Source organism: Mustelus asterias, unplaced genomic scaffold (assembly GCF_964213995.1).
Source record: "Mustelus asterias unplaced genomic scaffold, sMusAst1.hap1.1 HAP1_SCAFFOLD_178, whole genome shotgun sequence".
In the NCBI taxonomy this organism is placed as follows: Eukaryota; Metazoa; Chordata; class Chondrichthyes; order Carcharhiniformes; family Triakidae; genus Mustelus; species Mustelus asterias.
Genome location: NW_027590179.1, coordinates 783,842 through 847,484, shown reverse-complemented (window position 1 = coordinate 847,484; position 63,643 = coordinate 783,842). Strand labels below are relative to the sequence as shown.

Here is a 63,643-nt window from a genome sequence, read left to right as displayed (position 1 = left end):
TATCTGTCAGAAAGTAATGTCACTCTGACCCTGGAGTAAAGGAATTGGGGAGTCCAGGAATTTCCGGATTACTTCGATCTTGTCACAAACAGTAACCAAATGGACACCGCTTTCTCTTTCTCTCTCTCTGTTTCTCTCGCTCTCTTTATGCTACATTGGGGAACCACGTTGATTAGTAGCACTGTCCTGAACGTCTTATTCATACGACCTAGTAACATTGGAGTACATTGATTAATAGAATTTCAATGTGAAAGCCTGCTGTCCACATCTCCCAGAGTTTTCCATTGGTCAATGATTTTGCCTGACAAAGTACCGCAACAGGTTGCATTACCACCTGTAGTATTACCAATCAGGAAATTCACGAGCTCTTACTACTTGTCAGTAGGCAGATTGAAAGAGTTAACAAGCTGATCATCAACATGTGCAATCGGAAAAGGATTCCACCTTCTGTGGCTATAAGATTCTGAAGTGGGATTGGAACCCCAAGCTTCTGGTCCAGAAGACATCGTTCTGTGTCGGTGCTTCCATTATCACATAGAGCCTCTTGTCCTAAATAAAATGTGGGTTTTGGTGGTGTCGCGATGCAGAGATATTTCCTGTAACTCCAGCCGTCACCTGTAACAGCGTGAACTGATGGATCTGCAAGATTTGTCACAGATGCCATGGAGCGCCATCGAGTGGGATCTTGTCTGTGAAGCAGCAATTATCAATATGTTCCCCAATATTGCTGCATGATATTGCTGTATTATTATTAAAGCAGATCATTTTAGGTTTTATTACTTTGATATTATTTCTGCATATGATGTGTTTTTCACAAAATTTGCTGTTTATGATTGATCTGAGAACATTTATCACAGTTTCTGAGGCGCCGACTTGGATCGCACAGTACGTGTTCATTTGGATAAATAGATGAACTGAACAAGGTCACAACTCCACATGTGGCAATTTTGTACTGTTCATTTCGGAAGAATGGAAGTTTCGAAAGTTCCTTAACCATCAAAGAAGAATGCCGACCAAATATCAAAATGCCAATTTACCAAAGAGCGATCATTTTTTCCACAGTGGTTTACATTCTTAGAAATAACAGCGACCAGACGGACTAACCGGGTTTCTATTCAACCATTTCCAAACTTCCTTGATTGGGAACAATTCTGTCAGACCATTTCTGGACACTTCCTCCCCTGGTGCAAAGGACTCAATTGCTGAAGTGTTTACTCAGGATTATCACCTCTCCACTCTGCCTCATCTCGCTCGGTCTCTCCTGTCTTTGATCTTAATCAGAAACGGAAGAAGATTCAGGAAACCGAACCAAGTGCTTGAACTGTGGTCTCAGCAATGGTGTCTGCAGGCTTATTCATATAGAACAGGAGAGCACAGAACAGGCCCTTCGGCCCACGATGTTGTGCCGAGCTTTATCTGAAACCAAGATCAAGCTATCCCACTCCCTATCATCCTGGTGTGCTCCATGTGCCTATCCAATAACGGCTCAAATGTTCCTAAAGTGTCTGACTCCACTATCACTGCAGGCAGTCCATTCCACACCCCAACCACTCTCTGCATAAAGAACCTACCTCTGATATCCTTCCTGTATCTCCCACCACGAATCCTATAGTTATGCCCCCTTGTAATACCTCCATCCACCCGAGGAAATAGTCTTTGAACGTTCACTCTATCTATCCCCTTCATCACTTTATAAACCTCTATTAAGTCTCCCCTCAGCCTCCTCCGCTCCAGAGAGAACAGCCGTGGCTCCCTCAACCTTTCCTCATAAGACCTACCCTCCAAACCAGGCAGCATCCTGGTAAATCTCCTCTGCACTCTTTCCAGCGCTTCCACATCCTTCTTATAGTGAGGTGACCAGACTGCACACAATGTTCCAAATGTGGTCTCACCAAGGTCCTGTACAATTGCAGCATAACCCCACAGCTCTTAAACTCCAACCCCCTGTTAATAAAAGCTAACACACTATAGGCCTTCTTCACAACTCTATCCACTTGAGTGGCAACCTTTAGAGATCTGTGGATATGGACCCCAAGATCTCTCTGTTCCTCCACAGTCTTCAGAACCCTACCTTTGACCCTGTAATCCACATTTAAATTAGTCCTACCAAAATGAATCACCTCACCTTTATCAGGGTTAAACTCCATTTGCCATTTTTCCGCCCAGCTTTGCATCCTATCTATGTCCGTTTGCAGCCTACAACAGTCCTCCACCTCATCCACTACTCCACCAATCTTGGTGTCATCAGCAAATTGACTGATCCACCCTTCAGCCCCCTCCTCTACGTCATTAATAAAAATCACAAAGAGCAGAGGACCAAGCACTGATCCCTGCGGCACTCCGCTAGCAACCTGCCTCCAATCCGAAAATTTTCCATTCACCACCACCCTCTGTCTTCGATCAGACAGCCAGTTACCTATCCAATCGTCCAACTTTCCCTCTATCCCACACCTCCTCACTTTCATCATAAGCCGACCATGGGGGACCTTATCAAACGCCTTACTAAAATCCATGTATATGACATCAACTGCCCTACCTTCATCAACACACTGAGTTACCTCCTCAAAAAATTCAATCAAATTTGTGAGGCACGACTTGCCCTTCACGAATCCGTGCTGACTATCCCGGATTAATCCGCATCTTTCTAAATGGTCGTAAATCCCATCCCTAAATACCTTTTCCATCAATTTACCAACCACCGAAGTAAGACTAACCGGTCTATAATTACCGGGGTCATTTCTATTCCCTTTCTTAAACAGAGGAACAACATTCGCCATTTTCCAGTCCTCTGGCACCATCCCCGTGGACAGCGAGGCCCCAAAGATCAAAGCCAAAGCCTCTGCAATCTCATCCCTTGCCTCCCAAAGGATCCTAGGATACTTTTGATCAGGCCCAGGGGACTTATCGACCTTCAGTTTATTCAAAACTGCCAGGACATTCTCCCTCCGAACATCTATTTCCTCCAGCCTATTAGCCTGTAACACCTTCTCATCCTCAAAAGCATGGCCCCTCTCCTTGGTGAACACTGAAGGAAGGTATTCATTCATCACCTCGCCTATCTCCACTGACTCCATACACAAGTTCCCACTATTGTCCTTGACCGGCCCTAACCTCACCCTGGTCATTCTTTTATTCCTCACATAAGAGTAAAAAGCCTTGGGTTTTTCCTTGATCTGAACCGCCAAGGACTTCTCGTGTCCCCTCCTAGCTCTCCTAAGCCCCTTTTTCAGCTCATTCCTTGCTAACTTGTAACCCTCAATCGAGCCATCTGAACCTTGTTTCCTCATCCCTACATAAACTTCCCTCTTCCTTTTCACAAGACATTCCACCTCTTTCGTGAACCATGGTTCCCTCACTCGGCCATTTCCTCCCTGCCTGACAGGGAGATACCTATCAAGGACATCCAGTATTTGTTCCTTGAAAAAGTTCCACTTTTCATTTGTTCCTTTCCCTGACAGTTTCTGTTCCCAGCTTATGCCCCCTAATTCTTGCCTAATCGCATCATAATTACCTCTCCCCCAATTGTAAACCTTGCCCTGCCGTATGGCCCTATCCCTCTCCATTGCAATAACAAAAGACACCGAATTGTGGTCACTATCTCCAAAGTGCTCTCCCACAACCAAATCTAACACTTGGCCCGGTTCATTTCCCAGTACCAAATCCAATGTGGCCTCACCTCTTGTCGGCCTATCCACATATTGTGTCAGGAAACGCTCCTGCACACACTGCACAAAAACTGCCCCATCCGAACTATTTGACCGACAAAGGATCCGATCAATATTTGGAAAGTTAAAGTCCCCCATGACAACTACCCTGTGACCCCCACACATATCCATAATCTGCTTAGCAATTTCTTCCTCCACATCTCTATTACTATTTGGGGGCCTATAGTAAACTCCTAACAACGAGACCGCTCCTTTCCTATTTCTAACCTGAGCCCATATTACCTCAGTGTGCAAATCCTCCTCGAAGTGCCTTTCCGCAGCCGTTAAACTATATGTTCTATAATCCATGTGACTGATGATAAACATTGGATTCTTAAACTGTTTTACAAGAACAATAAATAGACCCTCATTTTCTGCAACTAAGCCCTGGATTATTTTTCCTTCTTGTCTCCTCTAAATTAACATTTCGTTCTCAATTTATTTCGCTTCTCCACTATACAGTTTGCATATTTCTTTTTCTCGGAAACAAAAAGATACGACGGTATTTGGTTGTACTTCAGACAAAGCAGAATATTATGGGTGTCCTCCACCAGTGGTAGCATCAGAGGAAAATACACTGACAAGACACGTTGTGAATTTGCACTATTTTATGGTTTTTTTCAGGCCAACCATTAGTTCAACGAAGATAAACGCAAAATACTGCGGATGCTGGAATGTGAAACACAAACAGAAAATGCTGGAAAATCTCGGCAGGTCCGACAGCATCTGTGGAAAGAGAATAGAACCAATGTTTCGAGTCTGGGAGACCTTTCGTCAGAGCTTAGCTCAGACTTGAAACGTTGGTTCGATTAATTCAACGAAGTTGCCCAGTCCATTATGACAGTAATTGTGTTGAGCTGGACTTTCCTCCAGTGAAAATAAAAATAGCTTTCAAATAGACGTCGCCAACTGAAAATATAGGTGTGTTTGCCAGAATTAAGTGATTTATGATGTCAAGAGTGAATATAACCATACTGAATTGGACCTGGCAACACTCAGTTGAGCCTTGTGAAGTCGATTTCTCGGGCACCTGGGAGTTTGCTGGGATGGATCTGGTCAACATTGAACATACACAAGCCAGTTTTGGCATTTACACGCCGAGAGTAACCAAGCTGAACTGGAACCGTTTAGACTACATTACAGGTATTGAGCAGGGTATGCCAACATCCAGTGTACCAGTGAAAGCCGGGGAGTTTCTGCCTGAAAGTAACTAGGATGGACTGAAACTGAAACCTGGCTGAATTGATATAATTGAAATAGCCTGGCAATAATTAACATAATTGTGAAGAAGGGAGACTGTGCACTCCGAACGTAACCATAGTTAAGTGCCTTTCCCTTTGTCACTAATAGATGGGTGGAAGTGGGTTGACTCAATGAGATATCTTTAGAGCCAAATTGCATCCTGTCATTTGATCGGGATTTTGAAAATTTCTGCTGTGTTTTCCACGGACTATTTGCATTTCTGAATGCAGTCAGAAGTGAAAAGCTATGTTTTGTACTGACACGTATATCCAGGAAAATTATTGTTGATGACTCAGATTATGCTGTAGTCTCTGGGTATTTCGCTCCAGGAGGTTTGAGAATTCATTGAAAAAAAAACTCATTGTACTCGATCAAAATATAAAAGGCAGCTGGGTAGCACCTGCACTCACTTGTTTCTCACAATAAATGTGAATAATGCAAAAGAAAAAAAATCTAATCATTTCCCTGGAGCCTCACATTATGTATAAATGTTACAACATTTACTGTCATACCGTACATGCTCAGACCCTCCGATAGAAATGCATGTACCTCCAAAAGGGCTGGTGTTTGCCATTTACTATTCAGTCATTGCAACTATCGGGGTTCCAGGTACAGTATGGCAGTTAGTTATGAACATGTAACGTCCTTGTTCAGCTGCAACCTTTTTCAATTTTATTAGTAGCGCATCGCCACGACACAGAATTCATATCTATCATTTAAAGTGATGGATTTTCTCCCGGTTAACTGATCCCGGTTAACTGATACATTTTGTCTTCTTTTACAGGATCACTTTATTAATTTTAACAGCTTTATTCTTCATTTTAATGATATAATATCCTGAATCTGTTACCACAATTTATCTGAATGACTGGTGAATATTGCCGTTTGAAGCAGTGTCATTTCACTCAAATAACAGAAAAAGGTATTCAAGTTATAATGCCTCCCGTTCAACTGTGTTCTGCCTGCCTCTGACCTGTGCCACACTTTTGTCCCCGTCTCACCTTGCTATTTACCACTGCAATATCAATTTAGAAATGTAGTTATAGTTTTCTTAGCAATGCTATTGTGGATGGATTACTTAAAATGTATTCTGTTGTACATGTAGTGCGATTACGAAATTGACACACTAACTATTACGAATTTTCATTTGGATACCGCAGCATAAATCAATTTCTGCAGTATTATTGTTGCTGCTATTGGAAGTTATATTTATTGCCGTGCAAACGTGTAACTTTTGTATTATCAGTATCATTGCTGTGCATGAATTATCACATTGTCACCTCTCTGTACACGTAAATATGTTATCGTCTTCTCCCTGTTCCAGTGGGCGAATTACCACAATGTTATCACGGTATAATTCTCGATATTTTTCGTGTTGTGGATATTGAGAGCAATGGATTGAGTCGTACAAATAATTGCTATCTGAATATAATGAAAGATTTTATTGACAGACCTTGGGTGTCAACGGGTTTTTGACAGTATAGGAGGATTGCAATAGCGGCTCTTTGGTGAGTAACTGGTACACGCCCATAAAATACAAAGCATACTGTTTTTGTCTCCAGTCTCGACCCTCGACTCATTACACAAGTCACCATTTCTCTCTATTCTTTTCTGATTATTTTGACTACGTCGACCGAGGCACGGTAACTGGCGGCACATTTTGCATGGAATATAAGTGATTTTAGAAACGCCTGCGGTTATTTGTACACCTCTCTGAAATTTCAGAAGGCATATTGAAAGGACTCAGTACTGCTTGCGAGCTCTAAATCTGATATACAGCTTCAGATATCGACTTCTGGTCAGATTCGTTCATTAACACCTGCAATGAGAGTAAGACTCTCTCCAATTGCGTCTTTTACATTTGTTAGTTCCCGTGTTTCATTATACAGCAGCAATTGCAGCTAATTTTCAGGTTAGGAGCTCCTTTCAATATTTCCTCTTTAAATTCCGAGAAACGCCAATTGGTTACTGCTTTTTTGATTGAAGATTTATTTTTTGTTTTAATGCAGGAATTTCCAACAGTGAATTGTTTAAGAATAATTCGCCAGATAGGCCAACTTTTGAAATTGAGCGAGATGGAAACTTTCCAGTTGAATATGGCAATTCATACTTTTTATAATTTCATATCCAACGTGTCCTGTAATAAGTTGCTGTCCATTCCTGAAGTTGAATTTATGGTTTTTCAATATTTTCTTATCTTTCATTATTATGCAATTCCATGTCACTGACCCAGCTTATTTATAATTCTTGTGAGTATGTGCATGGAAACCCGAACAAGGGACAGTTTGCAAAGCAGAATTAAATGGCAAAGTTTCAATTTCTTACATAATCTAGTGTCACTTCGATGGGAGTTGAGAAAGTAACATCTTGTATCTCGTGCTGTCACCCACATGTTCTCTTTCCTTCTCTATTTTACAGCTAACTTGGCAGTCATTTTAATCCTATACCGAAGAAGCTGTGGTCTCTCAAGATGTATAATTTACTATGTGGTGTCCATGGCGGTGACGGATCTCATTGTGACCAGCGTGATATTAAGCCGGATTGTTGGGATTTATTTCCCCGGCAGTTTCCTGTCAATCACACCAATATGCAGTCTGCATGTTGTGATAATCTACGCAACCATTGACAGTTCTGCCTGGTTAACCGTTGCTTTCACCTTTGATCGATTTGTGGCCATTTGCTGCCAGAAGTTGAAGATCAAATACTGCACGGAGAAGACAGCGGCGTGGGTAATAGGGACCGTCTGCGCATTGAGCTCTCTAAAAACATCCTTCCTGTATTTTATCTTTGAACCGTTGCATATAATTAACAACATACCTTGGTTCTGTGTTATAAAACAATTATTTTATACATCCCCCGCATGGGACGCCTATGATTTGTTTCGAACAATTTCAATGCCCTGTATCCCATTTATTCTGATTTTATTGTTCAATGCTCTGACCGTGAGACACATTCTCGTGGCTAATCGGGCCCGCAGGAGACTCCGGTCACAGAGTAATGGAAAAAAAGAGAGTGATCCAGAGATGGAGAAGCGGAGAAAGTCCATTATTTTACTCTTTGCCATCTCGGGCAGTTTCATCCTCTTATATACGTTATTTTTTGTGAGGATACTCTATGTCCGAATTGCAAAGGTTCCTTATTTCTCTGTTCCTGATATTAGTGAATGGTCATTTATCTTGGAGGAAAGCGGATATATGCTACAGTTTCTGAGTTCCTGCATCAACCCATTTATTTATGCTGGGACCCAGAGGAATTTCAGATCCGAGTTCAAGAATGGAGTGAATTATCCACTGAGATTATTTGTTAATTTGTTTAAGTTTTAAAAAGATGAGATAGAAAACGAAAATTTCATCAAACTCGAACAATTCCTCTGCTTCTCAGTGTCACACAAGGCCACACTTCAAATGTGTTTTTGTTTATAGACACGTACATAATACGCAAATACAAAAATTTATAAGGAAAACGGAATCACCGTAAAAAAAATCGGTATTGCAATGTCGAGAATCCACGGGCTTTGCATGTCTCCAAATTCAGTGGTGGTCCAGTGATCAAAATTCGACCAGTTTACCTCCACGACCCCGGTTTGATTCACGGTCAGTTAAGATGGACCAATTCATTGTACACCAATTAGAATAATATGACTCATTGGAAATGTGGAACACTTCTGAATGAGTGGATTGAGAGTTGAACATACAGACAAGGAACAGGAAGTGCCCGAACAGACCCTCGAATGTTCTCAGCCATTTTAATAAGATCATGGCTGATCTGGTATTAACCTGCACTCCTCATATTCAAGATAACCTAACACCCCCTTGCTTACCAAGAAGCTATCCACCTGTGCCTTAAAAATAGACAAAGACTCTGTTTCTACCGCCTTTTCAGGCAGAGAATTCCAAAGATTCACGAACTTCTCAGTGAAACGATTTCACCTCATCTCCGTCCTAAATGGGTGACCACTTACTTTTAAATAGTGGAACGTAGTTCCTATGTGTGCAACAAGTGGAAACATACTCTCTACATCCACTCTGCCAGGACGCCTGGGGATCTTATATATTTCAATCAAGTCAACCTACACTCTGCTAAATTCCAGCAGATACACGTTTAGCCTGCCTCACCTTTCCTCATAAGGCAGCCCACCCATTCCAGGTATTAGAATCATAAACGTTCCCTGAATACATTTACATGTTAAAAAAAATAAGCTTGCTAATACCATACACTGTACACCAAAATGGTCTCATTATTGCATTGCATAGCTGAAACATTATCGTGGTAATTTTGTACTCAACTCCCCTCGCATCAAGTGATAACAATCTGTTAGTTTTCCTAAGTATGTGATGTACCTGCCCAATAGCCTATAGTGATTCGTTCGCTTGGACACTCAGATTCCTCCTCTCCTCAGAGCTCTGCAATCTCTCGTCATTTACGTAGTATGTTTCAATCTCTCAAAATGGACATTTCTCTTTTCTTTGTCATCGAAAACTCATCAGAATTCTGCATCTGTGGATCAGAATGCTAAAAAAAACAAGTTTGGAAGCATTTGTGGATAGATAATTGAAACTCATCTTTCACATGAACCTTCACATTGATTCCAGGACACCCAGAGACAAATGATTCTGGAGGGGTCGTTAAAACCCCAAGAAATACTCCACCCAATCTTGCCAGGACCTCAATCTTGAACAGGGGTTTGATGTATATAAGGGAATGATGATAACTGCTACGTTGCACAATACTTAGTGGAAAGAGAATGTCAAAACATGCAATTACATTGCACTTCATAATTTGCTTCGTCGAAGCACAATTCCGTGGAAAACCAGAGCCATGTGGCAGAGAAATTGATCCATCATTAAGAACATAAAAACACAAGAAATAGGAGCAGGAATAGGCCATCTAGCCCCTCGAGCCTGCCCCGCCATTCAATAAGATCATGGCTGATCTGAAGTGGTTCAGTTCCACTTACCTGCCTGATCCCTATAATCCCTAATTCCCTTACCGTTCAGGAATCCATCTATCAGTGATTTAAACATATTCAACGAGGTAGCCTCCACCGCGTCAGTGGGCAGAGAATTCCAGAGATCCACCACACTCTGAGAGAAGAAGTTCCTCCTCAACTCTGTCCTAAACTGACCCCCTTTTATTTTGAGGCTGTGCCCTCTAGTTCTAGCTTCCTTTCTAAGTGGAAAGAATCTCTCCACCTCTACCCTATCCAGCCCCTTCATTATCTTATAGGTCTCTATAAGATCCCCACCCCCCCCCCAGCCATCTAAATTCCAACGAGTACAAACCCAATCTGCTCAGTCTCTCCTCATAATCAACACCCCTCATCTCCGGTATCAACCTGGTGAACTTTGTCTGCACTCCCTCCAAGGCCAATATATCCTTCCGCAAATAAGGGGACCAATACTGCACACAGTATTAGAATGATAAAGTGCCATTCCAGGCTAGGGGGCTGAATTAAACCTCGGGGGACTCGATGTGACTCAAAGTAACAAGAGATTTATTGACAACAATATACTTTCAGAGGCATATATACACACATATATATGTATATACATATAACATGTAATCTAGATGGTACCATAAATATGGAAAAAGATCATGGGCGTCTGATGTTTAACTGATCACTCAACCTGTACGTGTAAGAAACAAAATGAAGCAGATATGTTCTGATCTGTCGCAATGATTTCACTTTTTTTTAACTGAACCTTGTGGATTTTGTTTTGTCAAATTGATATGGAAGAATGAAGATGAGTGGAGTGAATCGTCTCACCTTCACCAGAATGACTGCAGTGCTATCGAAAATGCTGAAGATAAACAGGGTGGTGAATGTGGAAGCGGTTGTCCAGATGTTGCTATTATCATCTCTAGAGTCTTCAATCCACAACTGGTCTGCGAGATCTACGGGAATGTGGACTAGAAATTATTTCAGCCGTTTGTAATCTTACTGTTGTTTCCCTTCCTCTCTTATTTTCCTTACGTAATTACTTTGTTGTAAAGGTGAACTTTCATACTATCCCTACTTTTGAGTCCATCTGCCTCAGCAGTCTATCACTGCTACCTGATACCAAAGCAAGTTTTCCTTTATTACCTTCTGTTACGATCCTGGACCAGACCACCAAGTTTTTGGCAAGCTCCGTTGCCAAAATTTTCCTAATCTATGTCTGAAATTTGCGAACTATTATTTCAAAACAGTGATCCCCCTGCCCCCACGTCACCCCCCCCCCCACCCCCCTGCTCATTCTTGATTCTCCCACAAGAAGAAACATTCTTTCCACGTCTGTTATGCCGAGACGCCTAAGCATTATGAATGCTTCAATCAATTCGCTTCATACTCTTTAAATCTCCAGTATATACAAGGGCAGCGTTTTCAAATTTTCCCCATCAGATAACCTCCCGGTATTGTTGGGAGAACCTTTTCTGAACTGCTTCCAATGCAGTTGCATCCATCCTTCGAAAAGGAAATAAATACTGTTCAGAATACACCAAATATGTTTTTACCAATGCTCAGCATAATTGAAGAATCTCATAGAATCATGGAGTCAAAGAATCATACAGTACAGAAGAGGTTCTTCGGCCCATCGAGTTTTTCACACGAGAAATACGTGACCTCCCACGTAACCCCATTTAACTGCACTTGGTCCACATTCTTGAATGTATGATGTGGAGAGTATGATCTTCGAGTAAGCGTTCTCCAAGGTGGCCTTCATGACACAACGACAACGCAGAATCGCGGAGCAGAAACAGATAGCAAAGTTCCGCATACATGAGGACGGCCTCAACCGGGGTCGTGGGTTGATGTCACACTATCTGTAACCCGCACGAAACAGCAAAAATGAGTTAAACTCACCCCTGCCTCGCCCTTTCCCCCGAAACCCTGTGAGCCAAAGCCCTTACAGCTTTCACTCAGCTTCCCACTCACTCCCCTGCCCGCTCCCGACGTTGCCCGCTGTATAGAGTGACTTTTATACTAAAAAACACAATCTGCCAGAATCCCCTGCCGCCTACTCCCACTTCCTCAGAGTTTAAACCCTTGAAAAAAGCCCGCGAAAAAACGGATTAAATAAATCAATAAATAAATCACAGCACTTTACTCACCCTCAGTACTCCTGCTGAGAATCTCTCCCTCTGTCCTGCACCACTTCGAACAAATGGACAGGATATCGTCAGAAGTCTCACAACACCAGGTTAAAGTCCAACAGGTGTATTTGGTATCACGAGCTTTCAGAGCACTGCTCCTTCATCAGGTGAGTGATGAAAGAGCAGCGCTCCTCGTGCTCGTGATGCGAAATGAACCTGTTGGACTTTAACGTGTTGTTGTGAGACTTCTTACTGCGCCCACCCCAGTCCAACGCCGACATCTCCACATCGTGGTCAGGATGTAGATAGCAGAGAGAGACATTGAATGTTCCTTTGCACAAAGGAATTGAACCATTCCAAAACAGTGCAAAGGTGGGCAAGTGAGTTCGATTACTAATTGCCCCCTAGTGTCCCAAGATGTATAAATTCGGTGTTTAGCGGGATAAATATGTGGCGTTACAGGGATAAAGCATGAGTAAGTTGCTCTGTTGGAGAGCCAGTTCAGGCTCGATACGTCGAATGACCTCCTGCTGCAAAATAGGGATCCTATGGTTCAATCACTGAGTGTTAACCTGTGAGTTCCGGTATTAGGGTTAATGCTTATATGATGCGATCTTAGTTGATGCTGAGGCAAATAAAATTCTTCCCCAAGACATTTAGACACTGATTAAACAAACACTCAAATAACCAATATATTTTTGCGAGGAGATGTGAGACGTGAGAAATTTTAGCTGGAAAATTATGTTCGGCAGACAGGTGCTGCCAAATGGAAAGATGAATGCTAATGATATCAAAGAGCAACCAATGCTTGCTAATTCAACCTCCATAAACTGAATCGATACGCACAGTATTTCCTAAATAACCAGTACGTGGGAGAATAATGAGTCTCCACCCTAATAATGAGTCTCCACCCTATATCAATATCCGAAGCTCTAATTTCCATGGCACCCAGGACCTGCCTAAGACTTTCTCTCTTCACAAAGTGACTGCAGTGCTTAAGCCGCCCTCTCAGTAATAAAGGAAGTCAGGGATGCCAACGTCACAAAATGACCCATATGGAAATCATCCTGTGTTTGTAGTTAATCATTTCATAGATTGGATACATTTTTGAGAACTGAAACACATTGAAATTGACCAAAAACTGTAAAGATATTTTGTAACTAAAGGAGGAGCTGTACCCATTATGCAAAGTTCTTATCTGCTCTCATCTCAACACTATAAGTGAACTTGTGCACCCGGTCTGCTGTGTTAACGGGGGAAGCACTGAGGGATAATAGATATGGGGCTGAATGGTGGACCCACAGCATCTACGCGTGGCAAGGTCTATGTGTTATCTATTGATTTATGCAGCCCAGGCAATCGTTTTAATCTCACACCATTGATTTCAATGTTGTTGAACACAAGTGAAATTTTATAAGGTTTAGCGACACACTATTCCTGGAGTCTCCGATAACCCTGTAGGAATATTTGTAGATGCCATTCTGTCATATGCTGCTAGTGAATTCATGAAGGTACTTGAAGTTTTACATGTCCCAATGCACTGCCCGACACAAGTTCGAAAGTCCTATTGCAATTCGTCAATGTTAAAGGGCAGCAGCGACTAACATGCGAGCAGAGACATGGCCACAAGGCCAGGTGCTTCCTGTCTGTTCAGCAAACAGGAAAACGCGCAGCGAGTGTTCTGAGGCTGCGCAGACAGTGAGCTGCTTCGGGATGACACAAAGGATAACTCAATACCAATTGTTCAGCTTCTCAGGAATCATTTCTTCCTGTAGGGAACAAATATGTTTGTGGGCTTCCCTTCTCTCAACGCAGCTCTGTGAAGACATTCACTCAAATTACTGTCAAGTTGATCATGAAAATAAAATTACATTTGTCCAGCAGATAAGAAATATTTCTGAGCCGCATCGTCCCGCCGAACTCTGTCACTCTAAACTGGGCGGAGGCAGCAAAATCGCTCATAGATGGAATGGTGGCCTCGACAGTATGTTCAAAAAGTAATTAAGTTCAAATAGAGAATAACAGTCTTTGAACAGAAGCATTTCATCCAAGATTTCCGTACGGAGGTGCTACAGATAAGTAGACATGCATAAATTGGGCTCTCTGTCCTTCGAGAATATTGTTCTCCAAATAGAGACAGTAAAAACTTCGGAAGTTGTTCTTAGAACAAATAGGAAAAGGCTGATTTTCACTCGGACAAAGATTTATTTTTATTCCAGGTGTTACAGATTTGAACTTCTTGCTTGAGTTGCTGCTGGAGTGAAGTCTATTCACTTTTCCCTTGTGAAGATGTTAAAATCAGGTTGTGAATACATGCTGTATTCGGACTCCACTGGATTCTTGAACTGCCGATCAGACTGGACTTGTCACTGATAGATTTCTTGAGGAAAGTGAATGGATCTGACATGCAATTGATGCATTTTCTCCACATCGCACCAATCCATTTCCCCTGGATTTAACCTGAAAATTTTAACCCTTATCCTGTCCACGGCCTTCAACTGTTTCTCGGAAATGGTTCGTTGAAGTAAGCGGTAAAACAGTGCAAAAACAATATACATAATCCAGTGCAGGCCGAATATGATTTGCAAACATTTTCCATATGCATTTCCTTCACTCGCCTGTGTCTCTGCTGTAAGATATGATGATTCGATGATCCGATGCTGGGTTGGTGACTCGTTTCCTTTTCAAAAATGTAGGCCTCATTAGCTGCACAGGACAAGGAGGTGGATATAACTGTCACTGGTATCTTTTATCAAACGGCAATTGACATTTCACACATCAATTCGGAGCATCAATTAGTCAGACGGGAGGAAACATTATTTTCTGAACACAGCTTTCTCAAAGAATTCATTCCTGGAGCGTTTGGTATTTCTGAAAGTGTTGGAAGGACAGCCCAGTACCGATGGACAAAACTCGGTGAACATTCAAGTCTGATCGCAGTAACCGACAGTCGGGACGATGCTGCGCTCCTTCCTGACTCTAATTACATTGCAGCTTCTCAACTGTGAGTTATTATTGATTGAAAGTATCCCGATGTCTATTGAGAATTCACTAATATAAAATTTTAACAACTATATAGATACATTGAGCTTTCGTAATAAAAATATTGGTGACCTATGTAAGGGAAAGTTGATTATTTGAATAATAATTGCCATCTGGAGGTAATGGGATATTAATGTACATCAATTTAACAATGAGAGGAGGCGAGTTCAGTGTCTGAAAAGCTGGAGGATGAAGAAGTGCTCAGCACATTGAAAACCTGCTTGCTTCTGCGTTTGAAGTATTGTAACGCACAAAGGAGCCAAGAACAGGCAGGTGGGGTTAGACTGAATTGATTTTATTCCACCCGGCACAGTCCCTTTGGACCGAGGGGCCTAACACCTTTGCCGAGTATTGCTCCGAGTCCACGAGTATCCAACGAAAAGTGTATTTAATCGCCGTCTGCCTTACATTCGTGAGCAGATTAAATTAATTGGAGTTGAGAATCAAAATGCACTGTCAAATCTAAATCTGGAAAATTATATATTTTTTCCAGCAGTGTTTTGAATTCCCCGCTCCACTGAGGAAGACGGCTCTGATATATTCAAATTCGTCCTTCGTTGTTATGAAGTGCGCATTGAAATTGGAAATTTAAGTTGCAGAAGTTTCAGTTGGTGAATAATTTAGATCCCCAGTTTGTTTTTTTTAACTTATTTCCTTCCAAATATATTTAGAATATAGAACATCTGATTAAAGCATGTTTTAATTTCTCGGCCGGGACTTACGGCAACCTGAGATTTAAATACAAAATTGAATGGAAATGCCGCGCTTGCGCATGGACAACATCTTACTGTAAAACCTCTATTCGGACCACTTGATTTGTGTTGGTACAAATTAGAGCAGTCGCTGTTAGAATCTGCTGAAAAGGAGTTTGAGTGGAAGCCAACTCACTGCGTTTAAAAATGCAGGAATTTTGGCGAGGACCGTCCAGACATATTTCTCTTGATATTTCTCAGTATATTTTCCGTCTGAACCCCGTGTAGAGAGAAAACAAACAAATCATTTAAAATAGCTGCCTCCGCCTCAGAGTGTTGGGCTCGGTCTGTGAATAATGCATTTCAACACATTGACTTGAATCGCAATTAATAATGTCATTTATTAATTTCATTAATATGAAGAAAAAACTTATCTTATGTTGATGTAATTTGCTAAATATGCGTGATTTGCTTTGTGAGGTTTGCTGCTCAATTGCCTCATATCTCCCACCGGAATTTTACCAGAATGTGTTAAATTAATATTTTTATGCAGATTTTTTCAGGTTCCAATTATTTTTCATTCTCAAAACTATTCCACGCTTTCATTTTCTCTCTGTCTCATGCCGTTTTCTGTGGCAGATCGAGACCTGTTCTTTCATCTCCTTCCACAGACCCACTAGTTTTGTTGAGATTTAAGTCGTTGACTTGGTTCAGTCTCCCTTGGTTCCCAACGTGCCTCTTCTGTTATATTTATTCTTCCCAATGTCACTGCAAATGCTGTTTTACTGATAGGAAAACGCCCCATTACTGTTATCAAACACTTCACGCAGTAAAGAACATACAGTCCGCGAAATAAATTTTTAAAAATACTGATTGGACTTTGCAGTTGCTTATAAGAACATGCTTTGTAAAAGAAAGAAGAACACATTCTACATTGTTTTACCATTAATCCTGTGCTCAAGAGACTCACCTCATTAAACATTGATTTTTTTTGTTGCTACTGAATCGCTAGTTGGGGTTTTATGAAGTGAATGTTGAAATGGTTTACTTAACTTGTAGAATCTTATCATAATACATTTTGCGCAAAGTTACATCTTCAGTTAATTAGTCTTCAGAAACATCAGCAAATGAATAAGAAACTTAGATTTACCACGGAATCCAACTCAGATACGGCAGGTAGGATTAAATATTCTACTGGGTCTGCTGGACAGACGGAATTGAAATTCTAGTTAAACAGCGCAGTCTGGGTGTAGACCGTCGCCACAGGTGGAAGAGCATACATTGCAGAATGGAATCTAAGTCAATGAACTGCTTGTGGAATAACAGTAAAAGTTATAATTACTGCCGATGGAATGCGTGCACACATTTGGGATTGATGCTTCTCAGTGGAAGAGCTGAATGCTCGTCGTGTGGTACAGTGAGCTGCCTTTTGTTAAACAGATTATTTTGAGTTGGAGAAGTGGACACGGCTGTAAATAGTGAAAAGTTAAATATGAAATCGAGGTGGGACCAACATTGCTTAAACCGGTTTATTGAGCAATATACTTGATATCAGTGGCACGAGTGAAATAATAGGGAAGTGAAAAATCCGACTTCTTCCGCGAATTTGCTGCATGGGTATTTCTGATTCCTCTTGGGGACAATGAACTTCAGAAATCACAACAAAGCTTTCTAACCAAACATTAACATCAGTATTCTGTACCAGTCACTGGATATTTGTCAACCTCTTCCCAGATACTCTCAATATCCATTAAGCTCTCTGTTGCATTTAATGAGATGTGAAAACCTGTTACTGATTCTAGATTGTAGAGATGTGAAAACCTGTTACTGATTCTAGATTGCAGGGAAGCAAAAGCTGTAGAGAAGGAGTATACTGTGGAGGGATTGTCTACAGAGTCTCTGTGGGTGGAAGTTTGGAGTGGGAAGGGGTCGATCACTTTGCTGGGAGTTTTCTATAGGCCGCCCAATTGTAACTGGGAGGTGGAGGAGCAGATAGGGAAACAGATCCTGGAGGGTTGTAATAATAGCAGAGTTGTTGTGATGGGAAACTTTAATTTCCCAAACATAGATTGGAATATCCCTAGGGTAAGGGGATTGGATGGGGAGGAGTCCGTTAGGTGTGTTCAGGAGGGTTTCCTGACACAGCATGTGGACAAGCCGACAAGAGGAGAGGTTTTACTTGATCTGATACTGACCAATGAACCTGGAGAGGTGTCAGATCTCTCAGTGGGAGAGCATCTTGGGGATAGCGATCATAACTCTATCTCCTTTATGCTTGCATTCGAAAAAGAGAGTATCAGGCAAGCTAGGAAAGCATTTATATGGAGTAAGGGGAAATATGAAGGCAGAAGGCAGCAAATTAGAGGAGTAAATTGGAAGGAGGTATTCTTGGGGAAATGTACTGAAGAGAGGTGGCAGTTTTTCAAGGAATGTCTGTCTCGAGTTCTACAGGACAACGTTCCGAGCAGACAGGGAGGAATTGGTAGGTTAAAGGAACCGTGGTGCACGAAAGCTGTGCGGGACCTAGTCGAGAAGAAAAGGAAAGCGTACAAAAGGTTCCGAGAGCTTGGCGAAGCTAGGGATCTAGATGAGTATACGGCTTGTAGGAAGGGACTAAAGAAGGAAATTAGGAGAGCCAGAAGGGGTCACGAGAAGGCCTTGGCAGGTAGGATTAAGGAAAACCCTCAGGCGATCTATAAATATGTGAAGAGTAAAAGGATGAGATGTGAAGGAATAGGGCCTATAAAAGGTGAAGGCGGGAAAGTCTGTACAGAACCAGTAGAAATGGCAGAGGTGCTTAATGAGTATCTTCCCTCGGTCTTCACAGAGGAGAAGGACCTGGGTGGATGTACTGCGGGCTCAGTTCTGGTCGCCTCATTACAGGAAGGATGTGGAAAAGATTGAAAGGGTGCAGAGGAGATTTACAAGGATGTTGCCTGGATTGAGTGGCATGCCTTATGAGGGTAGGCTGAGGAAGCTCGGTTTTTTCTCCTTGGAGAGACGTAGGATGAGAGGAGACCTAACAGAGGTATATAAGATGTTGAGAGGCATAGATCGGGTGGACTCTCAGAGGCTTTTTCCCAGGGTGGAAATGGCTGCTATGAGAGGACACAGGTTTAAGGTGCTGGGGGGTAGGTCCAGGGGAAATTTTAGGGGGAAGTTTTTCACACAGAGGGTGGTGGGCGAGTGGAATCGGCTGTCGTCGGTGGTGGTGGAGGCAAATTCAATAGGGTTTTTTAAGAGACTCCTGGATGAGTACATGGGACTTAATAGGATGGAGGGTTATATGTAGGCCTCAAATGTAGCGATATGTTCGGCACAACTTGTGGGGCTGAAGGGCCTGTTTTGTGCTGCAGTTTTTCTATTTTTCTATGTTTCTATTGGCGAATTCCACCGTTTCCTTGTAAAATGTTTTGAACGATTTTGTACAGTTAGCTTCAGCCTCCAGACCTCAGAAATATATCACCTTCTCTCGCAAAGATTGGACACGTGCCTGCTTATATTCTAAATGCGATTTCTGCTCTTCAGGCAAGAGTTAATTTGGTATGGCCATACGTTTGGAAATTCTGGTTCCACCAGCGACTCATAATCTGTCTTTTGTGCTGTGAGCTAAATGGTACCAGAGTTTAACGGTGGTTTTCAACGACAAATACAATGTTATGTAATTAATTCCACACGTAAAGCTGATATTTATTTGTTATGTGTTAGGTCCCATAGTTTAACAGGTCGATCGACTCAGTCATGAGGAGATATATTTGTTTCCTGACTGTTTTGTACCAATGGCGTTTTATGATCTTAAATGGGCCTACATTTTACAGTACCAAACTTTCCATGTCTCTGTATCTCTTTCAAACAAAGTTAACATCCCACATTCTGACACGGCTTTTGCACTCTTATTATTATACTATTTTTTGTGAGGGCAGTGTCGCTGACAATGCAGCATTTGTTGCCTGTCCCCAGATGTATTCAGGAATATGTCTCTGAGCCTTTTTTTCCCTGACTGGCTGCAGTATATGATACACTGATGCAAGCATAGTGGCGTTACGGATTGAGCTCACAAGAGAATGAAGCAACCCCAATATAGTCCCAACTCAGCATAGTGTCCGACTTAGAAGGGAATGCGAAATTCAAGGTACCGCTGTATTTCTGTCCTTGTGCTTTTAGGTGGTAGAGATCGCGGTTTTGGAATGAACTGTGGAATGGGTTTTGGTCATTTGCTGCTGTGTATCATCCACAAGGTACACAGATGTTTCAGGTGATGGCTGGCATGTCCAGAAAATCAGGCGGCTTGTATGGTGGCCAGCAACTTCTACTTTATTGCTTGTTAATGTCATTAGTGACCTGATGCAGGAGGAAAGGGGGAACAGGCTCAAGGTGAGAGGGGGAAAGTTTGAGATGTGTGAGGGAAGTTCTTCACAGAGAGTAGTGGGTGCCTGGGACGTGCTGCCAGAGGAGGTGGTGGAAGTAGGCATATTCGCAACATTTAAGAGGCATCTGGATGGGTACATGAACAGGGAGGAAATACAAAGATATGGACGGAGTGAGGGCAGCAGGTTTTTTTTTTAGTTCGATCATCCTAATCGACATGAAGGACCGAAGTACCTGTGCTGTACTTTTCTTTGTTCTTTGATCTTGAAATGGGTCAAAGATTCAGTGGGAGAATTACTGAAAGCTGAAAAGTGGAGTTAGACACGGATAGAAAGATGAAATGGATGAAGAGGGTCTAGAGATTCTAGTTGGACCATCGAGAGTTTGAAAAATTTGAGTAAATATTGAAATGTTTTCCCACAATTCTGGCAACGAGGAGCAAATAAGTGAAAGGTGTTCGATATTGTCTATTGATAGTGAAGAGTTAAGAAGGATGACTGAGTATTGTCTGCATTGGAAATAAATGACGCACTCTCCGTATTGTGGACGGCAGTGCAGAGATATTCGAGTAACTTTATCATTGTTACTCTGTGTATCAAGTCATACATTTCATCAACCCAACTGGAGACAAGAATCTCTGTCCTGTTGATTCTATTATGTAAACTGGGGACTCAAATGGATTGGGAGATCTGACTGACACAAAATCTCCCAGTTTGGGAATACGGTAACACGTGGTTAAAAGAATTTTAAAAAGATGGAATGAGACCAGGATATTCATAGGCCATAATATCACGGGTGTGGTAATTTGAATAAAACTTTTTAACATCAAGTCCTTGCAAATCATATCATGAAGAAATAACACAGATCCTCGGTGTTGACATTGTGATGTATGGTTTTGACAGTTTCATTCATCTAGTGTTGCAGCGAAGATTAATTTTCAAAATTTCATTTCAGGCAGACCAGGGAACAGTAACGCTGACCGATCAGGTAATCGCCCTCCAAGTTCATATCTGACATTTTACTGCACTAATCCATCCAACTGAATGTTAAATCCTGAGACAATTTCAGTGTCTTTGTGTTCAATGTTTCCATTCTGGGTCTGCCTGTCAGTTGTGAAGGAAAATGGTCTTGCAATGTTTTTCTCAAAATCTTTAATTGCTGCACCCCGATTCAGTACGACATTAAATTAGGTCCCTGAGGAGCAGGGTGAGAAGCAACGCGGCCCCGCTACCGTTTCGAGATAATTTTTCACTTCCCGAGTTACCAGCCAGCGCTGACATGCAGCGCAATTGCTATTGCCCCTCCCCCCACCGACATATTAGGGTTCCGCCGAAAACCCGCCGCATCTTTCCGCCCCTGGAAGGGCTGGAGACTACCTGACTGTCTAATTCAGCTCGGTGCAGCAGGGCGGCCCTGTTTCGACAGTGATGGCAATATCGAATCGATACTAGGATTGACATTTCACGATGTTAGTCCAGGCAGTATGATAGACCGTGGAACATGACAGTCCTGACTGGCACTGATTCAATCAATTATGCGCCTATCGACACTCCCGCCTGATGCAGCAGAATGATGCTTCAAACATCCAACTGATTCACGGATTGTTCCCACTGTCTATTTATATTCCCGCTTCCACTGCAATCTCGAATATTATGTCAAGGTTTGTTGAGGTTCTGGACACACTCGATGTTTCAAATTATTCCGATCTGACCTGCCGTATCAGCCGGCCAATAACTGTTGGTTTATTTCTGTATTTTACAGAGGCGGTGAAGCTGAGACTGGTGAATGGGCAGAGTCGGTGCGCTGGGAGAGTGGAGATTCACTACAAGGGACAGTGGGGGACCGTGTCTGATGATTACTGGGACCAGCCGGACGCCGGTGTTGTGTGTGGGGAGCTGGGCTGCGGGACCGCGCTCTCTGCACCGGGCGGGGCTCACTTTGGGGAAGGATCCGGACCCATTGTGACGTCATATGTTTGGTGCAAAGGGAGCGAGACCGCTCTGCGGGACTGTGACACTGGGACATGGGGTCACTATGACGCTCCGCACTCCAACGATGCCGGCGTGATTTGCTCAGGTAAAAAAAAATCTGTCCATCATCTACAGCCTGCTCTCCGGGAAGGGGCGGATAAAGTTTTCTGAGACAGTCCACAGTCGTAAAGAGAGTGGTGAATAATTTCAATATTCTGAAAATAGAAGTGTTCTTACATTAACACCAGGATTTAAGTTTATAATAAAGTAACAGCAATGAGAGTGATTAACAATGACCACAACCGTGCACAGGCCAGCTGTGTCCTTGAGCTGAGCGCTTGCTGTTAGCTCTGTTCAGGAGAGGAGTTGTTCGCTCCTGGTTCCTCACTGATCAGTTCCGATCACCATTCAACAAATAATGAAGCATTCCAGGACCATGCAGAGCAAATCCTGTCCAACAATCGGGCTTCTGCTGAGCAATCGTTTATATTCATCTGTCCGCAGCGTTTGGGTTATTCTGCTGTTTTAACTTAACTCCAAATCGCTCCATTCTTAATGCCTATTTTTTGCATCAGTGTCCAGAAATTGTCCCCTCAGATGAAAATGTGGTCCGAACCCCAGAGAAAGGGTCGGAGGCATCCCGATCCCCCAACCCTTCGAGATCTCCAGCACCACCCCTCTCCCAGTGCCTCAACCGACACAACCACACGCCTGGAGACATAGACGGACCTCTCAGCAACTACGTGGGGGAGGGGGGTGGGTGGGGAAGACCTGCGGGGCGAGAGGGTGAGGGGGTGGTTGAGGGAAGCCCAGGCATGCGAATATGTCCCGATCTTGCCTGTGCAGAGTCCAAAAGTCGGGCATGCTTTGATCGGCTGGCTGTGCACGTAATTATACTTATGGGGAGTCCGGATCATGCAGCACTCCGTCGCTGAATTAAATCTGGGTGTCTTGGTCCATGTGTTTGACATTTACTGACTATTGATTGCGGAGGCCATAGAGCGCTTATCCAATCACTGCGGCTACTTTCAGAGCAGCAATCACTGGTCAAACTGAACGTGTTCCAAGAGCGGAGTGAGGATGCGAAGGGTCTGGAGGAGATTCATGCGTGCTGGAAACTTCCCTCTATTCTTCCTTCGCCACAAATTCTGCCACAGCTACTGAATTGTTCCAACATTTTCTGATTTTGTGTGAGAGGGGACTGTCTGGATATCTCCTGCCTCCCCAGGCGTTTTAATAGCTGTCAAGTAAAGCCTCTTCCTCAAATGTTTGATACTATTTGGGAACTTACCTCCCTCTCACACCCCGAATCTGATGAATACCAACTGTTCCTATATGATTTCCCCTCGTGTTATTTTTTTCGGACGAGTTTACCTTTAGAGTCTGTCAGGGAGAGAAATCAGAAATGTTATTGGGAGAGTCTTCCAATGAATAAATTGTGCTGGATCTATTTCTTCAGTAGGTTGTATTTCAAACAAATATGCGGCAGTCGATACTTTCTCCAGAATAAAGTGAAGGAAGATGAGTTGTTTTAACATTTACAGCTGCTGCAGCTTCAGGCAGATTTCACACAGTGTAAACTGACAGAAGGAGATGTTGTCCAGACTCAGGAACCAGGAGCCTGCGACACTCTCACTGGACTATTTTCCAGAACAGGAGATCCTTTCAAGGGTGCACTTCCCTGAATTGTCGATTCCATTCCAGATATGGACTGAACAAAGTTACTGAAACTTGAAGCAGAAACTCTTCCCTTTCCTATTCTAACCGTCGAAATAGAAATGCTAAATTTCCTGAGGATTTTTGATTACGTTTTGCATCTGGCCTTTACATTTCAGTGACCTGTGTTAATATACCCTCAATAAAGCTCGAGTGTAGTTTGCTAATCACCATTTAGACATTCTGGGATCCATCGTTTCATTTCTGGTTGAAGTCCTTTCAGAACGTTCATTCTCAACACGTTTCAGCGCCAAAAGAAAAAAAAATCAAGATGATCATTTTGGTTTCTATCAGTTAGAAAATCCCTGGGCAAATTAAACCAAATGTCCTTCCATTCCTGCCCGCCTGCTGCGCAGGGGATAGTTCCCATTATCAGGCGGTAGGGGCAGTTATACCCAGATATTTCGAGATAAGCCAGCAGTCGGTTGGCGAACAGTGTTCCAGATGAATCGCTGTAAGATGATCACGGCTCTTGAAGTGAATGATAGTGGACACATATTGAACTTGAGGAAAAAGCTTTAATTATTAAATTCCTACAATGCAGAAGGAGACCATTCAGCCCATCGAGTCTCACCGACAGGGCATCCAACATCGGCCATACTAAATGTACTTACCTCGCTAGTCCCCCTAACCTGCACATCTTTGGACCCTAAGGGCCAGCTAAGGTGAGCCAGTTTCAGAATCAATCATGACAGAATCTCATTAAGCAGATTTGAATACTTTTATTAATAATTAGTATGAGTCTGATTCGTTGTTGCTCAGCACAGTGGTTTCGCAGACTAATATCTGGAGCTTTCCCATGCTCCGGCAGATTGAGATCCATAACAATACAACCTCGGGCACAGAGTTGGGCGGCACGGTGGCACAATGATTAGCAACGCTGCCTCTCAGCGCCAGGGACCCGGGTTTGATTCCGGTCTTGGATCACTGTTTGTGTGGAGTTTGCACATTCTCCCCGTGTCTGCGTGGGTTTCCTCCGGATGCTCTGGTTTCCTTCCACAGTCCAAAGATATGCAGGTGTGGTGAATTAGCCAAGCTAATTTGCCCCTTATTGTCGGGGGGACTAGCCAGGGTAAATGCATGGGCTATGGGGATGGGGCCTGGGTGGGATTGTGGTTGGTGCGGACTCGATGGGCTGAACACCTCCTTCTGCACTGTATGATTCTTTCAGTGTACCCCGGATTGGGACTGGAATGACGCGAGAGTTGTCTGTGCTGAGCTTCAGTGTGGAGTCGCCTTTTTGGGGAGGGCGCTGGACTTATATGGAGCAATAGATGTGACTGTAAAGACAGCGAGACCGGCCTGACGGACTGCCCCCTTGTTCCAGTAAATCGGTCCCAGTACACCCACAGGAACGATGTCAATGTGATCTGTTCCAGTGAGTGCAGACTTACCATACATGAAAACTCCCGTATTAATATTTCAGCCAACCAATAACTGGCAATGTTATTTCTCTCTGACATGAACATTTCTGAACAGACCGATATGTTCCACTGCCATTTGTTGTAGTTCTGGAATAACATTTCAAAGTACTCGAAATTTATTTGTAAATTAGAAACGTCTACGATTTTACTGATCTTCTGAAATTAGCAGATAATTATTGCTGATTTAGTGCCTAGGCCAGACATCGATTTCTCTTAAACATTTCATATCGCATTCCCTTTGGAGCTATTAAGTATTCATGTTCTGCCTCCCAAGCCATGAATGACACAGATGTATTGTCACTGGGCGAGTAATCCAGAGACCCAGGGCCAGATCTGGGGACCTGGCTTCGAATCACACCAAGGCAGATGGTGAAATCTGAATTCAATAAAGGAACAGGAATTAAAAGTCTGCGAAACCGTTGGCCATTGCCGTGAAAACCAACCTGGTTCAAAAATGTCAGTTAGGGAATAAAATCTTTGATCCTTACATGGTCTGGCATGCAAGTATCTGGATGCATAGCAATGTGGTTGACTCTCAAGTGGCCATTATATTACACGGAAGGATGTTTAGGGATGGATAAAAAATGCTGGCCCAGTCAGCGGCACCGACCTCTCTTAAATGGATACAGAATAAATGAACATAATCATATTTCAATCATCCTGCAGAGTTCAGAGTAACAGCGTTGCAAATGCACCTTTTACAAACGGCCACGAACAGTTCAAGTGGAAAAATTGTAGAGATGAATATGTTTTCAAAACATGGAGAATGTGCCAATAATCCGCACATTCACTGGAATGATGCGATATCTTTTTTTCGAATCACATGTATTTTCTAAATTATCCATTCCGAGATTCTGTCTAATATTTGAAGAGCGTTCAATATTTTCAGCTCAACTGTGTTGCTCTCGAATGTTGTCCAGATAATATCGTTTATAACACGGCATCATAATACAATGCTTATCCAGCTTGTGCACTTTTAATCAACACTGCAGCTTCGCCAAATAATGTCGATTCTTCCAATCTCCCATCAGTTTTTTTTCAGGATGAACTGCCCGCTTTGCGTTGAAGCGCCTTCCTAAAAGTGTCATGTATCACGTTAATTCGTTTTTACGTAATCATTTGTCACTTTTGGGCAATGGATGCAGATATGGATGTAATCCTTTTCATCGTTTACAAAAAAAACAATTTATTTTGACTGCAGTGAACAAATTAATTGGGTCCGTGTTTTTTTTTAACATCTGAAATAGGAAGCCGTGAACTCCGATTGGTTGGTGGAAAGGACAGGTGCTCTGGCCGGGTGGAAGTGCTGCGTGGAGATCACTGGGGGACGCTCTGCGATGTTTACTTTAGATTCGAAGACGCCAGTGTGATCTGTGAGCATCTTCAGTGTGGAGCGGTAGAGAAAATCCCGAGAGGAGCAGCCTTTGGGAAGGGAAATGGCCCAATGTGGAAGGAGAACTACAGATGCCACGGGAGTGAGTCCCGGTTGTGGGATTGTCCGGTTTCATCCGTGGAAGAGTTTAACTGCTCACATGAAAATGATGCCAGTGTCATCTGCTCGGGTGAGTCCTCTCAATGCAGACACTCACAGAACAACAGAACTAGGGTGTTGTAAGGAAAAAGGCCATTCGGCCCGCGAGTCTGTGCAGACTTGTTGGCATTGTACCTCAGCCAGTCACAATCCACGCACATCCCCACAGACCTGTATTATTTTTCTCTTCACATAATTGTTCAATTCTCTGAAAAGTATTGATTGTCCTTCACTCACTATACACTGTGCAATTCGTTTCAAACCTAACCACTTGCTGCAGCTGACTGCAGTTCGGTCACGATTGGCATTTTGTGAATGATCTTAAATCTGACCCGCTCCCTTCCCATGACTTTCCGGCTCTCTATACTCCCACCAATGAGAACAGTTTCTCCCATCAAGACTTTTTTTTTTTACCCCAGAACCCTCGAGAGTTTGAAGTCGCCGTCAAATCTGGAGGTTAAAAAATGCTCACCGAATTCCATTAAGTTACTGAGGAGATGGTTCCCCGTGTCCAGACTAGTATGATCCCTTTCTCAGCATCACATCAGACACGATATTGGTCCTGATATAAGCCTATTTATGACACTAATAAATATAGTTCTAACTTATCACAGTGTTATTTGCGGGTGCTGTGTGTGTGCAAACTCGCTGTTGTGATTCTTACATTTCAGAAGTAACTGTAATTCGCAGTGTTCATTGATGACTGTTCAAGGCTTTGGGACATCCTGCGGCTGTGAAAAACTTCGTGGAAAATAAGCGCTGTCTCCCTTCCCACCAGGATGATTCAATTCCGATTTCCCGACATCAGATGACGCTGCCATTTCTCTGTGCATACCACCAGCGCGGCATTTGAAATTTTTAATCCTACTCATCACACCACTGTCAATGTCTTTGACATATCTCACGTACAGCAGGTCTGGGCGGCACGGTAGCACAGTGGTTAGCACTGCTGCTTCACGGCTCCAGGGTCCCGGGTTCGATTCCCGGCTCGGGTCACTGTCTGTGTGGAGTTTGCACATTCTCCTCGTGTCTGCGTGGGTTTCCTCCGGGTGCTCCGGTTTCCTCCCACAGTCCAAAGATGTGCGGGTTAGGTTGATTGGCCAGGTTAAAAAAATTGCCCCTTAGAGTCCTGGGATGTGTAGGTTAGAGGGATTAGTGGGTAAAATATGTGGGGGTAGGGCCTGGGTGGGATTGTGGTCGGTGCAGACTCGATGGGCCGAATGGCCTCCTTCTGCACTGTAGGGTTTCTATGATTCTATGATTAGATTCCCCTAAGGAAACCACATAGTTTCCCATCCACCAGAAAGGAATTGAGATGTGTATATAACTTTTAAGCCCGAAATATTATTTCCTGACGAAAGGTCAATTTCATACTCGAGTTGCCCTTTCACTTCATAGACGCTAACTTAGCAGTGAAGCCTCTAACTTGGCCTTTCAGTGTGTTTTTTTTGAAAACCATGTATGCAACAGCACCCTTCCTACCATTATTAACTTTCTCCTTTCCTTTTCTCCGAATATAAAACACCAGCAATGTTTTTAAATATATTTCCCTTAAAAGATCTCCACTGGGTGTTCTTAATAGTTAACATCTTTAAAAATGATTTTTGTGTGTCAAATTATCATTTCGAACAAATAATCCCACAGCCAGAATAACCTCTGTCCCTGTTTTATTGGCTTGCAACAGATCCCAGCAGGCCCAGATCAGACTTTCACAGAAGCGTTGCCCATATTGCAGGAAATGAATGTCCAACCACTTGCACCATCTCCTCAGCTGGATAATCATCCATTCTATCCTTTTCAAATCACTCACTAACACGTGTTGATGGGATTATTGAGGATGTTTCTACATTAGCAAGGACTTTAGCAAGGCCTTTTACAAGGTAGCACATGGTAGGTTGTTGCATGAGGTTAAATCTCACGGGTTCCAGGGTGAGGTAGCTAAATGGATACACAAACTGGAGACCTGTGACCAGCGGTGTAAGAAGTCTCACAACACCAGGTTAAAGTCCAACAGGTTAAACCTGTTGGACTTTAACCTGGTGTTGTGAGACTTCTTACTGTGCTTACCCCAGTCCACCGCCGGCATCTCCACATCATGACCAGCGGTATGCCTCAGGGATCGGTGCTGGTTCCACTGTTATTTGTAATTTATATTGATGATTTGGATGGGAATATAGGAGGCATGGTTAGTAACTTTGCAGATCACACCACGATTGATGGCATAGTCGATAGTGAAGAAGATTATCTCGCATTGCAACGGGATTTTCATCAATTGGGCCAGCGGGCTGACAAATGGCAGATGGAGTTTCATTTAAATAAATGTGAGGTGATGCATGTTGGTAGATTGAATCAGAGCAGGACCTACTCAGTTAATGGTAGGGCGTTGGGGAAAGTTACAGAACAAATAAATCTAGGGGTACAGGTTCAAATCTCCTTGACAGTGGAGTCACAGGTGGACAGAGTGGGGAAGAAGGCATTCAGCAAACATGGTTTCATTGGTCAAAACATTGAATACAGGAGCAGGGATGTCTTTTTCAAGTTGCACAAGACATTGGTAAGGTCACACTTAGAATACTGTGTACAGTTCTGGTCACCCTATTATAGGAAGGATATTAGTAAACTAGAACGTTTGCAGAAGAGATTTACTAGAATGCTACCGGGACTTGATGGTTTGAGTTATAAGGAGAAGCCGGATAGACTGGGCTTTTTTTTCACACAGGTGGTGAGTGTCTGGAACAAGCTGCCAGAGGAAATATTAGAGGCGGGTACAATTTTGTCTTTTAAAATGCGTTTAGACAGTTACATGGGTAAGATGGGTATAAAGGGATACGGGCCAAATGCGGGCAATTGTGACTAGCTAAGGGGTTTTAAAAAACCGCGTGGCTTGGACAAGATGGGCCGAAGGGCCTGTTTCCATGATGTAAACCTCGATGATTCTTTGACTCTATTTGTCCGCCCACATGCCAGCCCATCCCTGCGTTCCGCAAGTATATATTATCTCTCTGTTAATCAACTTATTTGCTTTGGACACAGAGCAGGAGTGCTGGTTGTTCAGCTTCCCGCCTGACAGTGCGAAACAGTCTCTCAATGACATGCTTCAACTTTTCACAAACGGAGCTGTCCTGGTGAAATTAATTTGAGTTAATTTGCTGCACTGTAACCACTGTTGTCCATGCCTTTCTTCGCCCAGATGAAAACTGGTCACTGAGATTGATGAATGGGGGAAGTCGGTGTGATGGGCGAGTGGAGATTTATTACAACCACAGCTGGGGCAGAGTGCAGGACAGCCTCTGGGATCTGAATGACGGGAACGTGGCCTGCAGACAGCTGGGCTGCGGCGAAGCCGAAGCCGCCTATAACAGTTCAAAGTACGGAGAGGGTGAAGGGTCTGTGTGGGTGAATGATGTCCGTTGTGAAGGAAACGAATCGCATCTCCAGACGTGCAGTAAATTCACATTGAACCCGAATCGCAGTGACGGCATCGGCGTAGGGGTTCTGTGCTCAGGTGAATAAACAGGTCACTTTTCCAGAAACATAAAGGGAAAAATGTAATCTTGGTCAACTGAGGAATATACTTTACTTCTTCCTCGGGAACACGCAGCTGAGATATTTCACACTGGTGCTTGGATGCAGGATCGGACGTCACGAGAAGAAGAAAACTTCAAATATGATTTGAAATATTCTGACGCATTTAACAACTTGACAAATCTATGGGCAATTTCCGACAGTAAATTGTGACCAATACAAATAACGATAGTATCGGCAACGGGGCCTAATTTACGGATCGCAGGGGTGGGTTTCAACAATACAACGAAAGAAGAAAGGGGAGATATTTAAGGAGGAAATTCCAATCTTGTATCCCTGTCGCCACCGGCATGACCTTTAAATAAGGTGTAGAAAGGCTTGCTGCAAAAAAGTGTCAGGTGTGAAGGAAATCCAAACCCTTAAATGGATGCGCTGGTTATCATGAACGCTTGGGGGAGTTGGGCTGGCTCTGGTGGAGCGCGATCAAGGGTGGAGAGCAGAGATGTCTTTGAACATGACCATGATATTTTGAAGCTAATATGTATTGACTGAAGACAGTCCAATGTAGATCAAAGCGCCAGGGCTGGTGGTGGTGTCGGGGGGGCGAGGGTGGGAGTGAGTGCGGGTTTGTGCGTGCGGTTGGCGTTGCTGCTGAGTTGGAATGTACGCGTTTATTTTTAGAAAAGTTTTGATTGCATTCACGTGTTTTTGATGAGACGGTCATCGGAACATTTTCGAAATCGGAAATATTGAGTAAACAAGGGACCACTGGAGATTTTAGCAGCAAATTGGCTGAGTTCACAGGAAAGGTCACCGTTTGACCTTTCGCTCTCCAAAGACGCTGTCAGCTGATATATATTTGCAATGTTTAGAGATTTGTTCTGACATAAATGTGTGAAATACTGAGATATCTGAGGAAGTAGGCACAGCAAACAAAAAGCATGCAGCGAAAAACAAAGTATAAAGTCTGCTTAAAACATTGGAAGTGTAATAACAATTAGCACAATTACACAATTTATGTTGAAGTAAAACATGCGGCAGTGAATGGGTCAGTTGCAATCCCAAAATCGCCGGGCGGATGTTCAGAATATCCGAAATATTTGTACACTCTACATTATTTATTTTAGGTTAGACCAGGCAGCATTCTCCAGCATAGATTTATTTACCTGTCAACGTCAGTTAAAATGCCGGTTTTAATTTAGATGGGCATTATCCAATAACTCGAATTTTACAAGAAGATTATTATGTGTTAGCAGTAAAACATGACACTTTTTTTTTCTATTAGAACACAAGCAGTTAAGGCTCTCTGACGGTGGAAGCCGATGTGCGGGCCGATTGGAGATTTATTACAAAGGGACCTGGGGCTCAGTTTGTGATGATTCCTGGGATCTGACAGACGCTGACGTGGCTTGCAAACAGTTGAGTTGTGGACACGCATTGCGGCTTCCTCTTCCTACTTCGGCTGGAACAGACGCAGACCCAATTTGGTTGAATGAGCTGCAATGTTCTGGGAACGAATCATTTCTCTGGGAATGTCCCCACGCACTGTGGGGTAACCATGACTGTAATCATAAAGAAGATGTGAACATCATGTGCTCTGGTAAATGTCCCATTTTCTTCAGTTATAACCGAAGCTTCATACATAAGATCTGTACCTGAATTACGGAAGAATAGCGCTTCCAAAGATCGTTCGGCCAAATCCCTCTCTGTCATTTATTCTGACCTAAATAACGCTAAGTGAGTTGTCCACCCTATTTTTGATGCGTTTCCTTCTGTTTCTTTCTCTCTTATTTACTTACTTAGTGCATGTTTAAGAATCAAGTATCACATGTCCAGACATAAACGTTCTCCCAACTCTCTGCAAATAAGAACAACAACGTTCCCCTAAAATCGCTATTAGCTCTATGCGTGGGAAAATTATATTTAAAAGCAATGAATAGTAAGATCACGAGCTTTTGATCTCACCAGTTTATATGTTAATTGTTCTGGATAACCAGGTTTCACTACAGCTATATATCATTTAATCTGTTAGTTCCCAAGAAGCACGCAACCACTTTGTGCTTTGTATCAGAATTCCCTCTCTCGGACTCATCAGTTTTGCAGCTAAGCTGTCATTTGCATGTGCATCATGGCATTTATTTTAATTTTCTTACATAATGTACAGCCCTCTTTAGTATTCACGACACAAACCAATTTGCTGCCCCCATAAACTTTCATTGCTTTACTGTCGATTCCAAAATCCAACTAGTTAATGTAAATCCGAAGGGGCAGTGACCCAGCATCAATCCATGTGAACCTCACGATGCAAATTCAGCTATTTAAGTGACGAGGTATTTTACTGCCAGTTTTCTATCCACTTTTTTATTGGTTCCCTGGTCTTTCCTGAGTCAGCAATATGGGAATTTTTTGAAGCACTGACAGTAATCTTCGCATACTGCACCTAAAGCATCCCCCCCCCCCCCTCTTATTATTCTTGCAGCTTCTGCAAATAATTCAACAAGGTCTATCATGTAAATGGTTCGATTTGAAATCAGTGTTGCCTATTCTTGATTATATTGTTTGATTTCAGCTGACCTTTGCAAAATAATTCCGGCAAACCGAGAACTCAACTGCCACAACACATATTAGATACTGTGGAGACATAATTGACAATCTAACAATCTGGATGTTTATTATTTGCTTGACAGACCACAAAGAGTTGCGTTTGGCGAAGGGAGTGCATCGCTGTGAGGGCAGAGTGGAAGTTTTCTATAATGGGACCTGGGGAACAATTTGTTCGGACAACCTGGGTGGAAAAGATGCAGCAGTTATCTGTAAACAGTCGGATTGTGGCATACCCGATTTGATTGACTATGGCTCTCGCCGATTCGGAGTGGGATCCGGGCCTATTTGGCTGGAGAATGTCGAGTGCCTTTCACACGAGTCGACCCTCTGGCAGTGCAAGGCAGATCCGTGGGGTCAACACAACTGTGCTCATGGGGACGATGCAGGTGTCATTTGTTCAGGTAACACAATCAATCATTTTGCTTGCAGGTGTGATTTGAAATATTGATGTAGCTCATGGAGTCAGCATGTTTGTCTTATCAACAGGGGGAGACACACCGAAGCAAGAGCAGGACAGTGCAAACGGCTGCAAGCGAGAATCAGGTGTTTTCCCAACTTTCATAAAACAGCTACCTGATTGTATTCCTCTCTTGTGCTACATCAAGGTTAATAATTTATTTATTGTCTGTGATAAATTCAGGACAAAGTTTGCGCTTGGCTGGAGGTAACAACAACTGCTCGGGGAGAGTGGAAATTTTCTGTAATCGAGCCTGGGGCACGGTTTGTGATGATTCGTGGGGTATGAACGATGCCAGTGTTGTCTGCAGACAGCTGGGCTGTGGCTCCGCTCTAATGGCCTCAGGAGGGGCCGCTTTTGGGCAGGGTAACGGTCCTGTCTGGCTGGATGACGTCAGGTGTGCCGGAAGCGAGTCCATTCTGTTTGACTGCCCTTCTTCGTCATTAGCTCAAGGTGACTGTGATCACAAGGAAGATGCCAGTGTGATTTGCTCCGGTAGGTGTCCCACTCAGCGGTGCGGTTTGGGACTGTTTGACATTGTCCGGCCGACTTTTGCCGAATATAAATCATGTTTTCAGTTGTCTTTCTGACCAACAATGCAAATAATTGTGCCCCTTTTACCACATCTTCATCAGGTCCCGATTTATCTCCGACTTCTCCGCCCACGCCTTCAGGTACGTCTCAGTAATAAATATCAGTTATCATTATGGCTAATTTTACATTGGAATAAAATGTCACACATTGGCATTGCCTTAATTTTTTCAATTGCTAACGACAATATGAATCATGTAAGTATTTAAAAAGCACGGAGAGCATTTTATCTGCTAAAACTTTCATGAATCTTTCATCAAGGACATGAAGATGGAAACACCTCCATCCCTCTGGTGATCTGCATATCACTCAGTGTCCTGTTGATCTGTGAGTTAATCGCACTTTTGGCAGTAATGCTGAGGAGATCATCAATAAAAGGTAAGGCTCAAATCATATCCCTGAACCCATGCTGAGTAATGGATTTTGATTCAAATATCAGAGGGGCTTCTCTTCTCTGCCGCTTTGCACAGAATGACCTCGGTACATTTCAGAAACAAATTAACTTAGCATTGGCCAATGATTTATTTAAAGCCACACGGGAAACAGTAAATATTACATAAATGAGGAAGTTATCTGCATTCATAGTCCTTCTCCATCAGCCAGTGCATGAGATGCGGAATGGGATTTATTTTTGTTGCAATAGATTAAAAAGTTGAATTCAACAAATTGAACTCAGATGGCCTGCACTCTCTGGTAGTAAAGGCGATGGCAGTAGAGATAGTGGGTGCATTAGTTATGATATTCCAATTTTTCCTAGATTCTTGAGAGATACCAGTGGATTGGAAACACGCTAATATGACACCCTTATTCAAAAAAGGAGAGACGCAAAAAGTGGCAAATTTCAGCCCACTTATTTTGACCTCTGTGGTGGGAAGTTGTTGCAGTCAGTCATTAAGCAGGAGATAACTGATCAATGGAAAACAAAGCGGAATTCACCAGGGTCAGCTCGATTTAATGAAGGCCAAATTGTGTTTGACAAACTTGCTAGTTTTGTTTGAGAATTTAAACAGCGAGGTGGATGATGGGGATCATGTGGATGTGGCATATCTAGATTTTAGAAGGCATTGGACACGAGTGTTAGATCCCAGGGGTTGGACACAGAATATTGGCTTGGATAGAGGATTGGTTGAGTGAGAGAAAGCATAGGGTCGGGATAAATGGGTCCTTCTCTGGAGAGCGAGCGAAATGGAACACGAGGGATGACGCAGGGTTCAGTTTTCAACCTTTACAATCTATGTAAATGGCCTGTGATTAGGGCCAGAGTGCAACATAGCGAGATTCGCGGATGATCCGAAAATGAGTGGGAAAGCAGGCTCTGATGAGATTATAGAGTTTACAGATGGATATTGATAGGCTAGGAGAATGGGCTAGAACGTGGCAGATGGAGCTTAATGTGGCTACGTGTGTGGTCATCCATTTTCGCCAGTAAAAATTAAAAGGGTAAATGATTATTCAAATGGGAAGCATATTCAAACTGTGTCAGTACAGAGGGATTTGGGTGTCCTTGTGCGTGAATGTGCAGGTGCAGCATTTAATATGAAAGGCAAATCGAATATTGGCATTTATTGCAAAAGGACAGGATTTTAAATGTAAATAAATGTTCTTAACAATGGATAAGACCTTGGTGAGACCACACCTTGAGTATTGTGTCCAGATTTGGCCTCCATACCTGATGAAGGATGTGTTGACACTGGAAGCAGTTGAGAGGATGTTCACCAGATTGATTCCAGGGACGAATGGGCTACCATACGAGGAGCGTTTGAATAACTTGGGCTTTTACTCGCTGGATATCAAAAGAAAAAGCGGGGGGCGGGGGGGACGGGACGGATCTGATTGAGGTACATAAAATGCTAAAGGGATTGATGAGGTGAATGTTGAACAGATATTCCCCTTTGTTGGAGAGTCTAAAACAAAGGCTCATAGATTAAGAGTGAGACGAAGTCGTTCAAAATCTGAGGTGAGTGATCAATTCTCTCAGAGGGTTGTGAACATGTGGAAAGACTGCCCAGAGTGCAGGGGAGACAGAATCTGTCAGCAGATTCAAGAAAGGAACAAATGTTTCTCAATTAAAGCTGGATAAAGCTCGTATGGAGCAGGCAGGTTTTCTGGATTTGACCTGTTTTTAGATCAGCCATGATCATACAGAATGGTGGAGCGGGCTCAAATGGCTGAAATGCCTACTCTCGCTCCTAATTCCTATGTCCCTCAAAATTCCTATGTTCCTACGTGTTCATTAATGATTTAGCAACTGACATTATGTTTCCACTTACAATTGGTTGCAAACCAACACTGAGTTTCTTTTTCGTGTCAAGTTCTCTAACGGTGCTCTACCCATTTTGAGACGTGATGGTATGATTTTCCACAATTATCAATGCCAATACTGCATCCCATCAAAACTATCGCACTAATATTACAGGACCTATGCCGGTGGTATTGTGAGTAGCCTCCCGGTCACTGAGTCAGATGCTCCACGTTCGGTCCCAAGAATTTATAGGAACAAAGTGTCAGCACTTCCTGTAAAATCCTTCCAAGGCAACAATGTCAGGCAGTGAGAGCGGGACATATTCCTGTTCGGCTATGCTTCGTATGGAGGGGCGCCCCTCTGGCGACAGGTTACCGACCTGCTCCATGTTAAAACATGGCCATGGAATCTAATGACCTTTGATTATGTGATCTACCTTTTGCACCACCAGTTTTGAACAGATGAACAAAACTACTGCATATATCTGAATTCACACCAAGTTCTATTGATTCATATCTTATGCGCTAACCTTTCTTGGTTTCTAAATGCCTCAGTGTTCCTTATGATGGAGACAGAGGTACCATCACTAGATTGGTGATACAGAGAAACAAGATAAATTCTGCGGGACGCTGGTTTGAATCTAACCTCGACATTGAGTGAGATCTGAAATCAATAAAAATCAGAAACAGAAATATAGTTCCAGAATGCAACAATATGCTAACCATCCCGATCTTCCTCCAACAGATCCACATTCTGCTTTGTACCAAGCCATTTATGAAGAAATAGATATTGTTCCTTCCGAGAAGCTATACACTCAGTCTCGTGTTTCAGGTTTGTGTTTTTTTTTAAACCCAAGCTACACTGGCCGCATACACAGAGCCTAATTACAGGGACAGGTTAGTATTTGGGAAAATACTTGGATACGGTCGTCTTTTTTTGGTAAAATGGGTAGTTTTGAAACCATTTTTGGTCCGATTCAAAGCTGAATAACAAGAACAAGCAAAAAACAAATGTAAACATTAAGTATAAAGACACACCACCAATGCAAACATGCAAAAACAACGGGGGAAATGGAGTGGAGGAGTGAACTGAGCCAAGCGAGATGAGGAATCGGGAAAAAAAGATGACGTAATTAGTTAAGATGACAAATGGGGACTACTATATTCGTGAATATTGGAGTGTTAACTAAAATAGCAAAATATTCAATCAAAACAGGAATAAAATGTCAATTCAGAATTAACTTCAGGTAGTTCCGAGGGACAATTTTTACTAACAGTCAACAATGCTGAAATGGCACATATTACTCAGTTGTTTCAGTTTATTCCAGAGATAACACTTAAGTACATGACTTCACAAGATGTGTTTGGGAATGGTATCAACAGGTAGAAACAAAAACGAACTAAAAACATCAACATCAACATCATTTACATCCATGCATTTTCAAAGAAAGGGAAATTCTAGCAGAGGCAGCATTGCAGCTTTTCAGCGAATCATTACTAAAGGGTGTAATGCCAGGGTCCTGGCGGAAAGCAAATATTGATGTTATGATTCGGAAAGACAAAGGAGAATGCCAGGAAAATAGAGATGAATTTGCTGAACATTATTGGGAGGAAAATTAATCAAATTTCGATAAAATGAGGAAAGAAAATATCTACATTAAAGCAATAGAAAGAAGTCAGTACACCTCATGTAATCAACGTCATCAAAATCTCAAAAAAAAAGTCATCAGAGTCGATAGGGTAAAGATAATAACCATATTTTCCTCACGCCCAAAATTCGTTTGGGAAACTGCCATCTCATACACTAATGAATGGGACAATGACATACCTGTCAGCTCTCTTTCAGTAGGTACCAGTTTTTTCTCTCCCTCAAAGTTTCCAGATCCATGTTCCATTCCAGAACTTCAACAGGTAAATAAAGCTGACACTCCGGTGCCCTGCTGAGCGAGTTGCTGCACACTTGGCCATATGATCTTTCATAGAAGCTGTTCACCCAATGGCCAAGATGCCTTCTCTATTGGATATAAATGATCAGTTGACCATGCTAAAGAAGACTTGAATTAGCAGGTTTGCCCGGAACAACATTTATCACTTAAGCAAATTCAGAAAATCAGATTACCACTTCATTATTAAATTGTTGTTATTTACCGTGAAAGATTGCAGTGCACAAATTGTCTTTTGAGTTCCCACATTGCAAAGACGACATTTCAAAACTACTTCATTAGCTGTAAAGTGTTTGAAACCGGCTGGCAGTGAATAGCCTATACAAGTCTTTACTTCCTGTGTATGGAATCATGGGGAAGGCGTAAAATTGGTATGGACTGGCTGCAATAAAGTTATCAAATTGAGGGGTAAAATGTGTTTCTATAGACGGAAGACAATTAGAATTGGTGTCCCAGATGAATACGGCACTGGGATCACTTGTTTATAATTTATCTATTCAAAACTGCATTTTAACGATGGTAGCTTTTTTTGGAAAGAAAAGTAGCCAAGGGGATTACAAGAAAACATTCATAAACTTGCTATAACGGACATCAGATTTGAAAATGAAGCTCAATATATTTAACTGATAAATGATAACTTGGTGAGAAAAAACACACTGTAATATATTACATAGAAGAAGAAATTACAAAGAACAAAGAACAATACAGCACAGGAACAGGCCCTTCGGCCCTCCAAGCCCGTGCCGCTCCCTGGTCCAAACTAGACCATTCTTTTGTATCCCTCCATTAAATGCCATAGTTCATAAAATTGACTGAAGATGCAAAAGTACACAATTAATTCTTAGCAGGCAGAAAAGTTCACCAGAAGCCAAAACAAACACAAAAGTTCATTTCTAAAACAAACAAAAGAGCGGGAAATGCTGGACAAAGTCAGCAGATCTGGAGAGAGAACAAATCCAACACTTTGAGTGACAATGACTCGTTTTCATGCCTCGCCTGCTGACATCTGGCATTTTCTGTTTTTGTTTCCGATTTCAAACATTGACACAATATGTTGCGTTGATAAAATGTTCAAAAGTGAATTGTAAGTCAGTCGAACATTGTTCTGATGCAATTTTGAGTGGATTGTATGGCTCTTAACAGAATTTAGTCAAACAATGGAGGAATCAGGAGAGGGTTGAAAACAATTTACAAAGACATTGGCAGTACGAAGGGCTGAGACCTATCCGGAATGGCTGAACAAAGTTAAAAAAAAACGAGATCCTATTGAGCCTATTCATGCTCTTCTCTTGTGTCTTGCACGGGGCTTCCATGATTGGAAAATAAACGTTTATTTATTCGTCACAAGTAGGCTTAAATTAACAGTGCAATGAAGTTACTGTGAAAATCCCAAATGTTTTCACTACTGCTGGCGACACGGTGGCACAATGGTTAGCACTGCTGCCTCATAGCTCCAGGGACCTGGGTTCAATTCCCGGCTTGGTTCACAGTCTGTCGAGTTTGCACCTTCCCCCCGTGTCGGCGAGGCTTTCCTCTGGGTGCTCCCGATTCCTTCCATTTGGTGCGCATTTGGTTGATTGGCTGTGCTAAATTGTCCCTTAGTGCAAGTTGGAGCGATTAGTAGCGTCAATATGTGGGATTGCGGGGATAGAGCCTGGGTGAGATTATTGTTGGTGCAAACGCGATGGGTCAAATAGCTTTCCTCTGCACGATCGGGTATCTATGATTCTGTGGATTTTCATCTGAGGATAAAAGGCAGGGGGATAATACGGAAGGGAGAAGTGATTCTGGATCATAAAAGTCAGTCCACTGACCCAGACATAATGGATTTTTCCTTACATTATTCCCTGTTCTCTGATTTCTCACACATTATGTCTCCTAAGGGACTGGACATTTCGGAGCCAGAGCAACATTTTTGTCCAATAAGGTGGTGCTGGTTCTTCACCTTGAACCACTACAGTCAGTCTGCTGACTGTTCTCCCAAACTGGCGCCATGGTCAAATGCCAGGATATTGCCACAGAGGCGATGAAGTTGTTGTGATCTCGACTCTGACTTTCTGAACCACTCTCTGCCATGATAACTTCGTAATGACTCGACAAACAATTTGCCAACCAACCAATTATTTTGTGCTTACCAGTTTCTTCAAGCATTGACTCCTCCAATCAGATTGAATATTACGCCAGTCACCGTTTGGGAGTCACGGATCCTGGATCAGAATATCCAGAAGTGGAATCCTCCTCTATTCAGGGTAGGTCGAAGTTCACATTCTACCATTTCCTTCCGAGCCTTCTCACTCTGTAATATGTGAAATAGCTTCTGAAATCTCCAAATGTGTACACCCTGACGTGTACAACATGAAATGACAGTGCCAAGTAGCTCAGATATTGCAGAATGATTTCAGTTACAGAAACTTTGAGTCTGAAACAATGTCTTATCATCGTTCCCAACAATTGAAATTATTATTTTTTTAAAGTACCATGTATCTCCCCAGAAGCCTCTCTTGGCTGTGAATTGTGTATTGGTTTGTGGGATCGGTGACTCATTGGAAACGGTATAAATTTGAACGAAAATTGAAAAATACTACACAAAATTTCGTCCAATAATTCTCCATGCTCTAATTCACTGGCCTCCACGCCACAATAGATCAATGTCTCTGTCACGTCATGACTGCGGAAATACACATTTAAGGATATCATTCCAACTGTCCTTCATTACTAATTAACTTCAATTTAAATACTTTTACCTCTCAGCTCCTGCTTTGACAGACTATGACGATGCTGAGACTGAAACCATTGACTCTCAGAGGGGGCACTTGCTGCTGAACCACGGCCCTGATGGTATCTTCACTTTGACAAGTTCCAGCGGTGATCTCGGCACTCTGGGTGAGATAAATCTTTGATTGTTCCGTATCTTTGACAGTCGCTCGGGATCAGTACATGATAAATTTAGGGAACATTAAAACTGACAAAGCCCCAGGGCCTGATGGCATCTATCCTCGACTGCTCAGGGAGACGAGAGGTGAAATTGCTGGGCCTCTGACGGAAATCTTTGTCGCTTCTTTGGACACGGGTGAGGTCCCTGAGGATTGGAGGATAGCGAATGTGGTCCCGTTGTTTAAGAAGGGTAGCAGGGATAACCCAGGAAATTATAGGCCGGTGAGCTTGACGTCCGTGGTAGGGAAGTTGTTGGAGAGGATTCTTAGAGACAGGATGTATGTGCATTTAGAACGGAACAATCTCATTAGTGACAGACAGCATGGTTTTGTAAGAGGGAGGTCGTGCCTTACAAATTTGGTGGAGTTTTTTGAGTAGTGACAAAAACGGTTGATGAAGGAAGGGCCTTGGATGTCATCTGTATGGATTTCAGGAAGGCATTTGACAAAGTCCCACATGGCAGGTTGGTTAAGAAGGTTAAGGATCATGGGATACAAGGAGAAGTGGCTAGATGGGAGGAGAACTGGCTTGGCCATAGGAGACAGAGGATAGTGGTCGAAGGGTCTTTTTCCGGCTGGAGGTCTGTAACCAGTGGTGTTCCGCAGGGCTCTGTACTGGGACCTCTGCTATTTGTGATATATATAAATGATTTGGAAGAAGGTGTAACTGGTGTAATCAGCAAGTTTGCGGATGACACGAAGATGGCTGGAATTGCGGATAGCGAAGAGCATTGTCGGGCAATACAGCAGGATATAGATAGGCTGGAAAATTGGGCGCAGAGGTGGCAGATGGAATTTAATCCGGATAAATGCGAAGTGATGCATTTTGGAAGAAATAATGTAGGGAGGAGTTATACAATAAATGGCAGAGTCATCAGGAGTATAGAAACACAGAGGGACCTAGGTGTGCAAGTCCACAAATCCTTGAAGGTGGCAACACAGGTGGAGAAGGTGGTGAAGAAGGCATATGGTATGCTTGCCTTTATAGGATGGGGTATAGAGTATAAAAGCTGGAGTCTGATGATGCAGCTGTATAGAACACTGGTTAGGCCACATTTGGAGTACTGCGTCCAGTTCTGGTCGCCGCACTACCAGAAGGACGTGGAGGCTTTGGAGAGAGTGCAGAGAAGGTTTACCAGGATGTTGCCTGGTATGGAGGGTCTTAGCTATGAGGAGAGATTGGGTAGACTGGGGTTGTTCTCCTTGGAAAGACGGAGAATGAGGGGAGATCTAATAGAGGTTTACAAGATTATGAAGGGTATAGATAGGGTGAACAGTGGGAAGCTTTTACCCAGGTCGGAGGTGACGATCACGAGGGGTCACGGGCTCAAGCTGAGAGGGGCGAAGTATAACTCAGACATCAGAGGGACGTTTTTTACATAGAGGGTGGGGGGGGCCTGGAATGCACTGCCAAGTAGGGTGGTGGAGGCAGGCACGGTGACATCGTTTAAGACTTACCTGGATAGTCACATGAGCAGCCTGGGAATGGAGGGATACAAACTATTGGTCTAGTTGGACCAAGGAGCGGCACAGGCTTGGAGGGGCGAAGGGCCTGTTTCCTGTGCTGTACTGTTCTTTGTTCTTTGTTATAAATTAGAACAGGATGAGGCCGTTCAGCCCCTCGAGCCTGGGCCGCCCTTCAGTGGATCATTACTGATCAGACATTCATCATATTGACTCTCTTGCCCTTTTCCGTATCCCTCGTTTCCTTTACTGACCAATAATATACCTAGCAAAGTCTTAAATGTGCACAAGGACTCTGCCTCCTCAGCTCTCTGTGGCAACGAGTTCCAAAGATTAACAACCCGCTGAGAGGAGAAAAAAACTTCAAATGTCAGTCTTAAGTTGGTGCCCCTTTATTCTGATTCTGCGCAGTCTGGTGCTAGAATATTTAATGGGGGCAGCATCCTCTCAGAATTTATCCTGTCGTTCCCGATAAGAATCCTGTGTTTCAGAGTGATCACCTCTCATTCTTCTGAATAAAAATGCGAATAGCGGCAACCTATTTAGCCTGTCCTCCTAAAACTATCCCTTGATGCCTGCGATCATCCCAGGGGCCTTTCTCTGAACTGTCCCGAATCAAATGCTCAGTACTCCAGTTGTGGTCTTTCCAGTATCAGGTAATGATTTCCTGAGACCCCTGTTGCTGCCCTTCTGTGATTCGTGCACACGTACCGCTAAGTTCCTGTGTATTTTAGCTCCCTGTAGTTTTTCTCCAATTAAATAATTCAATGTTATTTTGTTTTCCCTTCTGAATAAAGTAACTTTTCATTTTACGCTTTGCGACAATTTTTGCCCGTTCACTTGACCTATCAATATATCTTTGTAAAATGTTTGCAGTCCTCTCAAAACATGTCTATCGACCAATTTTACGACCGTCTCTGAATTTGTCTTCAGTAGGTTTGCATCCTTCCTCCAAGTTATTAAAATATGTTGTAAAAAGTTGCGTCAAGCAGTCATCCCTATAGAACCCTACTGGCTACAGGTCGCCAAACTGAAAAATAACCCCTTATTCCCACTTGCTGTCTCCTGCTCTCCAGCCAATTCTCTATCAATGCCAATATATTACCTCCAAAACCATGAGCTCGTATGTTCTGACTTAGTCTTTTGTGAGCCATTCTGCTGAAGACTTCTGGAAGTCCAAATGCAACACGTTGACTGCTTCTGCACTACCCAATCAGATTGACACATTTTTTGAAATTTTTAATAAATTGTCAAGATTTTCCGTACTTGAAGACACACAGACTCTGCTTGATTAGATTATGATTTTACAAATGTGCTGTTGTTACTTCCTTAAAAATTGGTTTCAACATTTTACAAACGATTGATGTTGGGGTTATCTATTGTTAGCTGTTTCCTTCCTCCCTCTGCCTTTGTGAATAGAGGTGTCACATTGGCAGTTTTCCCTTCCTCAAGCCCTTCTTCATCATCCAAGGATTTCTGGAAGATTGCAATCAATGCATCCATTGTGGCTACAATGATTATAATTGCAAGGCCATTGGATTTATTCCCCCTTATGCCCATTAGTTCGTCCAGTATTTATTCTCTCGTGATGGACATGGTACTTAATTCCTCCGCCACATTCTGTAGTATTGATGGCGTGTTGGAAATATATTCCATCATATAGAATGGTGCAAAATATCTGTTGAACTCCTCTACCATTTCCTCGTTCCCCCAAACGACTTCCCCAGAATCATTTTTCTAAGGAGAAATGGTTTACTTTAAGCTCTCTGCCTTTTTGTATATTCAGTGAAGATCTTCTGCCAGTTTTTATATTTCTTGCCAGCTGTAGTATTTTTTTTCTCTCTATAATATATTTTTCTAACTTATTTGCTGGATTCTGAATGTCTCCCAGTCTTTGGGCTTTTAAATGACATATGTTTCCTGATATTTGCCTTTAAAATCAATTCTCGACTTCAATTCCATGGTGAGCCATGATTGGTTTATCCCTCTCTTAGGATCTTTAATCCTTCTGAGAATATATTTGTGTGGAGAGTCATGAATTGCCTCCATAAATTCCGGACACTGCGTGCTTACTGTCTTCCTCGCTAATCTATCCGCCCAGTTTACTTCATCTAACTCTATGCTCACATTGGATTTTATTTTATTCAAACATCGCTGTTTTCAACACAAAATTCTCACTTTCAAACTGATAATTTAACTCCATCATGTTTTGATCGCAGCTTCCCAGGGGATCCTTTATGCCGCAGTCATTTATTGAAGCTGCCTCTTTAACCATCACCAGAGTCAAGATTGGTTGTTCCCTGATTTTCACCATGATATATTGTTCCAGTAATCTATCCACAATGTCCTCTGTGACATTGTGGCTGCAGCTCTCCTTCCCAACTTTATTAAAACAATCAACACAATGATTAAATTGAAACACAATTATTGGTCTATTATTTTTACATGCTCCTACTTGTTGGTATATTGCTTTTCCTGCGACGTGGATATTGTTTCACGGTGTATCCTATCCTACTACCAATGCATTTTTTCCCTTCCTGTTCTCTACCTCCATCCTCACGGACCCTATTTCATCTATGCCGAGATGCTCTTTCACAAAAGTGTTCATCAGTAACAGCCCTTAGTAACAGTGCTACCCCACCATATTCTCCTTCCCTCCTGGCATTGTGAAAGGTCGAATGTCACTGAAAATTCAGTTCCCAGCTTTGATTTACTTGCAACCAAGTCTTCGTAAAAGATATTCGGTCAAATCCAGGTACCTTAGTTTGCGCTGTCGTTTAACCTATTCTGAATTCCTTGTGCATTAAAATATAAAGCGTTAGGATTGCCTTGCTGCCATTATTAATCCTTTATGTGCTGTGACCATATTTGCCCCTCGTCGTTGATTATCCGAGCTCCCGATGTTGCATTTTACTGTTCTCTCTTTTATTACTGTTTCTCGTGTTTCTCTTTCCTATGTTACAGTTTGCGTTCCCATCCGCTTGTCATTCCATTTTATTCCTTCCTAATCACACGATCAAATACTCGCCACAGGACCGCATTTCCTGTCCAGGCCAGGTGCAACCCATCCAATTTGTTTTAATCCCACCCGCTCCCCACCAACACCCCCCCCCCCCCCCACCTCCCTCCCCACCCCCCCCCCCACCCACCCCCGCTCCCCGTACCCCCAGAACCGGCCTCAACGTCCCAGGAATCTAAAACCCGTCACCATAGCACCATTTCCCCAGCCGGGTATCAGCTGATATGTCCTTCTGCACATTGACGAACACATGGAGCTGATAGTAACTCTGAAATCACTACAGTTGAGGTAATACTTTTCAATTTCCATCCCAACTCCCCATATTCGGCTTTTTGGATCGATTTTTTTTTTACCCATTTGATTAATACCGATGCAAATCTTGACAAGTGGCTGCTCAGCGCCCGCTGCACAACATCCTCTTACCGCTCTGAGACTTCCTTGACCCCGAGCACCAGGGACACGACACATCAGCCTGGAGTATCGTTTCCGGCCAAAGAAATGCCTTCCATTTTCCCTGACAATTGAAACTCCTATAAGCATTGCATTCCCACACCTTCTGCTTCTTTCTCGCACAATGGAGCCAAATATGGTACCATGAATTGGGATGTTACTCCTATCACATGAGAAGCCATTATCCCAATAGTATCGCAATCAGTCCACCATCAGTGGCACCTCCGCGCCAGGCCGTAAATATTTTCCCTGCTCGTTTCCCTAACACTAAGTGGCGATTTAGCATGGCCAATCAAACGAACCTGCACTGCTTTGGACGATGGGAGGAAACCGGAGCACCCGGCACGCCACGCATGCACGGGGAGAATATGCAAACTTCGGGATGGAAAACGGGGTCCCTGAAGCTGTGACGCAGCCGTGCTAACCACTGTCTAACCGTGTTGCCCTTACTTTGTTTTTATTTAATGTTAAAAATTCTGAACTTCAGATTGATATTTAGATTGAAATCAACCTTTAAATTAAATTGCATCATTCCTTCAAACTCAGCCCTGTGACTTCCTGTCTCACGAAGCTCCAGACAAGGCCACACTGAAGAGCCTTCTGTTTTTGGCCCGACATTCAAGTCTTCTGATGCTTCATTAATCCTGTTTTCCAATTAACTAGCTCCAGCTGAGGGGCTATGAAATGTTGTTTTCAACCTGCGATTAAAATTCACACAATCATTTCCACAATTAGTTCAACACTTCACAAGTACTTGTATTATATTCCAATATTTAAATATTGATGTTTTTGTGCAATGTTTAATTGATTGCTAAATTAATGAACAAAGTTGACTTCAGATTGAAATTTAGCATTTCATGGATACTGTGAGGAAATCCCTGTCATTTCTGATGTCCTTCATGGAGTCCCATGCTGCGACAGCTTTCTGAATTGATTATCACCTCTGATTATTACTGCAATCTCCCGCCCTCTTGTGTGGAATATACTCGCTCTGGTGTGCAGTCGATCAAAGAATAATGCGGCATTTGTTTTTAGTTCCTGTCGCGAATGCGCAGAATTGTATTAAACAAAGAACCTACTTTAAGCCCAAAGTTCACCAAAAATATGTCTACCCCCACAGTGTACAGTAGATTGGCATTGATCCCATCTTATCGGTTCCTTCCACGCCAGCTAAGAATAACAATGCTATCTGTGGCACAAGCCCGGGTTTTAACTGCCATTGAGCAGTGACCATTGATCTCCGAAGTTGCACATATACAATATACTGTTAAACGTTATTTTTATGACATTTTGCAATGTGAGTGCCAGTGTAGGGATGTGACCTGTCTCACGTGGTTTCTGCTGTGATTTCCTGCAGTATTTTCAGTGGTGCATTACATTGAAGGTATCAGAGAGACTGTGCAGTGTGTTTTGCATAGAAAGAAACAGCCAGTTGAGCTGGAATTTAATACAAGTACTTGTGAAGTGTTGAACTGATTGTGGAAATGATTGTAATCCTCACTCATTTCTCTTTTACCGTTTCAGGTCATAGTCATCAACATATCCAGGATGTGACGTCCTCAGACATATGAATCATGGTATTAAATTAAAGCGGACGCCCTTAACTTTTCCACAAGTATCGCCATGTCGAATATGCTTAAGTCCAGATATAAATATTGTTGTTTTTGTATCAATGGGACATTACTTCATGCTGTGTTTTGTGAATTCACATTTCTCTTTTTGTTTTGCGTGAAAGACTAAACGTTTTGTACAATCAACAATGAGAAACAACGCAGAATGTATATCGAGTATTGCACTGCCCATATTAAAGCTGTTAGGTCGCATTGCACTGTGGAACGGAGCCGCTATTATAATTCGAGATTTGATGGTATTTTTGTCAAGTGCATTTGACATTTATTTTGTAAAAGCTTCCCTCCTTATGCCTTTAAATAAAGATTAGGACAGATACGTACATGGTTTGCTTCCGTTTTCTTCATTTGTTGTACTCGAGATCGTTTTGGAGGCGAGGGGGAGGGTCCACTGCATCTCCCCAGCAACGAAATAAAACGCGATGTTGCATTCCAGCACGACTCCTAACACTAGAGGCTATTGAGTGCCGGGAGATGTGAAGATGCTGGTCAGATTTACATGTCTCCTTTTCATTTTAATTCCACAAGATTTATATCGAGTAATCCATTAGTTTTGATTTACTTCAGATAAGCCCCGGCGCTATCGCCCGGCAATTCTAACTATTCTTCGATTGTTGCGGCCATTAAAACAAAAATATGCATTAGCTGAAGACTGTCATTTTATAAATACAGGAAATGGTGGTAAAACTGAACAATTCAGACACCATTTTCTGAGCGCAGATTAAGACTGAAATGTTTAAATATCGGCCCACCTCGCTCGCGTTTTTTATCTGCTTGTGAACTTGCTGTATTCCGCTGTGTCAGGTCCACTACGCCTTGTTGTCAAAAAAGTTGTCGAAAAGGGAGTTGCAGAGACAGTGGCACCAGCGGTTGGAGGAGAGAGTTGATTTATTAGTATCACAAGTAGATTTACCTTGACACTGCAATGAAGTTACTGTGAAAATCCCCTAGCCACCACAGTGGCATCTGTTCGGGTACACTGAGTGACAATTTAGCATGGTCAATCCTCCTAACCAGCGCATTTTTTGGAGTGTAGGAGGAAAACCGCACAGACATGGGGAGTACGTGCAGACTTCGCACAGAAAGTGACCCAAGCCACGAATTGAACCCGGTTCCCTGGCACTGTCTGGCAGCAGTGCCAACCACTGTGCCACCAAACGAGTGAGAGGAGGAAGAGAAACAGAGATACCAGCTGTGGGAGGAGAGTGACATAGCGAGAGCGGGAGAGGCAGTGACCCCTGAGATGGTTTGAGTGACTGACCGAGGGAGGGGGGGAAACAAAGCTATCAGCGGTGGGAGGATAGAGTGACAGAACCAGAGGGGGAGAGACAGTGACTCAGGCGATTGGAGGAGAGAGTGACACCAGCCGTGGTCGGGGTGACAGAGCGAGAGGACGAGAAACAGGGGCATCAGCTGTGGGAGAAGAAAGTGACAGAGCGAGAAGGGGGGAGCACAGCTGCCCCACCAGTGGGATGAGAGAGTGACAGAGAAGGGGAGAGTGACAGCGACACCAGCGGTGGGAGGAGAGAGTGCAGAGAGAGAGAGGGAGTGACACACCAGCGGTGGGAGGAGAGAGTGCCAGAGAGAGAGGGAGTGACACACCAGCGGTGGGAGGAGAGAGTGCCAGGTGAAGAAGCATTCAAATTGCTTCAAATTGCTGTCAAATTGGGGAATTGTCAGGTTATTCCTTATGAGTTCAGAAACATGTTGGGTGTAATCATACAAGGAAATTGGAAATTTAGCATAATTAGGAATTCATTAACAAATCGCTTAATGGCCAACAATAAAGAAATATTGTCCGGTTAATGGACGACCCAATGTTGCAAATAGCGCCCCCTTGTTCTAGATTCTCCAGCAAGAGACAACATCCTTTCCACATCTACCCTTTCAGTACTCGTCAGGATCTTGGAGGCTTTGATCAAGTCGCTCCTTACTCTCCTAAACTGCAGTGAATGCAAACCGGGTCTCTCCAAACTTATTTCATCAGCAACCAGCCCATTACATATATTAGTTCAGTACACTTTTTCTTCACTCCTTCCAATAGATTTGCATCTTTCCTTTAATAAGGGGACTATAACTCCGTACAATAACCCTGTTGTAGACTCACCAATGCCCTATCGAACTGAAGCACAACCTCCCGAATGTTGTATTCATTTCCCCTCACAGTAAATGTTACCCTTCCATTAGCTTTGCCAATGACTTGCTGTCGCTGTATACTGGCTTTTTTGCGATTCAAGCACCAGGACACCCAGATTACTCTGCATTTCAGAGCTCTACCGCCTCACGTCATTTGGATAATAAACTTATTTTGTATTATTCGCATCAACATTGCGAATTTCCCATTACTCCACTTTATATTCCATGTGTCAGGTTTTTGTCTACTCACGTAACCTATCTATGTCTCTTTGTAGCCTCCTTCCGCCGTCATCACAATTGGAAACTAATATTTGTGTCATTAACAAATTTGGCAACCGTACTTTCAGTCCCTTCATCCAAGTCATTCACATACAAATTGTAAAAAAAAGTTGTGGACCCAGCACAGATCCCGGTGGCAGACCACTTGTCACATCCTTACAAACAATTTTCCGTTTGCTGTTGGCTCGCCAATCTTCCGTCGGTGCAAATACGTTACCCCATACATCATGAAATTATATTTTGTGCAATAACCTTAATGTGGAGACATCTGCCAAGGTGACAGAGTAAAATAAAAAGATCTGTCAATGTGGTGACGCATTTCATCCGCTACCAGGACATCAACAAATTCAGATAAGATGGTGGATATATCAACCTCAACATTTCATAAACCATTCATCCCTCACAAACCTTCCACCCCTTACAACTCTATCCCAAACCACTCATAAGATGGTGAGATGGAAAATGTGTCAGGGGGAGAGAGAGTTGGAGAGAGAAAACAAACATTGAGAGCCCCTGACACTTTCACAAGCCAGACTGAGATGTCCCTTCTCTGGAAAGAGAGAGAGAGAGAGAGACAGGGTGAAGCTTTGAGATACTGGGAAGACAGTGAGGGGGAGAGACAGTGAGAGGAAGAGATAGCGAGAGGGGAATATTACGAGAGAGGATGACAGCGAGTGGGAAGTCAGAAAGGGGGTGGGGGAGCAAAAGACAAGAGGAGAGAGCAAGAGCAACGGGGTAGAGCAGAAGGGAGAAATATCAAGAGCGGGAGACAGGAAAACGAGGCGACTGGAGGATGGGAAAAAGAGGGAGTGATGACAGGGCGAGGAAGACACAGCGAGAAGGAGACAGCGAGAGGGAGATAGGTAGCTGGAGGGCGAGAGAGAGACAACGGAGAGAAAGGGAGAGAGGCAGAAAGAGTAAAACAACAGGAGCATTGACATACAGAGGGATCTGTGCGTAATGGTCCACTGATCCCTGAAAGTGGCAACACAGGTGGATAACTTGGTCAACAAGGCATGCAGCGTGCTTGCTTCTTCGGCCAGGGCATCAAGCATAAATGGTGGCAAGTAATGTTACACCTGTATTAAACTATAGTTAGGCCACATGTGGAATATTGCGTGCAGTTCTGTTCACCACACTACCAGAAGGATTTGGATGCTTTGGAGAGGGTGCAAAGAAAGTTTACAAGGATGTTGCCTGGTCTGTTTAAGCTATGAGGAGACGTTGAATAAACTTGGATTGTTTTCACTGGAAGGACCGAGGCTGAGGTTGTGAACTGATTGAGATATCAATATGGTGGATAATTGGAGGGTTTTCCCCAGAATGGAAAGGTGAACTACAAGAGGGGACAGTTTGAAGGCAAGAGGGGAAAGTTTTGAGGAGACGTGCGGGGAGAGTTTTCACAAACAGGTTGGTGGGTGCCTCGAATGCACAGCCAGTGAAGTTGACGGAAGCAAGCATGTTCCCTACGTTCACGGTTTATCTTGATAGAAACATGAACAGGAGATGAACAGAGGAATATAAACCGCATATGGGCAATAAGTACTGGGTATGAATAAGGATTAGGAGTCACCACAGGCTCGGTGGGCCGAAGGGCCTGTTACTGTGCTGTATGGTTCTTTGTTCTTCTTTGTACATGAAAATTAACATCACCCGTGATTATTGCAGTAAGCTTTTACAAGACCCACATTATTTTTCCTTATAAAATGTCGGAGATTGTGACGATTGTCAGGAGCCGATAAATGATTCCCACAAGTGACCACTAAAATTTGCTGATTCTTATCTCTACCCAAACTAATTCTGCATCTTGATCATTCGAACTAAGTTCACCTCTCTCGACTGTACTGTCATCTGTTACTAACAGAGAGATTCCACCACCATGTCCTGTCCTCCATTTACTGTCATCTATTCACTCTCCCCTTTTCACAAATCAATGGATGCTGTATCCAGGGAGAGCCGTGCACCTCTGAGGAGGAGGAGCAGACCTCGGAGGGTGAACCATAACATTATTCCCCCGCACCCTCAACAGAAAGATTTGTGGCACTGACATCTCACTCCTTAGGGATCAGAGAAATAAATGTCACGAGTCAGTGTAAAAGCAGTTTTCCTTATGAATAACTGACGCCAATCGTAATGCACTGAGTTTTTTTTGTGCAAATACCAGTGATCAAATTATATTGTTGAATATTCAGTTATAGAACATAGAACATTACAGCGCAGTACAGGCCCTTCAGACCTCAATGTTGCGCCGACCTGTGAAACCAATCTAAATCCTATCTAACCTACACTATTCCAATATCATCCATATGTTTACCCAATGACCATTTAAATACCCTTAATGTTATTATAGAGACAATCACACAGTCTGCTACTTACTGCAGCTTCTGCATTTTACAGTCTGGATTCCTCAGAGCCTCGGACAGCAGTTTCACTCCTGCAACTCCCAGTTTATTGAAACCCAGATTCAGATCTATCAGTGAGCGGTTTGTACTGACAGCAGAGGCCAGATCCTCGGCACAAGAATCGGTGAGATCATGACCAAACAGACTGGAGATCAGAGAGAGAAAAACAACAGGAAGTAGGGTAAATTCCCAGTCTTTTGAAGCATAAGATCATGAACAATAATAATGTACAGTGTGGGACATTCACAAAACACAACTTCAGTTCATATAGAAGGCAAAATACTATTGATGCTGTCAATCTGAAATATGAATAAAGTATGTTGGAATCTCTCAGCAGGACAGGCAGTATCTGAGAAGATAGAAACAGATTTAGTTTCAGTTCAATTAGCTAAAATTAGCAATTGGAAATCGTAGTGAGTTAAATTGTTTTCAGGGACAGGGAGCTAGGGATGGACTGGTGATGAGAAAAGAACAAAATGGAAGTGCCGGAGTGATTACATGACAAAAGGGATGATGGTGAAAGAGAAGAGCACAGGACTCCTATGTCCTCACACTGAGGACGCTGCGACAACGGATGAATGAACACCGCTCGACAATCACCAGGCAAGACTGTTCTCTTCCTGTTGGGGAGCACTTCAGCGGTCACGGGCATTCGGCCTCTGATATTCGGGTAAGCGTTCTCCAAGGCGGCCTTCGCGACACACGATGGCGCAGAGTCGCTGAGCAGAAACTGATAGCCAAGTTCCGCACACACGAGGACGGCCTCAACCGGGATATTGGGTTCATGTCCCACTATTTGTAACCCCCACAGAGTTTCACTGGCTGTCTTGTCTGGAGACAATACACATCTTTTTAGCCTGTCTTGATGCTCTCTCCACTCATGTTGTTTTGTTTCTTAAAGACTTGATTAGTTGTAAGTATTCGCATTCCAACCATTATTCATGTAAATTGAGTATGTGTCTTTATATGCTCTGTTTGTGAACAGAATTCCCACTCACCTGAAGAAGGGGCTTAGAGCTCCGAAAGCTTGTGTGGCTTTTGCTACCAAATAAACCTGTTGGACTTTAACCTGGTGTTGTTAAACTTCTTACTGTGTTTACCCCAGTCCAACGCCGGCATCTCCACATCATGACTCACACTGAGTCACAGGGAGGGACATGGGATGGTCAGTGGCTCAGGAATGGAGTGTTTGGTGGGGTTGAAGATGATGAGAGAGAAACCTTTTTCACACTGCTAGTAGTTCGAGTCTGGAATTCACAGTCTGGAGGTGTGGTGGAGGTAGGCTGAATCGAAGCAGTCAACAGGGAATTAGATGATTATTTGAATATAAACAGTGAGCGAGGATACGAGAAAAAGGCTGGAGAATGACACAAATTCCGAATGCTAGTTTGGTGAGCTGGTGCAGACACGATGGGCCAAATGGCCTCATTGTGCACCGTAACAATTCTGTGAAGATAATGGTTGGAAATGTATCGATATTTGAACTGGAAGTTGGTGATGATGCAGTGTGGACAGTGTTAGTAGCCATAGCCCTCAGTGAAATATTAGTATTTATCTCCAATAGAGAGAGACAATTTGTTACATGTAGCTTCAGGGACACAACTTAGTAAAAGCGGGGCAATGGGATGAGGTGGGACTCCATGAGCCCCCATAGCCGGTGTGGGGATCAAACCCACGACATTAACGTCATTCCACATCACACTCCAGACACTGAAACAACTGAATTAACTCCACACCACGTTGCCGGCAACATTAATATCCAAGAGGTGAGGGGAATCCGTCCACTCAGGCAGCACAGGCAGAATCACAGAATTGTTACACCATTCAGCCCAGGGTGTCTGCACTGACTCTCCGAATGAGCAGTTCATGAAGTGCCATTCCCCCACCTTCTCCCCGTAACCCTGTGCATTCCAGAGTTTAACTACTCTCTGCAGAGGAAGATCCGATTCAGGCAATGCTGGGACTATATTTAAAGGCAGCCAGCAGGACTTTCAAATGCAGCAGCTCTGCAGAGAACAGTGAGGGAGCCCTGGTTAATGAACAATAGGCTGAAGTGGCAGAAGACAGATTAAACCCAATTCACTGACACTTCTCTGGAAATGCTCCTCGAGGCTACATGGGTTTGGAGGGAGGTTCTGTTCCCTCAGGACTGGAGGAGGAGATCTGTCACATCAACCCAAGCAAATCTAGGATAGAAATTGCCGAGGGCCTGAGCAGGCAGCACGTGGTTGCACTGAGGCAAAAGGATCAATAACCTGATCTGTTTTGACAAGGTGAGTGTTAAACTTACAGACTGATGTGTGAATCAGGATATAAGTGAAATTGCCGAAAGAACATCTCCACCCAGACACTGGCAATGCCCAGACAGCAGCATCATTCATTGTCAGCCTCTCTGTGAAGGGTTTCAGTCAGAGATGACTGTTGTACTGCCGAGACTGGGTGACCATCCTGGTGGTCCCACGATGGTCAGTCAGGCAGGCAGCATCATAGCCTTGTGTGTATTTTTGATGGGTGAGTAACAATGGAAATTTATGGGGTTCTGAAAGAGAGTGCAGAACATCAGAGAAGGAGCCAAGAGTGATAGTGTGCAGATTGTGTCATCCTTGTGCAAATAGAAGGTGAAGGGCTGGAGCTGGGAGACCTGGAGGCTGGGTGGGCAATCGCTGATGGTGAGATGGGTTGTGGATCCAGAGAGATTGTGTGAGTGAATGGATGGGCACAGGAGAGACTCTGCTGCTGAGTCCATAACCTGGTGCGTGTGTGTTCACCATTGGTCACATGGAGTTCCAGATTAGGAACAGTCTGCAGGACATGTTGGAATGTGCATTAACCTCGAACATTCCTCACTCTCACAAATCACAATGCGAGAGGGAGGCAAGTGTCTATCTCGGAAGATGAGGAGGGGTCCTCAAAGGGTGCACTGTCACATTATTCCCCAAAACCTCCACCAGAGTAGATACCATCTCACACGATTAGCAAAGGGGTTACAATCTGGCAGCACAGACAAACCCGAGCAGCTGATAGCGGCAGTAATAGCTGAGTTCACTTACATTCGAGGGAACAGGGCATTGCCAGCTTCAGGAAGATGAAATGTGACTGGAGTCTTTAACAATGCATCAGATACTGGAGCTGTACATAAGGTATTTTAATGTCTGGTGGAGTTTACAAAGGCTACGTGTATCCAAACACAAAGGATGGAGGATACAATCCAGGCCAGCAGTGTTACCATGTCTCAGGTATGAGAACAAATATCATCCTCCACAGGGATGGGTGACCTTCATGGAGAGTCACAGACAGCACATTAGCCACAGGAAATACACATGAACCTGCATGTTATCACCACCTCCATGAACTCTGTGGAACACGGGCTACAGGAGGGCTGGGGAAATATGACGAGTCACTGTCAGAACCTCCCCAGCTCAGCAGGGAGGGTTGAGTTTGCCCTGAATGGATATAGGAGCGTCTGCCGGCAACATTTGGGAGCTCCTTTCAGATGCTCCCTGGGCAGTGGTCTTCTTCTGCTCCAACTGTGACACACGCACCCCACGAAGCGATGGTCCGCATCTGTTCAGAGGACCTGCAGTCGGCTGGATCCTTCCAGGACTCGTAAAATCCGAGAACAAAGGCCACGGTCTTCGAAATTCTCAGAGCAGAGAGGTAAAGATCCTGTCTGGAGCTCAGCGGAAAGTGCAGGGATGGCGGTGGTTGTCATGGTAGGGTTGCTTCCTTGGGTTTCACAGGTTTATACTTTGTAATTACTGGTCACCTTGTGTGTTTTCAATAAATTCTGAGATGGTGCAATACTAAAAAAATCCTTCCCCACGTTACTCGGTCTTTAGCAATTCACTGGGAATGTGAGATGGGAAACACAGCACTGATTGAGGTTAATACATTTCCAATGTTTGTCTCACGTAGTGACGGCTCCAGAGAAATGGTAAAACATTCACAGAAACAGCAACAGGCCTGCAGAAGGTGGAAGATTTATCACATTGAATGGGTGTGTATGTAAGACGCATGCAAAACATGTCTGTCTGACTGAATCTCGATCCTCCCAACATATCCCACGGTCCCTGGCCTGTGGTCCATGGGGTTCCTGATCATGAAGTGTCTGCTTAACATCGTATGGCATCACACTTTGTTCAAAGCTGCTGCACTCTAACTTCAGGTTGTATAGAGCACAGCACAACACCAGGACATTTGAGACTCATTCTGGGCATTTTGAAGGGTTCCAACCGATCTATCTTTAGAATTCCTCTGGCCTGCTCAATGGTCACACAAGTTGCCCTTTAGCAGCTGTTGCCTCTCCTCTGTAACTGGGTTTGGGTTACACACAGGCACAATTACCCATCCCTTCAGTGGGTAGCGCTGGTCTTAATTTTTTTCATGGGATGATGGTTACACGGGCAATGCCAATCAATATTTGCAGTCCATCCCCAACTGCCCTTGAGAAGGGGGTGGTGAGTCAATCAGGATGGGGAGATGCCGGCGTTGGACTGGGGTAAACACACTAAGAGTTTTAAAAAGGGCGGCACGGTAGCACAGTGGTTAGCACTGCTGCTTCACAGCTCCAGGGACCTGGGTTCGATTCCCGGCTTGGGTCACTGTCTGTGTGGAGTTTGCACATTCTCCTCGTGTCTGCATGAGTTTCCTCCGGGTGCTTCGGTTTCCTCCCACAGTCCAAAGATGTGCAGGTTAGGTTGATTGGCCATGCTAAAAATTGCCCTTAGTGTCCTGAGATGTGTAGGTTAGAGGGATTAGTGGGTAAATATGTAGGGATATGGGGGTAGGGCCTGGGTGGGATTGTGATCGGTGCAGACTCGATGGGCCGAATGGCCTCTTTCTGTACTGTTGGGTTTCTATGATTTCTATGATCTTCATATATTCTGCAGACTATCTGGTACAATGTCTATAGGAAGGGACATCTGGGATTATGATCCCACAGTCGTGATGGAAAAGCAATATATTCCAAGTTGGGTGATGTGTGACTTGGAAGGGAATCTGAAGGTGTTCCATTCTTCTGATTTCTTTGCCCATCTAGGTGATAGAAAGTACGCGTTTGGAAAACGCTACCTCAGGAGCCTTGGTGAATTGCTACAGTCCACCTTGTGTGCAGTACACACTGCTGCCACTGTGTGTCAGTGGTGGACAGGGTCAATGTTTAATTTGGTGGATGGCTTGCTGATCCAGTGGGCCACTTGGCCCATCGAGTCTGCACCAACTCTTCGAATGAATATTCTACTCAGGCCCTATCTCTGTAACTCCACATAAATGGCACACTAATCTCCTGAACCTACACATCTTGAGACACTAAGGGACAACTGAGCATAGTCAATCAACCGAACCTGCCCATCTTTGGACTGTGGGAGAAAATTGGAGCACGCGGAGGAAACCCACACAGACACTGGGGTAACGTGTAAACTCCACACATACAGTCACCCAAGGTGGGAATTGAACCCTGGTCCCTGGCGCTGTGAGGCAGCATTGCTACCTGCTCTATCACTGTGTTGCCTAATATTAGCGGTGTATCCAACATTTGTGGCATGTCTAACACTATTGATGAGTGGATATGACAAGACTGCAGATCTCTGATCTGATCCATTGGTTTTGGGATGATTGACCTCGGTCTATCATCTGCTGCTTCCGCTGTCTGGTCCGCAAATGGCCGTGTGCTGTAAGTTCACCAGGTTCACATCTCATTTTTAGATACACCCAAGTCTAATTTGTGAATTTATGTCAAGACAACTAGCCACAGTAACACTCTACTGATTGCTGGGGAAAGCCACTGTAAGCTTCCTCTAACTGAAAGATTACAGTTCACCACTCCTGTCTGTCTCACAGATAACTTCATATCCATGCTGCCTTCGTCTCTTTTATTTCATGGCTTTAACTTTGCTGCCAGGCTGATTATGTGTCCATTAATAGAGGACAGTGTTGCTAATAACACAAATATTGATAGCAACAGTACTTTTAGTCTCATTATGTGTGTTAAAAACACTGTCCATTATTAATAGGGATATAATTCCGACTATTCTGTCCTGTGATTATTACCAATCGCAGCTGAGCTGAGCCTTGAGCTCCTAAGTTCATCAGATATAGGAGTAGAATTAGGCCATTCAGCCCATCAAGTCCACTCCCCCATTGGTCACAGATGATAGGCTCCTCAACCCCATTTTCCTGCCTTTTCCCCATAACCCTTCAACACATTACCAATTAAAAATCTGTCTAAGTTCTCCTTAACTTGACTCACTGTCCCACCATCCACCGCACTTTGGGGTAGCGAATTCCACAGATTCACAATCCTTTGGGAGAAGTAGTTTCCCCTCAACTGTTTTAAATTTGCTCCCCCTAATCCTAAAACTATGACCTCTCATCCCAGAATGCCCCACCAGCGGAAGCGTCCACTCCACGTTTACTTTATCCATACCTTCTATCATCTTCTATACTTCAATTTCAACTTCCCTCATTCTTCTAAATTCCAGAGAGTCTGGGCCTAAACTGTTCAATCTTCTGTTTACAACAAACCCCTCATCTCTGAAATCAATCTCGTGAACCTCCTCTGAACTGCCTCCAATGCCACTTCATCTTTCCTCAAATAAGGGGACCAAAACTGTGCACAATACTCCAGGTGCAGCCTCACAAATGCCTTGTATCGTTGCAACAATACTTCCTTCCCTTTATATTCTATTCCTTTAGGTATAAATTCCAACATTCCATTCACTTTCTTTATTATCTGCTGTCCCTGCATGCTAGTTTTTCTGTGACTCATGAACGAGGACACCCATATTCCTCTGCACCGGAGCAGCCTCAAGTCTTTCTTCCCATTTTTCCAAGCAAAATGCACAACCTCCCACTTATCCACGTTAAACTCCATCTGCCACATTTTGGCCCACTCTCCTAACTTATCTAGCTCCATTTGTAAGGTTCTGATTTCCTCATTGTAACTTACTGTCCCACCTCCTGGGGTAGAAGGGCTCCTGGGTTGTAATCTCTGGAATTCCCTTCCTAATCCTCTCCACCTCGATCTCTGCCTTTTTTTTTAATGATCCTCAAGCTTCGTTTAACACAAATTCGAGAGTGGATCCCTCGGGATGCAACTCATCAGATTCCAATGTCATTGGTTAACTGTCTTACCAATATACAGCAATTTTCTATTTTTAATTCAACTGAGAAATTTACAGACTTAAACATCTATAATCTGAATGACAAATTAACTAATTTGAACATGTGACCTCCCATAAAATGGTATTTCGAGAAGCATTTAATTATTTTGTCCATCTTTTTTATTCTGATGAATGTTTTTGAGATTAACTATAAATGATTAGTTAAAGCTTTCACTCCGGAATCTCAGTTTATTGTAACTCGGGTTCAGACAGATCAGTGACTGGTTTGTACTGAGTGCAGCGGTGAGAATATCTGAGGCTCTTACCCTCCGACCTGGAGGTCAGAGACAAAGGTTACAGGAATCAGAGTAAATCCGTGGTGTTTAAAAGTAACACGAATACTGACAGGAATGATAGTGTGTAGTGTTTATTAATGACACTATTACTGACACTGATAATAATTTACACTATCAGACATCCAATTATTATAAAGTATCACACAGTCTGGTCCTTACCTCAGTACCTGTATTTTGCAGTCTGGATTCCTCAGAGCCGCACACAGTAGTTTCACTCCTCAATCTCTCACGTTGTGATCCAAACTAAATGGAGAGAGTGAGAAACACATTAAAATCAGCTGAATTTTCACCAGGAAGAAGAAACTGGGCTTATTTTTGTGTCAGAAACTTAGCACCAGTGGAGAACTGATTCATGTTACAATACTACGCCGTAACCAATTGTCCTTTTCGTTAAATGGGAAATAAAATAGTCAGCAATGAAAAATGATGAACAATTGACTATCACTGGTTTGCCGACTGGTGAAAACCACTTGTACACCTCGCAAAATATATATTTTTGTTTAATTGTCCATGGGATATGGGTGTCGCCGGCGAGACCAGCATTTATTTCCCACTGCTAATGGCCCCTCGAGAAGGTGATGGTAATTAGGGATGAGCAATAAAATAAATGCTGGTCTAACCAGAGATGCCCACGTCCTGTGAACAAGCAAGTAATTTTTAAACATGTCCCTCAGTCTGGTCTCATTTCCTGATCATCAGAATTACCGTCCTGAATCTCAGAAGCTGCCAAGTTTCTGGAAATTCAAATCATTTCTGCTGCTACATAAATCCTGGATATTATGAGAATTGTACAATTTAGTGAGAGTTAAATGATAAAGCTGTGAGAGTGGATCCCTCAGGATTCCCTGTACTTCTTAACTCTGACATGAGATTAATCTGTAAAATATCTCAGGGTGAGTTAAAGTGTGAAACTGTGCTAACTGTTGCTGTAAGATCCGGATTTTATACAGCAAGGAAAGATATTCTCCCATTAGAAAGTTGAAATATTCCTGTTTGATTCGTTTATAGGAGAGGGGTGTCTCCCACCATATTCCATATTAAACAGGCTCTACATTTTCTGCAGGTATGGATAGTGCTCTGTTTCCGGGAATTCACGGGAGTTTTCTCTTCCCGATAATCCTTTCCCTTTGTGAGGATCGATCAGAAAATCCTGTTTCACATCACTGACAGTTTGTCTGGCAGTTTCCAGCAGCAGGTTTCCTCATTCAGGAAATTCTGGTTGCCTCGGCTTAGATCTAAGTTCTGCGGTCCTGCCACATTTGGTTGTGAATGGTAGTGGACGATGAAATAACAGAAGGAGGAGGCTCCACAATATTCCCATCCTCATGATGGAGGAGACTAGCACATCAGTGCAAAAGATATGGCTCAAATATTTGTAACTAACTTCAATGGCTGAACCATACCGAGGTCCCCAGCATCACAGATATCAGTCTTCAGTCAATTCGATTCACTCCATATGATGTCAAGAAACAGCTGAAGGTACTGGATACTGCGAAGATCATGGCTCTTAACAATATTCCAGCAATTGTACTGAGGATTTGTGCTCCAGAAGTTGCTTTGTTCCGAGCCAAGCTGTTCCAGTACAGCTATAACACTGGCATTTACCCAAAATAGTGGGAAATTGCCCAGGTATGACCGTACACAAAAAACAGAACAAATCCAATCTGTCCAGTTACCACCCCATCAGTCTACCCTCGATCATCAACACAGAAATGGAAGGTGTCTTCAATACTATCAAATGGCACTGAATTAACAATAACCTGCTCGCTGACTCTGAGCTTGTGCTCAGTCAGGGTCACTCAGCCCCCTAGCTCATTACAACCTTGATGCAAACACGAACAACAGAGCTGAACTCAGGATGAGAGAGGAGAGTGACTGCCCTTGACATCAAGGCAGCAAATTACCACATGGAGCATCAAGGAGCCAGAGATAAACTGAAGTCAATGGAAATGAGAGAAAAGGCTGCCGATTGGAGTAATACCAGAACAAAGGAAGATAGTTGTGGTTGTTGGAGGTCAGTCACACCATCTTCAGGACATCACAGCAGGAATTTCTCAGGGGAGTGACCTAAGCCGCAATCATCTTCAGCTGCTTCATCAATGACATTCCCTCCATCATAAAGTCAGAAGTGGGGATGGTCGCTGATGACTGCACAACTTTCAGCACCATTGCTGACTCCTCAAGATGGTGAAGCAGGACGTGTATAACTGCAACAAAAACTGGAAATATTCCGGGAAAGGCAATGACCATCTCCAACAAGAGTGAATCCAATCATCTCCCTGTACATTCAATGGCATTATCATCCTCCTGAATCCCCCACTTTCAGCATCCTGGTTGTTACCATCAGAAACAGATTAGCCAGATCAATACTGTGGCTGTAATTGAAGGTTAAAGGCCTGGAATTCTGCGCAGAGTAACTCACCTCTTGACTTCCCAAACATTTCCACCATCTACAAGACACATGTCAGGAATTTGATTGAATACTATTCACTTGGCTGCATGCCTGCAGCTTCAGATTCAAGAAGCTCGCCACCATCCAGCTCCTCTGATTGGCACTCCACCCATTACCTTCAACATTCACTCCTTCCAGCACAGAGTTACAGAGTTAATAGTGTGTACCATCTACAAGATGCAGTGCAGCAACTAACCATGGCCCGTTCCAGAGCATTTTCCAAACTTGTGATTTCTACCCCGAGAAGGGCAAGGGATGAATGGAAACATTACCCCCTGGAAGTTCCCTTCCACAATGCACAACATTCTGACATGGAAATATATCGCAGTTCCTTCACAGTGACTGGGTCAAAATCCTGGCACTCTCCAGCTAACGGCACTGTGGGTGCACTTAGATCACAAGAGTCCCTACATGCAGTGGTGGTGATATGATAGTGAGCATATCTGCTTTCCAAGTAGTGGGTACAGGTTTAATTTGCTGCTATCTCAGTTTGTTGGAATGTGTGAAGAGAGGACCAGGAGGCAGTAACCACAATCTAGAGGAATGGGTAATCCAATTCAGTCCGGTCTGTGGCTCCAGGCTGGAACAAGTGTGTTCAACGTAGCTGGGAGTCAGAGAGGCAGTGGATCATTCAGCGACTATGAAGATGGAGGGATGGTGGATCATGCAGCTACTATGATTGTGGAGGGGCAGTGGATCATGCAGCTACTATGATTGTGGAGAGGCAGTGGATCATTCAGCGACTATGAAGATGGAGGGGCGGTGGATCATGCAGCTACTATGAAGATGGAGGGGCAGTGGATCATGCAGCTACTATGAAGGTGGAGGGGCAGTGGATCATGCAGCTACTATGAAGGTGGAGGGGCAGTGGATCATGCAGCTACTATGAAGGTGGAGGGGCAGTGGATCATGCAGCTACTATGATTGTGGAGGGGCAGTGGATCATGCAGCTACTATGAAGATGGAGGGGCAGTGGACCATTCAGCTACTCTGAACCTGTCCACACTGAGTTTAAAAGGAGAATGGTAAATCTGATAGTGACACACAGGAAATCTAAGTTCATTGGCCATTAAAAAACTGCCGTTTGGGACTACCTTTATAATGCTGTAAATTGGAGGAAGCAACAGAAAGGGTCGATAACGGTGCTGCTGTTGATGTGGTGTGCAGAGACATTCAAAAATCATTTGACACAGTGACACACAACAGACTTGTGGCAAAAGCTCATGGAATAAAAGGGAAAGTAGCAACGTGGATAAAAACACTGGATGAACAAGGAGGAATGGTCAATGGATATTTTTCA

At 43.3% G+C, this 63,643-nt stretch overlaps 1 protein-coding gene across 2 annotated transcripts; it reads left to right on the top strand.

The window, feature by feature from the left end:
* The first annotated feature begins 14,778 nt into the window (after nt 1-14,778).
* LOC144485259 (scavenger receptor cysteine-rich domain-containing protein DMBT1-like) lies at nt 14,779-47,941 on the top strand. Of its 2 annotated transcripts, XM_078203475.1 has the most exons (15): nt 14,779-15,024; nt 21,077-21,109; nt 21,884-22,198; nt 26,480-26,794; nt 29,954-30,268; nt 31,574-31,888; nt 32,976-33,293; nt 33,379-33,435; nt 33,533-33,844; nt 33,985-34,023; nt 34,202-34,318; nt 36,927-37,013; nt 40,263-40,373; nt 40,876-41,007; nt 47,515-47,941. In XM_078203475.1, the coding sequence occupies exons 1-15, from the start codon at nt 14,979-14,981 to the stop codon at nt 47,559-47,561; spliced, it is 2,559 nt and encodes an 852-aa protein (XP_078059601.1). In that variant the 5' UTR covers nt 14,779-14,978; the 3' UTR covers nt 47,562-47,941. The 2 variants fall into 2 exon arrangements, with proteins under 2 accessions (XP_078059601.1, XP_078059602.1); XM_078203476.1 differs by lacking the exon at nt 34,202-34,318 and having other exon boundaries at nt 14,890-15,024; nt 47,515-47,684.
* The last annotated feature ends 15,702 nt before the right edge of the window (nt 47,942-63,643 follow it).

Bases quoted from the DNA above. Each gene is read 5' to 3' on its own strand.
- LOC144485259 (XM_078203475.1), top strand. From the start codon at position 14,979: ATGCTGCGCTCCTTCCTGACTCTAATTACATTGCAGCTTCTCAACT. The intron at 30,269-31,573 runs GTGAATAAACAG...TTTTTCTATTAG, and splicing joins CGTAGGGGTTCTGTGCTCAG to AACACAAGCAGTTAAGGCTC. The intron at 33,845-33,984 runs GTAGGTGTCCCA...CATCTTCATCAG, and splicing joins TGCCAGTGTGATTTGCTCCG to GTCCCGATTTATCTCCGACT.